Genomic DNA, 72,089 nt, shown 5'->3' with positions numbered 1-72,089 from the left:
GAAGGTGAAGGTCTCTGGACATCCTGAAGCTGTGAGCCCACTGGGAGTCTGAAGGGAAACGCTGAGACCAGAGGCCAGCAGGATGGTCTGCATCTGAAAACATACATGATGGAAACATTAATGAATGTGCTGCGCCAAAAAGCTGTACTTTTGACCTGGTGGCGATGGTACCAGTTATGGTAGATCTGAACTTTGGTTTGATGACCTAAATATGAGAAACTTCAGACTGACAGGAGTTAGGTTAAAGCCACGTCTTGTGAAGTTGGTATATTGTTCCTCCAACAGGATCCAGAGGAATCGCAACAAACCAGAAGTTGGACTAGAATTTATTTCAATGTCATTTGTAAATGTCAGCTTCTCATTTTCAACAGTGGAGTTTAAAAGTTGAAAGGTTATTTTGGAGATAGTTTTATTGCATCAATATTTCCACTAAATAAATAGCATGTTTGATACAGGAAAAGCCTCTCAGACTTAAAGCAAGATGCCAGAGCGCACAAAACTTAAAAAATATTAATTTAATTTCACATAATTATCGCGGTAGAAGCCATTTGTTTGTTACTTAATGAAATATAGTCGCAGACGAACGAGGTAGTTAGTCCAAGTTTGTCGTTTATTGGACGTTCATAAACTACAGCAGCTGTGATACATCCCAGCAAAGGTAAACAAAGATAAAACAAGGCGATCTATTCTAAACGTCTCCTAACTTTTTAATGTCATTTAATCAACCTGTTGCTGTGGCAACCGCTTGCGCCCCACAAACCCAGCAGAGATTAGTTAAAAACACAAAAGATTCAGTCCGTTAAGATATTAGGTTTTCAGGCTTCATATTTACTGCTCTGCTCATCAGGGTCTTTGAGTCCCTTTTTATTTTTGTAATGGTACAGAAATGCACACACCTTGTTTTAACAATAATTACAGAGATTATTAATTTTGTTGGGCCATTAATTTCAACACGTTTTGTTGATTTTGTCCTTAATAAGATGTATTGGATCAGAGGACGTGCTGGTCTCAACATCCTGGAGACGTTCAGTTTGTCACCTACTGCCGAGATCAACTCAAAACCTTCCACGATCGTAATTGAGCCCTATTGATTAAATATGACTGTAGATGGAAAACAAACATCAGCGGTAGCTTACCGTGTAACGTCTGGGCAACCGGAGGATCCTGGACGGACAGCAGCGGTGCATGTCTGAAAGATGGCCTCCGATGCAGATCTCCAAGGCTTGCCACTCTCATTCTTTCAGCTCGATGCTCCATAGAGCTGCCTATGGATATTGCAGTTCACTTACGATGTACAGTAAAGTCTGCTCCTTATAGTTGGATCACAGCTGTTAGCTACGAAGGTGTCCCGAACATTCAATCGTAAGCCAACTTCAGCGGCCGCTTCGTTCAAACTATAAAAACTCCCGACGGTGAAGCTCTGAGTCCATGAGAGCCGCCAACTGAAACACGTTCTGTCTGAGCGGCCACACGAGAACTAAAGTCAGGAGTAATAACACTATTTTCTAATGAAGTTAATGAGCTTCAGCTTATTGATAACCCGTTAGTAGGTCGCCATCTTTCTTGAAGCAAAGTATGGGCTAACCAACCAATTGGGGAAGTTGTAGCCTGATGACGTGCCTCTCCTCATTTGCATTTATTTTTTCCAAGTTTTGCGGGGAAATGAATGTGATAAATAAGAAAATAAGGAAATACTAAATGAATAAGGAAAATTGGAAAAGTAACAATTTTTCAAACAAATGTTAAATGAAAAATAGATGAAAGAAAAATGGGTAAATAAAAAGGGATATATGAGAGATTGATTAATGAAATTGGGAAATAGAAAATCAGGTTAATGGAAAAAGGAAATTGAAAAATTGTTAAATAAAAAAATAGATTAATGAAAAATGGGTAAATAGATAAAGGGATAAATGAAAAATGGACAAATGAAAAATAGATAAATGAAAAAAATGATAAATGAAAAAGAGGAATTGAGAAATTGATAATATGAAAAATAAATAAATGAAAAAATTGGGTTAATGAAATAGGGAAATTGAAAAGTGGTTAAATGAAAAATAGATTAATGAAAATGGGTAAATGGATAAAGGGATAAATGAAAAAAGGGAAACTGAGAAATTGATAATATGAAAAATAAATAAATGAAAAATTGGGTTAATGAAAAAGCTAAATTAAAAAATGGTTAAATGAAAAATAGATGAATGAAAAATGGGTAAATGAAAAATAGATTAATGAAAAAAAGCAAATTGAGAAATTGATAATATGAAAAATAAATAAATGAAAAATTGGGTTAATGAAAAAGCAAAATTATTTATTTAACATTTTTTTATTTATTTCACTCATTTTCTTCATTTTTTGATTTATTTTACTCATTTTTTATTTATTTCACCCATGTATTTATTTATTTAATTTTGGCTGAAATGGCTCTCCAAAGTTTATGTCTTATATCATTTGTTTATATCGTCATTGTATTCATGACACCGTCTCATTTAAGTTTGTTGTATTTTAGTTTGACGGTGGTGTTGGTGTCAGTGGCAACAAAAGTGGAGTATGTTAAGAAGATTTTCATTAAAGCTGACTTCACAACAGCAGTTCAACAAACTCATTATTCCCGCCAAGAAGAGGTGGAAGTGATAAACACATTTCAGCAATAAGGCAGTTCAAAGTGCTTTACATCATAAAAACATAATGCAGTAACCAATTACAAAACCACTAAGAAACATAGTCATCAAACAAAAACATCATCAAGCAAACATACATCACATGTACTGATCAGTGTTCCAGTCCTTTTTTTTTCAGTTTTCTGGACATCTGTTCCAGATTAAAAACTGATCTTGTGTTTTTCTGTAAATATATGAACGGTGTTATGCATTTATCTTTGGACCTGTAGAAACATCCATACGGAAACACCAGTTTAAAGCAGAGAAGTTTCCAAAGCAAACTGAAGCTTGAACATGAACGGGGTTAAGAAGGTCATCAAAAAAGGTTATATAAAAGATTTTGTTTTTCCAAGAACTGTTGTCATGACAACATATTTTAATAAGTATATGCATTACCTCTCCTTGATAAAACATCAGAATGCTTCATTTCAACCATTTTTATTCCTAAAATCTAATAACCTCTTCAGCCTTTCTACTCTGCTACTTAAATCAGAAGTGCAGAAACCTTCAACTTGTGTTGCTTTCTGGCAAAAATGTTGCTGAAAGGATGAATGAGTACTGAAGCAATGATTAAAAGCAGGTTGATTAACTCTTACAGTGATAAAAAAAGAAAACATGTATTTGCAATAAATATTTAAAGTTATGATATTATGTACTTATGTAGAGACTTATGTGTATGGTAATGATTAAGCGTCTTTTTTATTGGACGCTAGATATTTGCAGGGGTCAAGCACCACAACCGGCATCAAATAGCCAAAATCTACAGATACTTCGGATTCTCTCTAAACAAGTTTATAGCTGCTTATACTGATAGCTAAAACACTATTCTAATATGCAAAAAAAATAAATACACAGCGGAAACCGTCCTTGCTTCACCGGAGAGAAGCTAGCATCTACAGTCTTCCTTATTTCCGTTTTGGGAGTAGAGCAAATTAGCATCAAAGAAAATAAATGATGCTCCTGGATTGGTGGCTTTGCAAACACTAGCCAATAGCATGTCAGGCAGCATTGTGCTCAGTTATTTCAGCTCCCTGTCGGAAAGGTTGTTTTTGGAACGTGGAATGTACTCACAGGTAGGAGGCACCGTGGCATTTCTCTTTTATTCTTCATATTAGTCCCAAACGGTACAGGTCGGACTCGGAATTACACTGGTAACCAGAAACTCAGTCTACTCTAGCAAACCCAAACACTATGACAGCTCTGATGTCAAAGACAACTTAGACACTAACCCAGACAAGAATCCTGCGCCCTACCAAGGTGCGCTCAAACTTAACTAACAGGGAGAACAGCTGAAGGAAATAACTAATCAGCAGCTACTAATCAGGTTAAGTGGTAAAGGCACAGAGAACAAGTTAAATATATGAATATGTTGGTAAATTTTTTCCTTAATTCATGAAATGCTAGTGAAAATGAGGCAAACAGTAGTCTGTAGCTAAGCTAATTATGCTAAATGGTTGATAATCTCACAGTCTAGTTTTTTGGTCTGGGAGGGGCAACATTAAATTTTTACTGCTAAAAACAATCTTTGAAAATACAATATGATTAATTTTGTATTTGACAAGACCCCGAATTTTTTTATTTTATGTCTATGAACAAAATATAAATAATTAAGTTGTGGAGGGCCCCCGGCTGGTCAGGGCCCCTAGAATCATCATCACCCCTTTACGGGTGGCTACGGGAGACACATGAGGATAAAATTAACAGGGAACACAGAAAACTACATGGAGCAAAATAAACCCTGACATCAGAAAAGAAACACACAGTGAAACACAGAAAAACCCCAAAAAATAACTGACCCCATGACACTTCCAGAGCTGCATTTTCTTATGAATAATTTAGATATGAGCTGCAGATAAATCTTTAGAGTTATGCTCCACTGAAAAATCCACCACTAATGCAAGTAGGCAGTTCTGGTGTTTTTCTGCACTATTATGTCTAAATTTAAATAGTATGACCATTTTGCGTGATTTAAAAAAAAAAAATTACATAGACCCAGAGCAGAGTTGCTAAAGAGAAACATAATGCTACTGTTTGTTTTTACAACTTTGCATAAAAAGCAAAATGCCCAACTTTGTACATTTTGAGAATCATCTGGTGAGATGATAAAACAACTGCAAATCTACCCAGTGCATAAGAGGTGCTTTGCTATTCAACTTGTTGTTCATAGCATTAAGGATATTTTAAAACCCTTTTGCAGTTCAGAGCCTCTACACATGCGGGTGTGTCTTCATGAAAACAAATCGCATTTAAAAATAACATAGTTCATTCACATGAACTATTTCCATCTGCGTTGTTTTAAACATGCCAAATCAATTGGGGGCAGTGTAGCAAAAGCTAAAACCTATGTCAGCCAATCAGAATGCGTCAAAACAACCACAACTTTCTGTTAGGAATTAAACATGGTTCCTGGAGGTTGACCTGCGGCATATTAGAATATAAAAGTTAATAAAACACAAGATGATATTGATTGGAAATCACGTCATGTAAGTATGTGGATTTATTGGCGCATTATTTGTCACAGACTGTAATGCATGGGACCCTAAGACTGTTTTCCATGTAGACACACAAACAAATACAGATTTTAACTTTGTTTAAATGTAAGACTTTGTACTTATCTGGTTAAGTCACCTGTGACAAAGGAATCAGTGACTTTGAATCTTTACAATTAGATAGCGCATCAGAACTAGGTTCAACTCAGGAGGAGCAAGGGAAACAATGTGTTGAACAAACACATTTATTACACATTTTGACACTAATGAAACAGAACCAAATAGTCAATGTTTTCTTTTAGTAGTCCTAAGTCAAGTCAGTCAAGTTCAAAAGTCTTTCCTTTCATTTGTTTTCAGTTCAGTTCAGTTTTCAGATCTGAATGTTATGTGGTAGCTACCCGGGTAGTGTTAATATGTGCAATCCCACCGATCAAGTGGAACAGAAGAAGGTTCTTCTTTGACGTCGTAGTAGTCACAATGTCAATCTGCTCTTTTGGATCCTGGCTCGCCGTTCTTCACGCGATGTCTCTCAACAAAAAAAAAAACAACAACCGGAGATTCGCATCAAGAAAACAAATAAATGTAATATCAAAAACAAAGTTCTTCCGGGTCCCGGTACACGGTGTTGAGAAAAATTATTATTTTGAGTGTTTAACACAGTTTAAACATTTTAGAACAAATTTCTTAAGTTTGAACAGGTTTGTGTGAGTGATTTAAAACCCGAAGAACTATTGCTGTTTAAAGTACAAAGGAGAATAGAGGATCTGCAAGAGAATTTCGGCTCAGACCCCTGGAGTCTTATCATTAAAGACAGGAGGTCATAAATTAACATATGCAGGGAGGTGGAGGACAGTATCACTTGAATTACTCTGAGAAAGGGAACTTTGGTCGGTTCACGTAACCAGGATAAGAAGTCTTCCAAACTAACATCTGACATGGTGAAAAAAACTGAATATAACATAAAATGTTTTAAATCACTAACATTTAATTTGTAAGACATTTTTCTTAGTTATTAATAACATGTTTTGACTAAAAATTCTATTATCTTGTTTTAGAATTAATTTAGTTAATGATGAATGTATTTGAAATTGTATTATTTCTGACTATATTAGAATCACATGAAAATATTTTGTTTAGTATTAGAAAATACTTAGGTTTATGGTGAATGAATGTCTTAATTCTTATTTGTTTCTAATTCCTAATTAGAAACAGGAATTGTACTTCATTATTTTCAGTTTATTATCTATTGCTTTTGGTTTGATATCAGGACTAAACTTTGGAGATGCTGAGTGCAGAAGAACAAATTGGGTTTTTGGAGAACTTTTCATTGAATTAAAAGTACAGAATTAAAGGTTTGTTCCTGGCAGAGCAGAAGAGAAACCAGAATTTCACAGCTACCTGTGAGGTTTCGGCATTTGTTTCTCTTTGCCCAGATGGCTGTAGAGCCACAGGAGGCCGGATAGTGTTAAGAAAATAAATTTAAAATAAGTTAGTTTTAGAATTTATCATGACTTGATTGAAATACCATAATTATAGTTTTAAAATTTATAACATATTCTGACCTATTGATATATTTTACTGTAGTTAAAGCAGATTGTTTGCCAAGATCTTCTGATCTGCTCTTTGTCTGTCGGGGAAACAATCAGTAGGAAGTTCTAGCTTTTCACACTGATCTGTGAAAGCCATAAACCACCATGAATTCAGAGAGTCTGCTTCTACCTTATTTAACAAAAGGTGTTTGATCTTGTGACCAAACTGCGGGACTTTTTCTAAATGTAAAAGGGCCAGAGATGCCTTCCAATTGGTCAAGTAGAGATACACCTTATTTGAATACATTAAAGAGGAAAACACACCTACAGGTATAAAAGTTTGTGCACAAGGGAAACAATTCAGAAAAAGCTGATTTATTTTACTTCTGCACCAGCTCTTTCTCCAAGGACGTCCTTGATATTTCTTTGTCTTCTTGTCTCAGGTAACAATGTTTGTATCTGTGTTTCTTCGGTTTCCTGTACTATCTTATATTTTCTTCTGATTGGATTAAATTCTGTAATTCTGTGACGTCAACACGCATTGTTGTGTTTTTGTCCCCGCACGTGGCCACGCGAGAAAACCCGGGATCAAAAGGAAGTATCAGAGCCAGAGTTTTGCTAAATTTACCAGTAATATAAAAATTCTTCCTTAACATTGGGAATCAAAAATCAACCATCGATGAAACTAATTATTGAAAAATATTGAAAATAAAACAGAGTTTTGTCAATAAAATGACCACAAAACATTTTTTTCCGTTCTTCTTCTGGTTATTCTAGTCTAAATTCTGCAGCATATCAAGGTAGTTTTAGACTACTTGAAACCATTTACTGCCACCTATCGGCAATGTAGTGTATTACAGGCTATAATTCATATTTGTTAAATTAACACGGGTTACATAACATTTTTATAAATAGTCATTTTTTGTGATATTAAATGACTTTTTGTGTGAATGAAAGCCAAAACACAAAACAAATTATACATTTTCAGATATCAGGCTATGTTTGGACTAGACCTAAATGAGAATAAAGGAAAAACTATAACTGACAGGAGTAATGTAAACAGGGTTGAGGTAAAAGAATAAATGTTCTAATTAACAGCTGTGTGTCAGTCATCTGTCTTGTGTGCAGAAGGTTTTCCAACACCAGGCATGGCGTTCGGATCACAGCGACTCCTCCTCATGCCTCCATGACAGACGCAAACGGCCCAGATAGTGAGTGATCTAATCATATATGTTGGCATGCATCTCTCAGTTGCAGCCACAGTGTACTGCATTGCATCACTTTGGTTGCTCTTCATTACAAAGCAAAGCTGGAGATGATGCATGACAAAGAGCCACCTAAAGCTGTCTGGCTGCTCCAAACTGGTGAGAAGAAAACAGGATAGTCAGAGACGGAGCTTCACTCACGGCTGAGTGAGACGCTGGTGCTCAGCATTCAGAGTAAAGGAATGAAAACTGAATGAAATGTGCAGAGCAGTGCTGATGACATCACGTCGAGCAGCTAAAGGAACAATTAAGGAGACATGACTGCGTTCACTTTCAGAAATGAAACATTTTCGTACAAACTTTTTCTAGATACTGGAGGCATTATTGTTTTCATGCTGCGCCAGACCCACAAAACCATAATTATAAATTGAGCGTTTTTATGTCTATTGTTGAAACCTCTGCCTGTTAATGAGTGAAAACCTCCTGGTCCTTCCCGCTCACCATTCCCATCGTTCCCCCTTTTTTCCCTTGCTCTTTCCTCTGTGGATTGTAACTGGGTCAGTTGTGGTGAGTGAATAAAATGAGCAGCAGAGGGCATTGTGGGAAGAATACGGATCACGGTGAAATTGGAGGCAAAACAGCAGGACAGAAGATGCTAAGTTATTGATACCAAGAAATCATCAAGTAAACAGTGTTCAGCCTTCCACTTCCTGATTTTCTGTCCGAATTCCCGAGGCCCTCCCTCTCCCTCTGCCTATTTTCTATTTTGATTTTTATGTTATGGTTTGACAGTGAATAGAAGTATTGAAATATATATTTTTCCTTGCAAGCTTATTAAAACACAGCCGCTAGATCAATGTTTCTCAACCTTTTTTGGGCCAGCGACCCCCTAGCCTTTATCCAGGTCCCTCACCACCCCCCATCAAAGAATTTGTAGTCTACTCTGCACTGAATATTATTTTATAATTAATATTACTCTCGCTGTTGTTGATGTTTTGATTTTTATGGTTGTTTCTGGATTAATCATTAAAAATAATTTTCCAGAGAATAAAAAAGCCATGGGAATAGAAATTATTTTCACATGTGTCTAATAAAAATCCACTGAATGGACATTCAAGTTAAAATTGGTTGGCCTAACAGCAGCCAATCAGAGTGGAAAAAATATTCTTATTCTTTGCCATTTTCTAGTTGTTAAATCTTGCACAAAATGACCAGATAAAAGATGTACAGCAATGCCAGTTTAAACTTTGAACTATTTGCAAAACGACTGAGCTCTGCAACATTAAAATATGGATAGAACTGTAACTACATTAATCATAACTCTTCTTCACCGATGACAGTGGATAAACGGTTTTCCTGTAATGGTAAATTGATTGACAGCATGAAGAGGTTGATTGACAGTGCTAAGACTAGTGCAGAGACTCCTGTCTCTGATTGGTTGGTTTTGGTATAATGAATTTCTTTAAATTGAAATAGTAGCTCAGGGGGAGTGGAGGAGTTTATTTTCACAAATTATATGTCTCATAACATAAAATCATGACATGGTGACTTTATTTTAACAAATATGCAAAAATCAGTGTATGTTTTTATTTTCTCAAGAAAATATTTGTGTATTGTGTATTTTAGGGGTGCACCAATAATTCTTCCCCAAATCCTTAATTTTGAAGATTGGTAATCCGCCAATACATGTGAAAGTGATTTCATCCACTGATCTTATCTACCTCAGCAAAGATCTAAAAATCAACCGCTTTCCTCTCCTGTTAGAGACATTTGACTGATAGACCGGCCCACCAGGTCATGTCTCCATGTTTGCAGTTATCAATAGTCACCCCACTGTTGCCAACCCACTGACGTTTTCTGCATTTAGCAATATTCAGACAAGACGATCAGTATCAGCCAAAATCAGAATTGACAATTCAGATTTTTAAAGATTGGCCAGAAATCTGCAATTGACACACTCCTAGTGTAGATTTTTTATCTGTCAGAATTCATCAAAATTACTCAATGTTGTTGTTTGTGAAAGAGCTTTAGCAATTGGTGAGATGCTGATGAGCAAGGTGATGTGCCGCTGTAATGTAATTTAGAAGCATTTTGTAAAAAGTACATTTATAACATGAAGTGTTTCTGTGTTAAACTTGAGTATCCATTCTCTTTGTTTAGAGTTTTTCTGGGCTCAAATCCTGAATGACACGACGCAGATGAAGAAGCAGCTTTGCCTCAAAACCAGATGGTTCAAGTTTCTTAATGAACTGAATGACTGGGAATCCATGGAAAATTTTAGCCTTTTGAAGTTTAAACGTGATTGGTCATCTCATCAAACTTGGTGCACCAAGAACCTTTGCGAAGCACAAGAACTGGTCACAGAACATTTCAAGCTCTTGGTAACTGGACCTAAGAGTTGGATTAACCTTTTGGATTAATCCAGTTTGACTCTGGATTAACCCCAGAGTCAAACTGGGGTTACCACAACTTGTACTGTTACCCTGGTTCATACAGTACAAAGCTTAACCTCTTGGATGCTGTTCTTCCATGGACAACAGACTGTTGTTCTGACAGTCAACAAGGAGTCAAATATGTTTAAAGATCTATCCCTCTCTTCTTAAATAAAATGTTATCAAACCCATATTGTCATTTTAACCTTTTGTACACACAGTTTATCCATCATGTGCCAATAAAGTAGTGTCTTTAACACCAGTGAAGAAACCTTTAGTGGTATGCTATGATGTAGACCTATCAGACATAAAAATGTACATAAATCCCTAGCTTTCATTTAATATAAAAACAACCCAAATCTGCATGTAGATCCACATTCAGATGATGGTTTAATCACCGTTGATTCCTAACTGATTCAATGTAAAATCAACATAAATATGCATGTAAATTCACATATAGATGATGGTCGAATTAACACTGATTCAATGTAAAATCAATAAAAATATGCATGCAGATCCACATTCAGATGATGGTTGGAAATCAACATTGATATGTCAGTTATGGTTGAAACCCTAACGTTGATTCAACATACAAGTCACCGACCACTTTCAATGTTTCAATGTCAGCGTTCAATGTTGATTCAATATCTTTGCCTGACATTGATTCAATGATGTTTCAATCATTCTGTGCTATCTGGGTAGTAAGTGTCGCATTGTTTAGCGACACTTACAGTAAGTGACAAGAACAATGAGGTTCTTGTCATATTTAATAAAATTTAACTCGCATACCTGAGTGTTGCTTGTGGTGTTTACGTGTCTAAATAGGAATATCAAGTAATGTCGCTAAATTGTACTGTACTAAAATCTAATCTGAATGATATAACGTTAACAGCTAATGTAGTTAGCTGAAGGCAATGGCGGCTTTGTGGCGCCATCGCTACAAACTCGTTTTTATCGGTCATCAGTCCTGCGGTTTTAAATTTCCAGTTTGTATGAGAGTTTTTCATGTTTTTATGGATTATGTACGGTTGACTGGTTTAAAAAAAATTTTTTTTTGAGAATTTTTAGCCTCTTTGGTGTGTTTTTTTATACTTATTTTTTATTGAACATTTCTGAACACATATAGTGGAGAGGCATCAATACATTCATCTTCATATACAATGTTGATAATCCATGACCATATTTAACTGAATACAAAGATGGCATCCTCCTTACATCTATAATCACTCAATTTTTCCCATTTAGCAACAAACTGGCCCTTATCTTATTCTATGTGTGATTTTCTCCATCACAAAGATCTCTTCTACAATGCTCAGCCACCGCTCCACCGTAGGCAGATCTTGTCTATACCATAATTTTGTGATGGGTTTTTTTGTTGCTGAAAGTAATATTTTTACAGATATTCTTCATCCTTTTTAATTACGTCATGTGTGAGGCATCCCAGGTAGTGTTTTACATGATCTGGGTATTCCATATCCCAATGTTTTTCAAAATAAGACAAACATTATGCCAGTATGTGGTTAGCTTTTGACAGGACCAGAATATGTGCGTGTGACCTACATCAGACTGGCCACAAAGTCTCCAGCATGGCTGTGAACTGGATACCATCCTGGTCCTGATCTTTGGTGTTATAAAAAATCTAATCATGCTTTTCCAATTAAATTCCCTCCACACACGGGAGCAGGCGGCTGTGCACTGCGTTTTACAAATTTTAAACCATTCCTCCCCGCTTATAAGTTCTTTCAGTTCATCTTCCCATTTTTCTTTAATATACAGGCAGTAAGACTAGTAGGCAGTCTTACTGCCTGCCACAAGTCCCTGGTACAGTGCTAAAATAACTCAGAATTTATTTCCTTCATAGGTCTTATGAACTATCTCTATTATTTTACTTAAGTCGTTTTTTATCTCTTTCTCATAATAATCTTTTATTTGCAGGTATCTATACTGGTCTTGGTCCTCAAGTCCAAATTTTTTCTTTATTTTGTTAAAACTCAGCAGTTTGTCCTTTTCAACCAATTTACACATTGCTGTGGCACCTTTATTTGCCCATTGTTTGAAACCTATATCATAAATACCTGGTTTAAACCTTGGGTCCCACGTAAACCAACTCAAACTCCTTGTTTCTTTCTCTAACTTGTAATTATCAATTACTGTGTTTCATATTTCAATTGTAGTCTTAGTTATTGAATCTAGGTTATTGCTTAATTTGCCTAAAAGTATTTTATGTGCTATTACATTTCTAGCTTGTATGTCTTTCCTACCTATTTCCAGATTTTTCCATTTTGAAACATAATCATCCTTGCACCAACATACCTGAGGTCTAATTTGTGTGGCCCAGAAATATTCTTTTAGGGCTGGTAAACCCAGACCTCCTCTGTCTTTTGGGAGCTGAAGTGTTTTATATCTGACCTTAGGTTTCTTCCCATTCCAAATAAACCTTGAAATCAATCTGTCCCATTCTACAAACTGTTTTTGTGGAATAATCAGTGGCAGGGACTGAAACAGGTATAGCAATTGTGGTAAAATATTTATTTGAATTATCTCCACTCTAGAACTGAGATCCAGGTCAATGTCCATTCATTTAATTATATAGATATATATCTTTATCTATAAAGCATAGAGATGTAGATTGCACAATGCAGATAATCAAAACACTTAACATTTACGTAGCACCTTTGTAAACTTGTCCCTGTTAGCTACGTCAGACACATGAGGCATGATGAATACAAACGATTTATTAACTTACCTTCGAAGTTATTGTGAAGTTTTGACACATCCAGCTTAAATCCTTTGTTGTTGTTGGAGCGTTTCAGGACGCCTGAATAATTATATAGGCATCATTAATAGTCCTGCAGGACTGAGGAGCCACTGTTAATATACTGTTGCCTGTGCACCGGAACCTTTCTATGTGGCATAAAAATGCGGAAGTGCTAAAACGGAAGTCCGTGGCATATACCCCATTAACTGGTGGTCTTCTTCTTCTACTTTATGTTTTAATGGCGGTTGGCAAGCAACTTAATGGTGTGCATTACCGCCACCTACTGGTATGGAGTGTAGATCAGGACGCAACTTATATAACCAACCCCACCCCACCAAAAAAAAAACGAAAAAAAAAAAAAAACTAAATCCTTTCTATCAGTTTAGTTTTCTTAAGATAGTTTATTAAATAACGTAAATAGTCAGAAGAAGAGGAATATCCCAAAACATCTTGTATTTTTAACTGCAACTTATTCTTTAGAAGTCTATATTCTAACTTCCTTCTCTCCTCAAAGTACTTAGGACATAACAACAAAACATGTTCTACCGTCTCTTCTTGAAAACAAAATTTACAGTTACCTGTTGGATGTTTCCCCATTTTAAATAGTGTACTGTTTAAACCTGCAAACCTGCATGACCAAAACATAACCTGGATATAATGTTTTCTTCTTTTCTACTTCTTCCTGTTCCCCTCATTGCACCAACTTTCCTTTGAATACTATAAAGCCATCTACCAGTTCTTTCTTCTTCCCACTGCTTCTGCCATCTTTCCTTTTGTTTTATAATATTTTATTTCCTCTTTACTAATTGGAATCAATACCTCAATGTAACTGTTTTTTTAAGTTTGTTTTGCATATTTGTCTGCCAACTCATTTCCTTTTATTCCTACATGAGATGGAACCCATGTAAAAATGACTATTAATCCCACGGCCTGAATTCTGTAAAGTAATAACTGAATCTCCAATAAAAGGTCTGGTCTACTATTAGACTATTATTTTTAATTGAATATAACGATGAACTTGAATCAGAACAAATTAAACTTCTCAAAGGACAAACCTCTTCAACCTAAAGCCAAAATGATTCCCATCATCTCCCCTGTAAACACTGAGATGCCATCAGAAATCCTCTTACATTTTTTAATACTAAATTCTGGGACGATAAACGACACCCCATTGTTGCTACTTAAACTCTTTGATGCATCTGTATACACTTGAACATAACCAAAGTATTTATTTTCTATATACGATTGCACTGAGTATGATTCTGAAAAATTTCCTTTTTTCCTCTTGTCCACAACAATTTCATGAAAAAGATGGATGGACCAATGATAGAGGCGAGTTTGACTTATATTTATAAATGATAAATCAAAATCTTTCACATCGCTTTCTATCTCCCACCCAAAGGACTTTAAAGTCTTTTTCCCCTTTTCCCAACTAGGTTTTAAAATTTCTTGGCATTGATGGTTTTCATAATGACCCTTTAAATAACTCCAGTAAGATAATCTTAACTGTAATCTTGTAAGGTTAAGTGGTATTTCCCCCATTTCAACTAACAAAGCTGAAATTGGAGTTGTTCTGATGGCTCCTGTGCACAACCTCAACGCTTGATACTGAATAATATCTAATTTTTTAAGAAGCGTTTCTGATGCTGATCCAAAGGCAAGGCTGCCATAATCTAATACAGATCTTATTAAACCCGTATATATTGTTTTCAATGCTTTCCTCTCAGCGCTCCACTCTCTCCCCACCAAACACCTCATAACATTTAAAACTCTTACATTTATCCACTACTTTTTGAATATGACTACTCCGAGTTTTTCATCCATCCACAAACCCAAAAATTTAAACTCCTTTACTCTTTCTAAATCCTGTTTATACAAATACAATTTTAAATCATTAGATACTTTCTTCCTAGTGAAAAATTAAGTCTTTGTTTTATCTATTGAAATTTTAAAACCCCAATTATATGACCACTCTTCTATACTATATATTGCTTCTTGTAATTTCTTAACTACAAATTTCAAGTTCTTACCTCTCTTCCAAATTGCTCCATCATCAGCAAATAATGAACATCCCATTCCATTCTCCAAATCGTCCAACTGTTAGAATTATTATTTGTTTAATCTTACTTATATGAAGCCTATAGTGTTATGCCACTTTTAGAAGTTTGTTCTGTCTGTTGTTTGTTCGCTTCTTGTGTTGCAGAAGATAAGCTGCAGGACAGGAACACACTCCAACGACCTCGAGGAGAATGTGCTGTTCAGTTATCTTATATGGATAAGAGTTTGCTGTGTCAAGCTCCAACAGAGTATACTTCCCCCCCCCTTAGCTCCATGTAATTAGGGCATTCCTGATCTAATAAAAGAGCGAGGCGAGCAGAGAAACTTCAGAGTGTTGGTCGGAGATTGTAACTGAAGCATTCTCTGCGCACTCTCCTCGCGAGTACGAAACTCATCACTGACTCTTTGTCTCTGTTTTTTGCAGTGTGTAAGAAATGTCTAGTGTTTGAACCTGACATTTAATTGGTCCTTCGAGCCGGAGTCCGATACACCAGACGATTCCAGCGAGTGAGTAAAAAAAACCAGGAAGTCTGTGCACAGCATTTAAGACCCTTTCCGGGACTGGTCCTTTTTCTCACGAGCTGGAGTCCGACGGTTGACGGTTTTCCTCAGAGACTGGAGACACAGTGAGTAGTTTCAGTTTAAAACCAGTATGTATGGGGAACGGTAAAAAATTAGAATAAAACCAGTTAAAGTCCGCGGGAGGGCAGACTCCTCTAACTATAAGTTAAAATCTGTGTGGGACGGCGGTGTCCTCTGGTAAAAAATTAAACCCTGAGAATCCTAGGCACTATCAGGTACAATAAAAGCAGTTAAAATCCGCGGGAGGGCAGGCTCCCCTAACTCTATCAATCAATCAAATTTTATTTGTATGGCACATTTCGGCAGCAAGGCATTTCAAAATACTTTACATAATTAAAATAAAGACAGAAATTATCAGTGAGAAAGAGAGAAATAAAATAAAAAAAAATAAAAATAATAATAATAATAATAAATATTACATCATTTAGTTAAATTCTCTGAGTTAGTTAAAATCTGCGTGGGACGGCGGAGTCCCCTGCTGAAGGACGGCGGGAGTCCTCTACTGGGTAGTTAAAATCCGCAAAGGACAGGAGCGTCCTACTTAAAAGTGTGAAAGTGTGTGAGTGAATGAAAACTGATTATCACTAGATAAACAGTTTTATACCAAAACAACGGGGAACAAATGGTGAGATTTTGTGGATGTTTGTAGACAAGAAAACTCCGCTCTCTGAGTTGAAGTGAGTTTTACCACAATCTATTTATCACCATCCTGTTGAAATTTTCCAGTGTTTAGAACACAGCAGGTGTTGAGACCACACTGGACTAAATTTAGTTCAAAATGTTAATGTTAATGGTAAAGGGGGAAGCAAACATAAACAGAAGGTCTTAGTTGGTTCCTACTGGTTCTACTGGTTCCTACTGGTTCTACTGGTTCCTAGTGGTTCCACTGGTTCCACTGGTTCCTACTGGTTCCCACTGGTTCTACTGGTTCCACTGGTTATGTCTTTAATGTTTTATCAGTAAAAGAAAAACAAATGGCAAAAGAGGGTTATGAACAGACAAAAGTCTGGCTCCAAATAGCTGAGAGAAGAGAAAAGGGAGAAAGAAAGGCTAAAGAAAAAAGAACAGGAAACGGAGGAGCAGAAAAATAAGGCGGAGGGGAGCCAGTCATTCTGTTCACAGCCGATGTTTTATCAGTTTGTATTAGAATAGTTTGTTCTTGATATGCGGAGGGCTCCATCCTAATCAGACATCCGTGAGCCTGTTCTTCTGAAGCGATGGTCACATTGTTATTCTTGTTGATAAAATGAAAAATGTTTGCAGTGAGCAGCCTTATTCCGTGTTTGTTAAGATTGCGTCCTCCTCTTCCAAAGAAGTGAAAGCTCTGCCAGTAGATCCAGAGGTTATCAAGGAAGGTCACTGAGCTGGCAGAGCAGGTTTTAAACAGCCATTTGTTTATCATAAGCAGCCTGGAATGTTTTTCGCCTCCCCGTTGAGGCGATGGAATTAGACCACTGAGAAATAACTTCATTTTTAATTTTCCCATAGTGTCCAGAAGAATATTAAAGTCCTTTTTCAGAATCTCGGATTTTTGCTTTTCCAGATCATTGGCTCCAACATGCACAACTAAAGTCTCCATGTTTGGCTGATCAGTGGTTATAGAGAGCACTTTGCGGAGCTTTGTGCGGTGGATGCGTTGGTTTAGCCTCGTTGCTGGTGTTTGAGGGTGGATTGTCACTCAGAGGCTCGTGCTGAAGTGCAGAAAATCTGTTTTTCAGTGGGATTCCCACGGAGTCAGAATGTTTTGAGGCTCGGGCTGGTCGCTTTGTCCTTGGGAGTGGGCTCGGTGTAGTCGTTTTGGTTCCAGCTACTTGTTTGTTATTCTTTGGCGAAGCAGGTGTTGAGGTTGAAGGTGCGTTTCTGCTCAGAGCTGGCCACGCTGATTCATCTAGGTGAGGGGTTCTCCCCGTTAGTCGTCTCATGGGATCTGCAGTGTGAGACTTTTGTTTTGGCTTGGCTCCCTGAGCGATCCAGGATGAGCCGTTTGGTGCGGGGTGTACGACCTCTCCGCTGATTTGAGGAAGAGTTGTTTCATATCCATGGGTAGCGTTGATCTCAAAGTTCACCTCTAGCCGTTGAATCTTTGTTTCAAAAAACTGAAGTCGTTGTAGAATACTGCTAATGTCCTTGGGGTCGAACGGGGGCATTTTGCCCTAGTTCAACTTGGAGGTGAAGAAAAGTGAGGTAAAAATAAAAGTGAGAAAATCTCCTGGTCTTTAGGTTTGAAGTAATCCAGTTATGATGTCGATGCAAAAACAAGCAAGCAAACTAGAACAAAAAACCTGGATAAAAAGTGGAGCAACTGTAAAAAATGACTTATACATCTGACCAGAAGGAAAACCAATCCTACCAAAAAAATCTATACAAATGGGCAGCAATATTGAGCCATGGGAAGACACATGTCTCAACAGGAGGGATGGTAGGATTAGTAAAACAGCATTATACAACCTATGGTTTTAATTTTAATCTATATTCAAAAAAAATTTTTTTGTAGAGCTTGCCTCATATGTGCTAAGCACAATGCTCAAGGTAATCTACGTCCAAAGCGAGGGAGGTTTCCAACACCTAACTATCCTTTCCAGAGTATACACATGGACTTTATAGAACTAAATCAAAGTGAAGGGAAAAAGTACTGTCTAGTGATCATAGATTCATTTTCAAAATGGATAGAACTGTTCCCAACTAAAACACCAGATGCCCTAACAGTGGCAAAAGCCCTATGTAAAGACATAATACCCAGATATGGAATACCAGAAAAAATCTATAGTGATAATGGTACACACTTTGTGAACCAAGTGGTAAAAAACATAGGAACTGCCTTCCACATAAACTAAAAAAACCACTGCAGCTACCACCCACAAAGTGCAGGACTGGTAGAAAGAATGAATGGTACTATAAAAAATAGATTAAAGAAGTGTATGGAAGAAACAGGAAGGCCCTGGACACGGTGTTTGGACCTAGTTAAAATGTATATAAACATCACTAGTGCATCAGGACTAACACCTTATGAAACACTATTTGGGAGACCGTACAGACTCCCATTATTCAAGAATGAATGGGAAGCAGAGGATGAACCTAACTTAGCAGACTATATGAGAAAAATGTTGGAACTAAAATAACTAAAATAACTCTCTTAGTAATAGCCTTCACTGCTACAGTATTGCTAAGTGTTTTGGTCATCAGCTTTTTCTACCTATTATGAACAAAGTTTTGCCTACCTTCAGTTAGACCCCCAGAGGAAGCCCGTGGTACAAAGGGAACTGTATTTCTAGTATACAGTTGTCTCAAACCGGTGAAGATAGTCCACAACTCTGCCGAGGGGTTCTTAGGAAGGGAATCAAAACATAAAACATGATGACTAAAAGAAATGAGGTGATCTTTGGTGTAGGAGCTACGGTCATTATTATTGCAGCTCTCCTGTTGTTCTGGTATGAAATAAAATTAAAAGAGGAACACATTACGCCGAGGAAAAAGAGGTACGATTCCATCGCGGCCGATGAAGAGTTTGATGAGTACATGAAAACTACAGAAGGTTCCAAGGTTAGGAACATAGAAAATCCATGTAACGGGTCAGGTGGAAAGGGTGTAGATGAGCTGTACCTGTGTGTCAATGCATCTAGACTGGCAACTGTGATTTCTCTAGACCTAAACAAGATCAATATTGGGGGCTACCCAGGCTCTGCCTGGGCAGGTTATGATCAAAGAGATGGGAAAATGTTTTCGCCTACACAGGGGATAGCTGGAGGCCAAATCCAAAGATAAATACCAAAGCACAGTACTGGGCTAAGGTTATACATCTGGGAAAAAAATCAATAAAGAAATAAAAATAATCATAAACACCACAAACAATCCGATCCCTTTCAAAAGTGATGTTCCTTGTTTCTATTTCTCTTTGTGGATTGAGAAAAGTGGAAAAGACCCCTATAAAATGATTTCCCTGTGCCAGAACATCACAGAGTCAAATAACGTCTCCCCAGGCATAATGGTGGCGGACCCACACTCAACCAAACTCGCAAGTTCTGAAATGACTATATTCAATGCAGATGATGATGATGATATAGATGAGCTAATTAGAATAACCACAGGAGTTACCAGCCGAAGCAACAACTGGCTTCTAATGATAGAACAGGCTGCAAAAGTTCCACAAGGGGACTGTGTGATATGTATGGGTCCACGACCACTTTTGAGAGTGGTTCCAGCAACGCTCCCAAATGAATGTGAGTTCAGGAAATTGTTCGACTATAGTAAATGTTACTCGGTACTTCCAACCATTATCCCGTAGTGACATCTGGTGGTGGTGTGGAGATAACAGGTTGTTTGATAAACTGCCATTAAATACTACTGGTTTGTGCACTGTAGTGACTCTGCTGTTACCTGTTTCAATATATCCTATGACAGTATCACAATTACTTGACTCACTAGGTAATGTGCTTCCATCAGTGTGGCAGCAGCGTCAGAAACGCTCACTGAAAGACGATGATCCCACCTATATAGACAGTATTGGGGTCCCACGTGGTATACCTGATGAAAATAAGCTGGTAAAAAATAAATAAAATGTTGATAGAATAAAACTACATCCACTACAATGTCCAGATGTTAGGTAACAAAACAGAGCAAGGTTTCTCAGCCGTCCACGAGCAACTGTCAGCTACCTCCCTGATGGCTTTCCAAAACCGCATTGCTGTTGACATGTTTGTTGGCTGAGAGGGGTGGGGTCTGCGCCCTTTTTGGGGAGCAGTGCTCCGCCCTTGTCCCCAACAACGCCGCTGCAGATGGCAGCCTCACAAAGGCCTTGGATGGGTTGAGGGCTCTAAACAGCAAAATGAAAGACCACTCTGGAGCTGATACAGAAATGTGGGACGTTTTGGGTAATGTATTTGGCCAATATTAACAACTAATAGTCTCTGTCTTAATTTCCATAGCTGTGTTTGCAGCAATACTGGCCTTGTGTGGATGTCGTTGTATTCCCTGTATCAGAGCTTTAATTCAAAAGCTCATCACCACTGCCATCACTCCGATGCAGGAACAAGTGTATTCTCTCCTTCCTCCTGATGACAATAAAAATGTAAGTGATGAAACAGATGCTGAGTCCAGTGATGAAGAAGATGAAATGTCTCTCAACTTTCCAGACTTGTATCCTGACCCAAATGTTCCTAGGTCGAACTTGTAATACAATGTTAATGATGTAATGTGTGGAATGTGACATTTAATCCTCTGAGTGTACCTGTTTTGAACCACTTAATGAATTACCAATAGAAAATCGAAAGAAGTTATTGAGTAAGGACTAGATCTGGCTAAAAATGGCATAAACAGGAGGGAAATGTTAGAATTATTATTTGTTTAATCTTACTTATATGAAGCTTATAGTGTTATGCCACTTTTAGAAGTTTGTTCTGTCTGTTGTTTGTTCGCTTCTTGTGTTGCAGAAGATAAGCTGCAGGACAGGAACACACTCCAACGACCTCGAGGAGAATGTGCTGTTCAGTTATCTTATATGGATAAGAGTTTGCTGTGTCAAGCTCCAACAGAGTATACTTCCCCCCCCCCTTAGCTCCATGTAATTAGGGCATTCCTGATCTAATAAAAGAGCGAGGCGAGCAGAGAAACTTCAGAGTGTTGGTCGGAGATTGTAACTGAAGCATTCTCTGCGCACTCTCCTCGCGAGTACGAAACTCATCACTGACTCTTTGTCTCTGTTTTTTGCAGTGTGTAAGAAATGTCTAGTGTTTGAACCTGACACAAACATATCATTAATCATAATAGAAAAAAACAAAGGACTCACAATACTTCCCTGAGGTGTTCTGTTTTCAACAAAATATTTTTCTGACAATTGTTGACCTATTCTTACTTGTATAGATCTATTATGTAAAAAATATTTTATCCAATTAAACATTGAGCCTTTCCTTAATTTAATTAAAAATCCGTCTTTCTACATCATATCATAGGCTTTCTCTATGTCAAAGAAAACAGCTACCACATTCTCCTTATTAACTTGCCCTTTTCTGATTTCATGTTCTAAACACAAGATAGGATCCATAGTACTTCTACCTGGTTAAATCAACATTCAAAAAATGATTTATATCTTCATCACTCTGTATTAAATTTTTATACTTAAGAACAGTATTTTCTCTTCCTTTTCTTCCCCCCTTGCTAATGTTATTTGTGCTATGTATCTTACTAAATAATTTTGCCAATACCTCAGCTTTATCCTCATCTCTATATCAACATTCTCTACTTTTAATACAGGATAATCAAACTCTTTTTTAATACCATTCATTTTTTAAATTACTTTCCATATCTTCTCAATTTTTGTATCTCTCCCTATTGTATTACAAAAATTTCTCCAATAGTCTCCCTTAGCTTTCTTTATATTCCTCCTTACTACTACTTGCTTCCTTTTATAATCAATTAAGTTCATTTAAATTGGTACATTTTAATACCTTCAAGGCTTTATTTCTTAATTTAATTGCTTCCTTGCACTCACTTGTCCACCATGGCACCTTTTTCTTACCATTATTATTCCCTGACTTTTTTATAGAATTTTCTGCTGCTTCCATTATTATTGTTGAGATACTTGCATTTACTTCATTTATATGCATATTAGAATCTACCTTTTCTAAATACATTTCACTCAAATATCTAAACTTACTCCAATCTGCCTTATTAAAGTTTAATCTCTCCCCACTCGTTTTAAACTAATTTCCAATTATTCCTACCCTTATAATTATAGGATAATGGTCACTACCTACTGTAGTTTCTTTATCAACCGACCACTCACAAATACCAGCTATATAATTTGATACAATTGATAGATCAATAGTTGATTCCATCCCCGTTCTTATATTGATTCTTGTGCCCCTTCTCTCATTAATACAAACAAAATTTTTCAACTCCATCACTTCTTCTATAACCTGCCCATTTTTATCATTACTATTAACCCAGTGTACTTTTTGCATTGAAATCCCCACACCAAATTACTCTCCCCTCCAAATAATCTAAGTCCACCATTTTTTCAGCCGATAATGATATACATGGATTATAAAAATTTATTTTAAATTTACCTCCCTGGTCCCATACCTCAATTACTATGAATTCTAGTTCTTTCCCTTTTCCTAAAACCTGATACTGTATCCCTCGTTTTATAAATATTCCACATCCACCTCCCGCTCCCTCTTCTCGATCTCTTCTTATACTAACATATCCTCTAATCCCAAAATCTAATGTTAATTTTAACCAAGTTTCCTGAACACATATCTGGTTGGACTTCAAGCTCGTCAATATAACCCTTAAATTCCTGTCCATTAGCTATAAAACTCCTAGCATTCCATTGCAGTATTAACATACACTACTTTCACTTGCTGGTCCCGACTTCTTATCCACCTCTAGCTTTTTATTTATTTCTTCCCATGTGCCTTCCTTAAACCCCAAGAATTTTTCAGCTCCTCTCACTATTATTTTAATCTTCTCGCTTTTGTGCTTAGCTTGATCTGTACAGTTGATAACATAAGCTATGAATAAAACTAGATTTTCCACTGGGTAAGTGACCTTATCTTCTGGTATTATTTTAGATTGCTGTATTGTTTGACTCCCCATTTGCTCGACCACTCTTTTTTCCTGTTTCTTCACATTTTTAACAGCTTCTGCGTAGCTTATATTTTTAGATGTTTTCATCTGCACAACTTCTTTAGCCCTCTTCCTTACCTCACATCCACCGTATGTAACCCTATGGTTTCCCCCAGTTACATTTCTCTTGTACATCTTCCTTACATTCTTCAAATTTATGATCTTCCCCACATTTTAGACATCTCTGCTTTCCTTTACAAACTGCCGCAATGTGTCCATATCTTTGGCATTTATAACACCGAAGTGGTGGAGGTACATAAGGTCTGACCTGGAAACTTATATATCCTTTTATTTTGATTGGCAACTCTTTTTCTTCAAACTCCACTAGTATTGACTGACTTCCCGCTCTCACCATCCACAGTTCATCCAGATTCTCATCTAGTGGGATCCCATAGATCACCCCTCTAATTTTTTTATTTCCTCCCAACATTTATTTCTCCAGCACAGTTCTTTTACATATATTGTCCACATTGAAGGCTTTATTCTTTTGCTCTATATCCTTACATTCTATCAAAAGACGTCAGTCTCTCAAAATCTTTACCATTTCTACGTCTCCCATTTTCTTTTTAATTTCTCTTGACACCCCGATTGGGTTAATTTGCTCCTGACCTTCCTCACTCTACGAAGCTGAAGTTGGTTTCGATTTCTATCTTCCAATAGCTAAAGGGCAATTCTACTTAATTTTTTACTACCTTCCGCATCATTAATCGACTGTAGTTCAAAATCTACTATACGTATACACTTCAAACCTGGACTAGATTATCCTGCTCTAATAGCAGAATATTTAAAACCATGTTTGGGATTTGTGAAAACTTTTTCTGATTTGTGAAAACTTATTAAAATTCGATTTTCACCATTTTTGGCACCTCTTTTACTACTAAAACTGTTCTAATTAAAAATCTACAACTCATAGACGCTTCAAACCTGGACTAGATTATTCTAGTCTGAAGTTGCCGTGGTGGAGGAACCAGCGGCGAATGCGTCAGGCCCGCAGTTGCGGCGGAAAAACCCGCGGTAGCGGCGGAAGAATCCGCCGCAGCGGAGGAGGGGCCTGCTGTCACGGTGGTGGAACCCGCGGTGGTGGCGGAAGAGTCTGCTACAGGAGAACTGACAGAAGGTATTGTTGAGGGTTCAGTAGTGGACGGTGAGGAAGCTGTGAAAATGAGTGTGTGAGAATGGATGGAAGCACGGTGTTGTGTGGTGATGGGGTGAATGATGGTGGTGATGGAGTGAAAGTGAAGTGGTAGAGGGGGATGGTGTGCAGGGAGAGCAGCAGGTGGAGGTGAGGGGCGATGAGGAGCATTTAGGGTGTGAGGATCAGAGAGGGAAAGGAGAGGTGGAGGGACAGAACAGTGCAGAGTTGATTTTTGGAACTGGAGTGGCAGGAGGGACAGGTGAAGCAGAGGAGGTGATGGAACTGGAGGCTTCAGCCCCATTAAAAAGGCGAAGCAAACGGAGGAATGTGGTGGCTGCTGTGCAGGCCAGCAAGCAGGCCAGTAAGCTGGCTGCACAGAAAAAAGAGATGTCAGACAGCAGCGACAATGAGAGCTGGGTCTCTGATGCCAGTGAGGTTTCTGCAGTGGTGGAGAAAGTACTCAAAAAATTTACTTAAGTAAAAGTACAAATACACAGACAAAAATGTACTCAAGTAAAAGTCAAAGTACCACATTAACATTTTACTTAAGTAAAAGTAAAAAAAGTACTGGCTTTTAAAAATACTTAAGTATTAAAAGTAAAAGTACATGCTGAATGCATTACCTAATCGCTAATATCATTAAGTGTACCAATCGTATTTAATTTTAATACATCAGAAATGTGCCATTTTAATGAACAATGCCACAGATAAAGCATGTTTTTATTGAGTTTACTCTGTAACATAGTTTAGACTTAGATATGTGATTCTGTGCATCATAATTTCAGGGATGGAAACATCTTGTCTCCTGTCCTAACATAACATGAACTTCACTTTTTTGCCACACATTTATTTTGAAAGAAATCCAACTGGCAGAGGAGGACATGGAACCAAGGAGCCTCGTAGCAGAGTTGTAGTCTAGACCACCGAACCCAAGACCAAATCAAAACCAGCACTCCATTCTACATGACAATAAAATTAAGTGTACCTATCAAAATTGCTTCTCAAATTGATCTGAAAGATTCACTTTCCCATAAAAACACCTAGATATTAAATACTTAGAGCTGAAATAAATGTAACCAGTGACAATTCAAACTCTTCTTCATTCTGTTTTGCTTTCATCTATGTGCCACAATACACAGAGGTCTCCTGCCATCCCTAAAAAAATAACACCCTGGGCGGTTGCCCATATTGCCAATGTCAGAAATAATAATTGTCTGCACCATTAAACATAGCAATTAACAACGCTCAGCTATAAACACTGTCCAAGGCCCAATAAGCAAGAAGTAACCAAGCAGGAGGAGCACCGTGACTGTTCTCATCCTCCCTCCTGCTGCAACGTCTGCCACCATGACAGGTGACGAAAACAAAGAGCAATGAGCATGCTCTGCGTTGCTACGTTCTTGTTTTATTTATTCACCAATTAAATATAAAGATATTTTAATGAAATAAAATAGCGACTGCAGTGTACGCAGAGCATTACAAGAACAAAGAACGGCTCTCAGTGAGGCTTCAGCAGGATAGGACTTGGTCAAGATCCGTCCAGAAGAATCGGATCGTCCATGAATGTCATATTACTATATTGCACTTTGGTACCAGCGTTGTCCCATACATGCAACACCTCAGTCAACACCTCCACACAGTAATTCAGCGCATGAGTGACAACTTTGTTCCATCGCAAATGCAACATGTGTCTCTCTGCTTTGCTAGCATCACGTCCACGGAGCTTACCTTTCTTTAAGCTTTCCTTCCAAGTGAAGTTAAAAATTGGACGAAGTCCCCACCGTCTGTGAAAGCGAAGCTGCTGATTTTACATGTCGCCATATCTTATGATTTATGCAGCGCTATTATATTACTGACGCTCAGAGGAAACCACTGCGCATGTCTGGAGCTCCGCGTGCGAGTAAAGGTGGAGGCGATGGGTGACAACAGACACGTTATTGCTTGGATTTTACGGCACCACCTTAAATCCCTGAATTTAAAATTTTAACGGGAAAAAAAGAGCAACGCGACTTGGATGTAACGAGTAACGCGACAGTTTGTAGAAATGTAGTGAAGTAGAACGTACAGATACTTACTCTAAAATGTAGTGGAGTAAAAGTAGAAAGTATCCATTATTAAATCTACTTAAGTAAAGTACAGATACACAAAAATTGTACCTAAGTACAGTAACGACCACTGGGTTTCTGTATCTCAAAATAGCAGTAAACAACCTAGATACCCTGTAGAGGCTTTTAAAATATTTAACAGAAACTAAAGGGTTGAAAGGAGTAAAAATTGAAAGTCATTTTTCTAATTTAACATTTTTTTACTTCTCAGCACGGTTTTACATCAGGAACAAGAAAATTTCAGGTTTTACAGATTTAGAAGTTTTTAGACTAAAGAAAATAATGACCAAAGTTAGAAAACAACTTTGATTTAAATAATGCATAGTAACAATTTATTTGTTATAGTCTTTTTGTAGTTTGTTTTTAGCTTCTTACCCAATATGGATTCTTTTAAAATAGCATCTTTGAATCTTAACGGGGCGAGGGAGGCTGAAAAACGTGCTTTGATTTATCAAATGCTGAACCAAAAGAAAATCGATGTAATTTACCTGTAAGAAACGCACAGTGATCAATTAATAGAGACAGACTGGAGCAGAGAGTGGAGGGGGGAGGTCATTTTAAGTCACGGACCTCTCAGAGTGCAGGGTGGGTTTTCTTTTCTCAAGAGCTTTCACCCCAAATTCTGTAGAAATTGAACATGTTATTCAGGGGAGGTGTCTTTTAGTCAAGACAAAATGTGATCATTTTAGTATAGTTTTTATTAATATTTATGCTCCTATCACCAATGCAGAGAAAAGGCGTTTTTATGAAAAAAATTGGGGAATGGTTGGGTGATTGTGGGTCTGACTATGTTTTTATAGGTGGGGATTTTAATTGCACTGAAAATGAGTTTTTAGACCGTAATCATGCAGAGCCGCATCCAGCAGCCCAACATGCTCTGCGGCAGCTGGTCTCGTCTCAAGGCCTGGTGGATGTATGGAGGAGGATGCATGCAGGCTCCAGGCAGTATACATGGTCTTACATTAAATAAAATATAATCTTTTTAGCCCGTCTTGATCATTTTTATTGTTTTAAACACAATTTTAATGTGTTTTAAACACAATTTTAATGTGTTTAAAACATGCCAGATTTTACCAGTGGCTTTTACAGATCACTCAGTGCTTTTAGGTAGTGTTTTTATCAGAAACATTTTACCTGGAAGCACTTACTGGTCATTTTAACTCAGCCTTAACTTATGATCAGGGTTTTAAGGAGGTTTTAAGTTATTTTTGGTCTGGTTTAAGACAGAGAAAGTCTGATTTTACCAGTCTTAAACAGTGGTGGGACTACGGAAAAGTACAGATAAAACTGCTGAGTCAACAGCACACTCTCGATGTCACCCATGACGTTACCAGATCTATCAGAGATCTGGAGATAAACATTGTGGAATTAGAACGACTTAGTGAATCCACAGGAAATTAAGAGCATATTGAAGTTCTCAAATCCAAAAGGATAACCTGCTGGAGAATAAAGTCCAAGGCGTATTGGTCAGGTCCCGGGTTCAGAACGTCACAGAGATGGATGCTCCCTCTAGCTTTTTCTTCAACTTGGAGAGGAAGCACGGTCAGAGGAAGCTGATCCCCTCTTTGCTGTCGGACACAGGGCAGCAACTGAGTGAACCAGGGCAGATCAGGAGGAGGGCTGTGGAGTTTTACCGTTCTCTGTGAGTATAAAGAGAACGAGGAACTGTTCAGGGAGTTCTGCACTGAAGTTACCCAGGTCTCTGAAGAGACCAACTCCGAGCTGGAGGGCCCCCTGGGGCTTCAAGAACTCCACACAGCCCTCCTCAGTATGCAGGGCCAGAAGTCCCCAGGCGTTGACGGGCTCACGGTCAAGTTCTACAAGGCCTACTGGGACATTCTGGCAAAAGACCTGCTCGACGTCTATAATGAAAGTCTGTCCACCGGTTCACTCCCCTTGTCCTGCCGCAGGGCGGTCATCATCCTGCTACCCAAAAAGGGTAACCTGCAGGACATCAAGAACTGGCGCCCTGTGTCCCTCCTCTGCACCGACTACAAGATCCTCTCCAAGGCCCTGGCCACTAGGGGAAAGCTATGGAGCAGGTCATCCACCGGGATCAGACCTATTGCATCCTCAGCAGGTCCATGGTAGATAACATTTACCTAATTCGGGATGTTGTGGAAGTCTCCAGTTCATTGGGTTTAAAAACTGACTTGATTTCATTGGATCAAGAAAGGCATTTGACAGCGTTGAACACGGCTTCCTCTGGAAAACCATGAGGAGGTTTGGGTTCAGCGAGGGTCTCATTGCCAAGATCCAGGTACTGTACAGTGACATTGAGAGTGTGCTGTCTCGAGAAAAGTCGAGCTCATCCCACTTCCCCATGCTGGAGATTTTAGTTTAATAGTAATAAATAAAGTTACCTTAAAAATAATTACACAGGTGACATCAAGACCCAACAGTAGAGTCAGACGGTAATAAAATTAATCTGGTTGTGTGTGTTGTGATTGTGTCCTGCAAACTTTGTTTTAATTCTACTTTTTTCTATTTTATAAAAAATCATAGGCAGAAAGAGAGTCATGGAACAGGAAGAGCAGGTTTCCTGAAGAGGAAGAAAGTTTCCAGCCTGCATGTGTATAAGAATAGTTCAGACTACTCCTTATTTCAAAGCATTAAAAGTTTAAAGAATAAAATCTAAACATTTTGAGTAATTGGGTAAAACTTGAATTAAAATACTTAAATTAATAACTTATGATTAAACCAATAATTAATATTGGTTTAACCAATGGTTGATGTGTGTGTGTGTGTGTGTGTGTGTGGGTGTGCATGCGTGCGTGTATGGTTATTTGTCTCTGTTTTGCCCTTTGATGGACTGGTGACCTGTCCAGGGTGACCCCGCCTCTCGCCCGTTGACAGCTGGAGATAGGAACCATCACCCCTCGCAACTCAACCAGGGATAAGAGTGTAAGAAAATGGATGGATGGATGGATGGATGGATGGATGGATGGATGGATGGATGGATGGATGGATGGATGGATGGATGGATGGATGGATGGATGGATGTTTGAACAAGTATATTCTCTCTGCTATTATTGTGACATTTAGCAAATAGAAATTATTTTGGCAATTTTAACTGACTTGAAACAAGAACAACTTGGTCTGATTTAAATTCAGAAAGAGAGAAAATTGTATGTAAACTTCTGGTTTCAACTTAATGAATTAAAACATGACAGTAAATCAAGTGTCAGAAGCCTAAGGTTCCCAGACATGACATCTTGTCAGACTGACGTCAAACTCTGCTGTTCTACATTCTGAGGTGTTTAGAGCTGTTTCCATCCCAGCCAAACAAAGGATGGATCAACACCATAAACAAACAGACCAGCGACTTTTAGAACAGTCTCTCTACTGCTGACTGAGATTAAAAGTGACTGCTAGCATACAGCAGATGGCAAATCACACTTTACAAGGCATTTTGTAAAAATCAAAGAGCCTCAGTGTCATTTCTCAGCAAAAGACTCTTTGGCCTGTCAAAATAGCCTCAGGGTGAAGAAAGACATAATTCATGTAAACAAAAGGCTTTGACGGACATCTGAGTATCAATTATGCACCTACAAAAAGGGATAAACAGTGTCAACATTTCTTCACATTAGCACAACTATATCAGCATATGCACAGGATGTTCACTGACTGCATAGTAGCTGTACTCAGGTCTAAAGCCTCACCTCATCAGTGTTTACAGCTCTGAAAATGAAGAAAAATATCTGCAGCTGAAATATCACATCTCATGTATGCATAAAATGGCAACAAACTCCAGGAGTCATTGGGCTGGAAGCAGATTACGCCCCCGACCAACTAAACAGTCTATCGCAAATCCAATTTTAACATTTGGAAATGCTCCACCTGTTGGGACGTCCATGTTGTTCATAAAAAAATTAGAAAATTACACAAAACACTATCGTTACATCCAGGTACAAAACATACACGTGTCTTGTCTTCTACAAATGTAGGGATGAAACTTAAAGATGCTCATTGTTATCGACTATATAGATTTGAACACATTTAAAGTGTTTACACAAATAATCGCATTTTATTTACATTAAAAAAAATCCCTGCTGGAATCTTTGAATTTGCATGTTTCCGGTACTTCAGCAAATCTGACGCACAAGCTACATCTGCTAACAACAATAATGGATGATAATTCTGCTTCTCTTTGGACCACTGGGTTGATTTCTGCTTCAAATACCAATCTGTGAATAGGTTGTGCTAAAAGTAGTCAGTAATTCGAGTCAGCTATTCAAGTCTAAAATAACATCTGAATGCTAACCATGACGCTAACATCAGTGTTCACAGTCCGTAGTTCTAAGCTCCATGAATGATCAGGAGTTCCTGAAACTCTGAATAACACTTTGCTCAAATCTGGTGGTTGAAGAACATAAATTACAGTTTGAAAACAGTAAATGTCTTTGTTGTTAAACTCACATTTATATTTATTCCATAACTTAAACAGCTCAATTTACAAGCACAAATTTTTTGGCCCAAATTTGTGCCAATATTATCATAAGTATTTTTAAAAGGTTGTGGCCGCTTCACTACATAGGAAACATATGTGGGGTTTTAACATTAAACATTGGCCACACTGTTTGCTGAAGAACTGTCGCATATGACAGACAAACCCACAGCTTTGGACAGTTTCCCCACTTTGCTTGGCAACACAATTATGAGGCACTATGTGCTTTTTAGGCAAAAATGGATTTGCATACATAAATAACCACAGAGCGCTTACACATGCGGCCTGCATCTCAGTTTATCCTGTGAGTTTTAATTAATTGAAAGAATGAAAATTGGATTCAGTCAGAAGGAAAGAAGAGATTATACATTCCTGCTGTTCTCGCTGCCATTGTGTTTCTCATCCAGCCTCCCCTTCACCCTATCCCCTTCCCCCTGTGACAAAACACAGAGATCCTTGTTATTAGAGCTCATTACAATTAGTTATGTGCACTGCAGCTTGTTGTAACTCGCCGCATGGAAATGAGAGTTGTGATGAGGAAGACAGCGGCGCTTTCTGGCCACCAGGTAACAGCAGCGTGACGTGTAATTTCATCCCGGTAGACACTCAGGTTTTAACCATCACAGAGCTGCTGTCGTGCCAAAGCACATCGCACCGGAGGGAATTAAGGCATTTGAATTTCAGTTCATGATCAGTCCAGGTGTGTGTGTTCTGGAGTCTGTTACTGACTGAATCATTCCTCTCCTCTGAGAAATGCTATGAAACGCACAAACAACAAAACCAACTGGATAGCTGGTCCACTGCCATCGTAGTGTGAATAAAGTTCACGGATGGTTCAAACCCTGACTGGGAAAACCTGAAGAGGGAGTCATTTTGCAATGCCTATAAAAAGTATTTGTCCCCCTTGGATGTTTTAATATTTTAATTCATTTTATAAATCAATCACGATGTTCTTTTTGAACAAAAATTACAAAAAAATCCTTTAATATTAAAGTGAAAACTGAATTCTACAAAATAATGACAATTGAATGTAAAAATATGCAATATAAATATTCACTCCCTTTAAAGTGACTAAGCTAATAAAACAGAGGTCCAGTCAGTTGGGGCCAGCAGTCTCACAATGAGTGGAATGAGTGCAGTGAATGTCTCCAGTGATTGCACACAGACAAGTGGTTCTGGAAGGTCCATTCAACTGGTTTGTCAGTATCCATGGCTACCACTACAGCATGAAAACTAAAAAAACTCCAACCAATCAGAGAAAAGGTTATTTATTGAAAAGTATCAGTCAGCAGATGGATACAAAGACCCTGAACATTCATTCTGGTCTGTGTGCAAATATGTCCTCACAAGCTCAGAAACCTTGAAGAATGAAACTAGAGAGAGAGGACACCAGGTTACCATGGCAACACCAAAGGACTTTAAGAAATCTGAAGCATCTGATTTAGAAAGCATAAAACAAAATCACAGGCAGATTTTCATTTTTGCTGTCTTACTCTGGATATCAGTGCAGGAACGTGTTTCCTGCAGTTTGCTTCGTGACTCTCGGTTCGGTACAGCTCACATTTCCTCACTGGAGTTGCATATGAATGCAAACAGGCAAAAGAAAATGAGCACAGATGCGGTGACCTCCCACACAGACTCACTGGGGGATCCGTGATGAAAATGTATGAAGAGTCACAACAACAGGGAAACATGCAACATCTCAAACAGTCGTCTCCAACCAGCCGCCCTAATCTGAATCTAATGTTTTCAGCATTAAGTGAACAATTTCTTAATTTAAAGAAATTTAAAGAAAGTGAATTACTTAACAAACCCTGAATCTTAAAGGAATTTGCTTGACAAATTAACCGTCACCAATAAATGATACGAGCTGCTTATACCTCTTCAGTATGTTTCTATGTTTTACTTTCATGTTTTTCTTTTTTCATTCTCACTCCTTCACCTGATTTTGCTACTACAGCCATCCTAACTGACAACAGATTAGTGAAAATGTATAATTTCGTACATGCACTGTGCTCCCGATGTCAACAATTAATCAATAACTGAAAACAGAACACTCCTGGAAACGTGGGAACATTGCAGTGCAGTATCTGTTCCTCTGCTGAGTTTGAATGTTTTTACATCTGACAGGCCAGAGCCTCGGTTCGATTACAGACTAAAATTACAACATTTGCTCCATTTTCAGCTGGATGGTTCTCTTTCACCCTGCACTGTGTCAAACAATTCAAACCCTTTGAAAAACCTTTTAGCCCCCATCCATGTAGGGGTGCTGCACCAAGAACCACAAAAAAAAATCCCAGAAGACGACACTGATGCCTTCCTTGTTAACAGAATGTGAACAAAACTGGAGCGCCGTCAGATTTTAGCGTTTGTAGGGTTTCTGCGGTTTCTGCTTTGTCTTTAGCAAAAGACCACAAGCCATTCCTCCTGGTAGCGCCAGATACACGTTTGTTTGATTCTATTTACCCAGAATGCCTTGTGCTGTGGTCTGTTTCCTGCTTTTGTAGCTGTTTCTGGTCTGCTTGGCACTTGAACCTATGTTCGAACTGCACCAGATTTCACGTCAACCGGACAGAGATTGAGGTTTCCAACGGACCAGAGTTCATTGTTTTGGTCTGCATCAGAGTTCGATCACATATTCACATCTCCACAAACAAACCGGACTTTCTACACAAACATACCAGAGTTTGAATAAAGCCAAGACCAAGTCCTGACAATTAATGGTTCATTTGGCAAATACATGTATGATTTATTTTGAAAAAGCAACATATTGTTTTCTCTCCGTCTTAATATTTTTTTGCACTGCTTTTGTGGATATATGTTGAATCTTAAAAACATTAAAAGTTTCTGTTAAAAAGTGACCAAATGTGAAAAGCTCGAAGGGTTCTGGCTGCTTTTCCAAAGTGCTCTACATTCAGGCCCAGTCTGACCAGTCCACACTTACTTCTCAGATAAGTTCTTCTACATTAGAGAAAGGAAGAGAGAGCCTGCTGATAGCCGCTGGCTAGAATTAGAGGCATGGGCTCAAACTTTTTGTAGACTTAAGGGACGGTACCCTGCGGGTCATCCTGAATAAGAAGCTTTAATAGCTCTCCAGGTGGCTGGCAAATGAACTCGTCTCTGTGTGCCATGTGGAGCTCATCCCTTACCAGAAGAAACGGGAGAAGTCTGATTCAGCTGAGTCACTGTTCAGAGCTTTACCTGCCTCTGCAGTTGCTACTTTATCCCGCCTTACATTTCCATTATATTTTGAAAAATCAGTCATCAGTCACTGGGATGAACCACATTTCCAGTAAAGACGTTTTTCTATGTAAACGTAAAAAAAAAATAAATACTGTAAAGGGGCAGAAGACAGCCAATTAGAACCAGCTTCCTGAAACTGCTGATGTGCTGAGATTTTCACACACTGCCATCTCCCAGGTTAACAGAGTAACTATCCACTGAGCAGCAGTTGTGTGAACAAACGTCCTGTTAATGTCACGTCAGAAGAGAATGGGCCCAGTTATTCAGAATCAGCAACTGAAAAGGAAAACAGAAAAATACAGCAATCTTCCAGCAAACTGACCACATGGTGGTCTGACCACTGCTGTTCACTCAACAGGAAACTGAGGCTAAAATCGTTTTGGGTTTTTCATAAAATTTTATTTTGTTGTGAATTTTTGTCTAATTCAATTTGTTTTTCTTTAATTTACTGTGTTTTTTTGCTCATTTTTATTAGTTATTATCAGTTAAATATCGCTCAGTTTAGTTTTTATTAGATATTGTAGCAGTTTTAGTTTTTCATATTTTGGTTAATTTTAAGGTGCAGATTTAAAAAATGTCAAAGTATTGCACTGTGATAATGTATAGATGAATACTCAAGTAACTTTTTCAAAACATGTATTCAGTTATCACAGAACATCACATACCTGTCAAATTTTGGATTTGAAAATCTGAGAATTTTTTGCCGCCCGGTGCTACACCCTCAGAGGAGAACGGGCTGTAATTATGTTACGATATGGGAAATTTACAGGAGAATCCTAATTTGGGAGTACGGCGGGAAAGATGGAAACAACACAGAAGCTTCCTGGATAAAACGGAAGACTTGCCGTTTTCTCCCAAAGCTCTCTGCTCCCATTTTGGCTCTAGGAGGAGGACGGAGTGACGTCATTTGCCCATAGCTGATGCAAAGTTTTTGTTTGGGGTAAAAAAAAAATAAAAAAAAAATTCAAACACATCAGTTTGAAATGCTAACAAATAGATTCATAAACACAAAAACAAAATATATTATATCTATAATTTAGTTTATAAATGCAAGATGTAGTTAGTTATATAGATTTTCCCCATTAATTACCGTTTTTTTATTTCTTCCAGTTAACAAAAATGTTTTCTCAATTTCAGTTTTTGTTGTTTCGTATGATAACCTTGGTCACTAAAACGGAATAATATGCATGACGCATTGCCTGTGGAATATATTTTATTGTTTGAATTTGTCTTTTATTGTTCATTTTACTTGTTTAATTGTGAATGCAAAGTTAAGAATAATATTTACTATTATTTTATTATTATTATCACGTAATTATTATCTTTGTTTTTTTATTATTATGATGATATCAGATGGAAAACCAAGTTTTCTGGTCCAGTGAGTGCCACAGCTGCTGCTGAGCTGTGACCACTCACACCTGATCATCATCACCCTGATCCCAGCTACTGCCATATAAGGACGGAGCTTCCCCCTGCACGGCGTCAGATTGTTGTGAAACCCTCAGCGGTAACACCTTCAGGCCTGCTGTAGAAACTTGTGCTAACTGCCCAGTAACTAACCTGTCTGTCTCTTCCTTCTGCCTAGTTGCCTCTCCTGTCCCCAATCCTGACCCTCTCCACTGGATTTGGACCTCCTGGCTTTGACCCGCTGTTTGTCTGACCCTGAGCTCAGGAACTGCCTGACCCCAATTTGGATTCCCCGTTTTTGACCCTGGCCTGTCTGACTAAGAATAAGTTAATTTCCTAATAAACACCTGTTTTTGTATTCACTGTTCAGTCCCTGCGTCCATCAGTGCCTGACCGTGTCAGAACAATCTGACCAAACATGGACCCAACTGAACAGCAACCCGTTGCAGCCCTGAGGGACATCATAAGCCGACAAGGAGTTGTGTTAGGGCAAAGCGTTCATCGACTCTCTGGGCTAGAAGCGGCCAGCCAAACTCTCCATCAGGAAATTGCCCAGTTGTCCTCACAGGTAGACAAACTAACCTCAATGCTTTCCCCAAGTCCAGGGACGTCAGGCGCATCAACTGCTACTGCAGCTGCTCCTCCACCCGTCTCCTCACCGGCCGATCCTCCTGCTCTCCCCGCTCCTGTAAATTCTCGAGGTCCGTATGTTCCTGATCCCCCTCCATTCTCAGGTGAACTGTCAAAATCCCGGGGTTTTCTGTTACAATGTCGGATGGTATTTAATCAGCAACCTATGGCTTTGGCCTCCGATTTATCCAAGATATATTATGTCATGGGACTGCTGAGGGATCAGGCTTTAGCTAGCGTTTGACTCAACTACACCGTTAACCTCCCTTACCTTTAAACAGTTCTCTGAAGAAATAAGCACTGTGTTTGATCACCCAGATCATGTTGGGGATGCCTCCAAACGCCTGCTTAAACTGCACCAAGGCTCCCGTAGTGCAGCCGAGTTCTCAGTGGAGTTTCGCACACTGGCTGCTGACACAAAATGGAACGACGAGGCGCTCAAAGGAGTGTATTATCAAGCCTTAAATGAGTCCTTAAAGGACGGTCTGTCCATCAGTGATGATGCAAAGGACTTGAACTCACTAATCACAATGTCTATCCGTCTTGACTACAGGCTTCGTGTTTCCGCCTGCCACCCGTCTTTCCGCCGGCCCAGTCACAGGCTCCACCGCCCCCTGACGACAAATCCATGCAAATAGGTAGAAAACACCTGACTGCCACAGAAAGACAGAGGCTTCAAACTGGTGACTGCCTCTATTGTGCTGCCCTGTACGGCCAAAAGACAAGGCTCATTAGAGGTGGGGACTCTAGTGAGCAGCACGGGCAATCCCCAACTCTCTACCAGCCGCCTGCTAATTGATGTTAAGCTTTGCCACCAGTCAACTTCCCCCTCATTAACTGCCTTAATTGATTCTGGAGCTGAGGATAACTTTATTGATGAAGACTTAATTAAAAAACTTAACATTCCCATTGAACCCCTCAGCTCACCATTATCTGCTAATGGTCTTAATGATGCTCTCTTGTTTTCTGTCACATGTCAGACATCCCCACATCAGGGAACCACAGGGAGGTTCTCCGATTTAAAGTAATCCCTTCCTCCAGTTTTCCCATGGTGTTGGGTCATCCGTGGCTGAGACTTCATAATCCCCATATTGATTGGGTCACAGGAAGGATAGTTAGTCTGTCCTGTTCTAATAACCGTTTTCGTGCTTCCCAGCCTAAATGTGGGTGTTTTTGTGACAGTCCAGATCCCCCTGACCTGTCATTGATTCCTCCTGAGTACCACAACCTAGCTGCCGTTTTCAGTAAGTCCCAAGCCCTCTTGCTTCCCCCTCACCGACCGTACGACTGTGCGATGGAGCTCATGCCAGATGCTCCGCTGCCAAACAGTCGCTTGTTCAGCCTGTCCAAGCAGGAACATGAAGCCATGGAGACCTACATCAACAACTCTGTGGCAGCTGGTGTCATCCGCCGCTTGCCATCCCCACTAAGTGCCAGTTTTTTTGTAGAAAAGAAAGATGGAACATCACACCCATGCATCGACTATCGGGGGTTAAATAAAATCACAATTAGGAATAAATACCCATTACCTCTGATGTCCATGGCTTTTGAACTGCTGCAGGGGGCAACCATCTTCTCCAAATTGGATTTACGAAATGCCTATCATCTAGTCAGGATACGTGAGGGAGATGAATGGAAGACTGCTTTTAAGACATCTATAAGCAATTTTGAATACTTGGTGATGCCTTTTGGCCTAACTAATGCCCCTGCTATCTTCCAGGCCTTTGTTAGTGATGTTCTGAGGGATTTCTTAAATCATTTTGTGTTCGTTTATTTGGATGACATTCTTATCTTCTCACAGACCAAGGAGGAGCATGTTGGTCATGTTCGTCAGGTTCTCCAGAGGCTGCTGGAGAACAAACTGTTAAAGCTGAAAAATGCAGTTTTCATCTTTCCACAGTTAACTTCCTGGGGTTTGTCATTGAGGATGGACAGATTGGAGCCGATCCTGCCAACACCAAAGCAGTGGTGGAGTTGCCAGAATCTTGCATTCAGTCTGCAAAAAGGTTAACTCCACGCCACGCCAGATGGTCATTGTTTTTCGCAAGATTCAACTTTGTCTTAAAAAGACCTGGCTCCAAGAACTGCAAACCTGATGCACTTTCTCGTCAGTTTGAACCTGAGGTACTGGAAAAGGAACCAGAGAGTGTCTTACCGGCTTCATGTGTGGTGGCAACTCTCTCCTGGGAGATTGAACAGCTGGTGAGGCAAGTTCTACACAAACAACCCACCCCAGTGGACTGTCCTCCCAACCATTTGTTTGTCCCAGAAAGTGTTCGTCCTAAGGTTCTCCAGTGGATCCATGCTTCTAAGTTCGCCTGCCATCCTGGGGTCCATCGAACACTCACCTTATTACAGAGTCATTTCTGGTGGTCATCAATGGCTCAAGACACCTGTCAGGTTGTTTCCTCCTGCACCATCTGTAATCGGGGTAAGTCCAGCAATAAACAACCCGCTGGCTGCTTGTGCCCTCTGCCTGTCCCAGGATGACCCTGGGCGCACATTTTGATGGATTTTGTTACAGGGCTTCCCCCATCTGAAGGTAACTGTTTTTTTAACCATTGTTGACCGGTTTTCTAAGTCTGCCCATTTTGTAGCACTACCAAAGTTGCCGACTGCCATGGAAACGGCCAATCTCCTGGTGCACCATGTGGTTTGTTTTTATGGCATCCCCTTGGATATTGTTGCAGACCGGGGGCCCCAGTTCACATCCAGGGTCTGGCATGCCTTTTGTCGAGCTTTAGGAGTGTGACGGCCAGCCACACAGGATAAGGTCCACGCCTTATCATAAGTTGGCTTTCACTTTAGTTTGCTTTGTTGTTTAATTATCCTTTATTTTTTGTCTTCCACCTTACAATGTTTATATGGAGTGCACACATGTTAATAATGCAGGGTTGAAATTTAATTATGTTGTATTAATATTGTTTTCTTTGTTTGAGTTACCTGGCTGTTTGGGCTCCCCTCTCTGGACCAAAGGAGTGGCAAAGGGCTGAGGTTCCTGATATACATCTCATGGCCTTATTGGACTGAACCACCTGCGTCATGCTGAGGGGGTGGGGGTGGGGTTTGTGGGTTTATTTCATTGTTTGGGTTAGTTGTTGGATTGGCAGCCATTTTGTTTTCCCCTATTGTGTCTTCATAGTTTAGCTAAACTTGTATTTAAATCCCCTTGTGTCTTATGTGAGGAGGTCAGTTTGTTGTTGTGTCAGTTATGTCTTGAGTTCCGTAATTTATGTTGACCTCTTTTATTAGCATGCCCATTTAAATGTTATGTTAACCTTTTGTTCATATTTTTGGGTAAATAAAAACCCACCTTTTTGAATTCAACACCTGTGTTCTGCATTTTGTACTGTCTGGTCCCTGACAATTGGTGTCAGAAGTGGGATTTATGCAGTACTAGACACAGGTGTTGATTTTTTTTCTTTTTCACAATTTTTTTGGAATCTTGCGTTCTCCCCTACTTTTTACATAGGAGGATGTCTCGTGGTCTCAGGAGTGACAAGAAAAAGGGATCTGTTCAGCCGCTCGGTGAAGAGGAGGAAAATGGAGCTGAGGGGGTCACTGAAGGCATGGAGGAGCAGCAAATAGAACCAACTCTGTCTGACCTGATGGCTATGCTACAGACCCATTTGGGGCAACAGGATGTCCGAGATGCCAAACAAACTGAGGTAAATGCACGACAAGAACAACGATTTAAATCCCTTCAACATCAGTTTAGCCGTCTGCAGTCAGAGATTGAACAATCTCAATTAGAACCTCCTGCAGCTGGGTCTGATGATCAGCCTTCTACCTCTGCTCAGCAGGCCTGGGCTGAGGCGGCATCAGCTAGTCCCAGTCCAACAATCTCATCTGCTACTCGGTTCTCTCCACAAATGGAGGGCAGACTGGAGAAGTTAACTGAAGATGATGATATTGAACATTTTTTGGTTACCTTTGAACGTATGGCTGCAGCTTATCGGTGGCAGAAAGCAGACTGGGTTTTTCGTCTGATACCCCTGCTCACTGGCAGAGCCAGAGGTGCCTACGTACATATGAACATTGATGACTCATTAGATTATGATAAAGTCAAATCTGCCATTCTGTTAAAGTATGACATTAACCCTGAATCCTATAGACAAAAATTTAGGTCTTTGGAGGTCAAGCCAGATGAAAGTCCTCGTGAGTTATATGCGAGGCTGAAGGAACTCTATGGGAAATGGATTCAGCCAAGGGGTAAAACCGTTCATGATATTAGTGAAATGATAATCTTGGAGCAGTTTCTGAGGATGTTGTCTCCTGAGCTCCAGGTGTGGATCCGAGAGCATAATCCTGAGTCAGCAATGAGAGCGACCGAACTGGCAGATGTCTTTGTGGCTGCAAGAAGGAAGGGACAAGCCTGGAGTCATAATACGTGGAAAACCCCACGAGATGTCCGGAGGACTCCCCAGCACCATCTTGAGGCGGCAAACATGACTGCTAGTAAGCCACAGCAACTGCAGGATCATCCCTCTACTAACCTTTCCAAGATCTCTGGTAAAAGGATTGTCTGTTACCTATGTGGATTAGAAGGCCATACAAAGCCTAGGTGTCCAAGAAATTCAACTAAAATGGTCCAACTGTGTTCTGGCCCTCGGGCTAAAGTTAATGCAGACCTGCAGGGAGACAAGACAATCAAAATGAGCCGAGTTGAAGTGGATGGGATTGAACTCATGGCCCTTCTGGATTCAGGGAGTTCTCGGTCGCATGTTCATGCAGATTTTGCTCCACCAAATGTTCAGACACATGACACAATCTCAATCTGCTGTGTCCATGGAGATGAGAAAAGTTTTCCAACAACGAACATACACATTAAGGTTAAAGACCAAATGTATCTAATGAATGTGGGTGTGGTTGACGGCTTGCCTTATTCTGTCGAGCTCGGGCGTGACTTTCCCGTACTGTTTGCTCTGTTGGAGGCTGAACAGATTCAGGAGACTAACTTAGTTGTTACCAGAGCTCAGGCTAAGCGAACCGACACCCACACAGACATGCTGAGTGCCCTGCCCTTTTTCAATGAGGAGTTGGAAACTACTGCAGAAAAACCACGGAAGACCCGCAGACAAAAGAGGCGGGAGAGACTTCAATTTTCATTGGTGGATACACCAATGGTTACTGAGCCAGCATTGCCACCATTTGGGTTTGATATTCCACGTGATATTGGTGAACTCCAGAAGGCTGATCAGTCTCTGTCACCTCTTTTTCAGATGGCAAAGTTACAGAAACCTGGAGTGGAGCTGGATTATAAGGATATGGAGTACATCGTGCAAAATGACATACTATATCACCAGCAGGGGTCAGTGTTGCAGCTAGTGGTTCCCCAACAGGTGAGAAGTGCCATCATCACATTGGGGCATTCGATTCCCTGGGCTGGCCACCTGGGTAAGCACAAAACCACAGCTCGCATGAAATACCAATTTTACTGGCCAAGTCTAAGTAAAGATGTAGCTCAATTTTGCAAGAGTTGTCCAGAGTGTCAGAAGACCTCTGTTAAAATTCCTCCCAGAGCTCCACTCCAGCCCCTCCCAATCATCGGTGTCCCTTTTGAGCGTCTAGGAATGGACATTGTAGGGCCTGTGGAGAGGAGTTCAGCGGGTAATCGCTACATGCTGGTTGTAACCGATTATGCAACAAAATACCCGGAAGTGTTTCCTTTAAGATCTATAAAGGCCAGACCCATTGCATATTGCCTTGTGCAGTTATTCTCAAGGGTTGGGTTTCCTCAAGAAATACTAACAGACCAAGGAACAAATTTTATGTCCACTCTATTGAAACAAGTATATCAACTGTTGGGCATCCGGAGTCTGAGGACTTCCCCATACCATCCTCAAACTGATGGGCTAACAGAACGCTTTAACCAAACTCTGAAACAAATGCTCAGAAAGTTTGTCAATGACTGGGGTACAGATTGGGATCAGTGGCTGCCATATCTTCTTTTTGCCTATAAACCTGCTAAAGGAGTGGGTGCAGCGGGTTGAACGCAAAGCAGATGCACTGCTCATACGGAGGGTGGCGGAAGAGGATGAAGTGGACGAGCAATATTTACCAACTTCTACCTCTCTAGATTTGGATCTTGGCCATCTACCCTGGGACAAGCAGCAACGGGTGAGAGGACTCTGTAACTCTGCAGTGTTTCAGCAGAACCCAGGAAGAACAAGTGTGGTGGAACATGACATTGTAGTACGACACACAGCACAGCAAGCCTTTCATCGGGTTTCCGCCCACAAACCAACGGCCAGACTGAGGGGGTCAACCAGGAATTGGAGGCAGCCCTGCGCTGTATAGTCATCAACAATCCTGCCTCTTGATCTCAGTTTCTACCTTGGGTAGAATACTCCCACAACTCCCTGACCAGTACAGCCACAGGTATGTCCCCGTTTGAGGTATCCTTGGGCTATCAGCCGCCTCTATTTCCCTCTCAGGAAAAGGAACTCTCAGTACCATCTGTGCAGCATCACCTTCGCCGGTGTCATTGTTTGTGGCAACGGACCCGTGCAGCCCTCTCCTGGACGGCCGAACGCAATCGTCTCCTGGCCGATCATCACAGGACCCCGGCTCCCAGTTTACCAACCTGGTCAGGAGGTTTGGTTGTACACAAGGAACATACCTCAAAACATACTGTAGGAAACTCTCACCTCGTTTTATTGGCCCGTTCACCATTACCAAGATTATCAATCCAGTGACTGTTCGGCTTGACCTTCCTTGAACTATGAAGATCCACCCCTCATTCCACGTGTCCCAGATTAAACCTGTTGTCTCTAGTCGTCTTTGTCCCCCCAAAGACGACTTTGGATTGTTGATGGTGGCCCCGTTTATACTGTTCGCCGTCTCCTGGATGTGGGCCATCAGGGGCGTGGCCTGAAGTACCTGGTGGACTGGGACTGGGAAGGGTATGGTCCTGCAGAGCGGAGCTGGGTGGCGCATTCTGCTATCCTGGACCCTCAGCTCATCCGTGACTTCTACAGTCATCAAGGAGACCGTTGGCTTACCTGAGGGGGGGACCTGTCACAACTGCTGCTGAGCTGTGACCACTCACACTTGATCATCATCACCCTGATCCCCAGCTGCTGCCATATAAGGACGGCGCTTCGCCCTGCACGGCGTCAGGTTGTTGTGAAACCCTCAGCGGTAACACCTTCAGGCCTGCTGTAGAAACTTGAGCTAACTGCCCGGTAACTAACCTGTCTGTCTCTTCCTTCTGCCTAGTTGCCTCTCCTGTCCCTGATCCTGACCCTCTCCACTGGATTTGGACCTCTTGGCTTTGACCCGCTGTCTGACCCTGAGATCTGGAACCTGTTTTGACCTGGATTTGGACCCGCTGGCTCTGACCCCCCGTCTGTCTGACCCTGAGATGAGGAACCGCCCGACCCCGATTTGGATTCCCTGGTTCTGACCCTGGCCTGTCTGACTAAGAATAAATTTATTTCCTAATAAACACCTGTTTTTGTATTCACTGTTCAGTCCCTGCGTCCATCAGTGCCTGACCGTGTCAGTGAGTTCTGATCCACCACTCACTCTGCTGCTGGTCTCACGGTGTGGGGGATCTTTTCTTTGCACACTTTGTGCTCGTTACTGTCAACTGAACAATGTTTGATTTTATGTCAAAGGACATTTTTCAAAGGTTAATTATTCATTTGTTTTGTACATTAGAACTTATTCCTTCTTGTGTATCCAGTAACGTTTCTGGTGCCATAGTTTCTGGGAGAGGAAACACTTCTTGCTTCGTCTTACCCTTAAATAAATGTGCATTGTTTTGGACGAGCCGCACCTCTCCGCTGCAGCCCAGCCCTGTGATTGGGACTCGATCGGGTGTGTTTTCACGGGAGTTTCTGGCGGCAGGAAGGTGGACCGGCAGCCAAACGCCGGCAGCTGCTGTGGGAAAGCCGAAGGTTGGAAGGCGTGTAAACAAGAAGATTGCCGCGTTCACCGAATTAAACTTTTTTCCGTGATTGTTCCGAGCCAAAGGGTGAGCGTTTCATGAATTGCACAGATGTCAGGAGTCAGGCTGCATCCTGCTGACTCAGTTTCCATGGCGATGAGTTGCTGAGCAATTACCCAGAGCTGAGAGAGAGGAGGTATTATTTTTGAACATCTAAAAAAATTTGTTTGTACCCCAAGCTACAAAGATTTCTAAATCCATCCAACAGTCAATCAAATTGCGCTCAGCTTTTTTCTTTTCTTCCTGCAGACACGTCCATCATCCTGAGTAACTATTGCTAAACTAATGAGTGGCTAACAACTGGCACACAGGAAAGATCTGTCACTCACCCAGCTATTACAGAACACTGTAACAAGACACTCATGCTGGTGTGTAACAGTGGCTAATACACTCATTAACTGTGTTTTCCTCCTTTCTTCTCGTTCTCTTGCTAAAGTCCACGTGCTCACATTTTGACGCAGGACCCCCCCCCCCCCCCAATGCGCGGCCTGCCGCTTGGCCCGTTATCACAGCTCCGGTCCAGCTGGCTGCGTCACTGACATTCTGGGTTTGAACAGCCTCTCATTAGCCTCGCCCTCTCATCCCTCGTCGCTGCCCTCTCTCCATTGTCTCTCTTTTTAGATTCCCTTTGTTCCGTGTCCCCTCATTAAGCCGTCTCTTCTGGCCTCTGCAGCGGTGTGTAGCCGCCGAGCGCACACGGCCGCCTGCTGTCCGTGGTCTGTCCGCCGGTCTTTGAGCCTAATGGTTTGTGTAATGCAAAACCAGTCCGAGGCGAAAAAACAGAGCCGCTGTTTGTACTGCTGTTATCATAACAGGCAGCAAAACCTTACAGACAAAAAGAGAGATAAGAGGCAGAAATAGGTAAACTTGTTCTTCACTCAGAGAATGCATTCTTCTCAAGGTTAGAATGAGAAGAATACAATGTGCAATGTGTAACGCTACATTTATAAAGCATTTAGAAGTGATCAGGACAGTTTACTAGCTGTGTGAAGCCGACACCCTACCCACATCAAAAAAATCCAGCAAATAGTCTGAATGGTTAGTGCTCTGTTTGTGCCGTTAAAATTTTTGTTTGTGCAGCTTTGGTTTCTGAGATATTAAAAATTATTTTTTAGGTCATCTAGAGTTCACCATCCCCCCATCTTGCTCCAAAAAGAACCAAAGTGGGCTAGTTTGTTAGTGCTCCGTTTGTGCAGGTTTGTGCCGTTAAAATTTTAGTTTGTGCAACTTTTGTCTTCGAGATATTAAAAGTTATAATTTTGGCCGATGACGTCAACGTCACCCCATCTTGCTCCAAAACAAACCAAAGTGGGCTAGTTTGTTAGTGCTCCGTTTGTGCAGGTATGTGCCGTTAAAATGTTCGTTTGTGCAGGTTTGGTTTCTGAGATATTAAAAATATTTTTTTAGGTAATCCAGAGTTTACCATCCCCCCATATTGCTCCAAAACAAACCAAAGTGTGGGCTACTTCGTTTAAATTCTTCAGATTTTCAGCTGTTGTACAATGTGTACCTTCTTTTGTTTGGAACTTCAATAAAGATTTAGAACAAGAAGAAATTAGTCTCATTTCAAGAAATGTTTTAAGATAGCAATGTTTTCTCACCAATATAGCGTTCACTCTCCACAATAATTGAATTCTGCCAATAAAGGAGATGCAGCAGTGACCCTAACGTAATGTGTATAACCTGTTCAACTGTGCTTTGGTTTCGGAGGTGGTCTGAACAATTACATTCACATTGTTGACTTACTTTCTGCTGATTATGCAGCAAACGGGTAAAAATAATAATTTAAAAAAAATCCATAGCTAATATGCTAGTTGCTTGAGCAAAGTTTTTGCAGAGTAAACCGGAAGTGCGTCACTGGTTCAACAAAGTTCATCCAAGTAATGTACTTAATATTTAGTAAATATATTTTAAATGCAACAATTTTCATTTCATTCTATTTCTGGCATTAAATGTGTATGGGCTTCAAGGATTTTTAAAAGCACATAACATTTTTGCGAACTTTGACATAGTTCTCACACGTCAACTGGGATTGGCTCCACTTACTCTGTAGTGAGCCTCCCTCCCCACCCCTCTCACCCCCCAGATCTGGTTTTGGTCCAGAGCAAGTGTAATTTCAACCTCTCGCTAAAGTTATTTTAGCAGTCTCAAAGAAATCGTTTTGAATAAGTAATTTTTGAAAATTTTCCAACCCTCTGATTTTCATTTTTGAACAAGGCAAATTAATGCTAAGGTTTCACATAAAATATTGACTCAATGCAATCCATCCCCATAAAAGCAGAGAGGATGTATGCATGGCTAGCTTACATATGCATTTATTTAAATTAACAACTTATATTTGAAGTCCAGATTTTTTAAACCTATTGAAACATAGAGGTACTATCATGCAGCCTTTACATTTATATTGAATCATTAACACTTAAGCATATGCATAAAGGCACATCTTCTGAATTAAATTCATCGGCCATAATTATAACTTTTAATATCTCAAAGACGAAAGTTGCACAAACGACAGTTTTAACGGCACAAACCTGCACAAACGGAGCACTAACCATTCAGACTGTTTGCTGGATTTTTGACGTGGGTGGAGTGTCAGCTTCACACAGCTCAATTTATCGTCTTTTGGTTTCAGCCAGTCAAGATGGAGTTTCATTGGATGAAACAGAGAAGTCACTTTAGATCAGAAAGTTTCAGGGTAATCCGTGCATTTTCTGGCAGTTAATTTTTTCGTTTGAAATGAAAAATTTGAAAATGTCAATAGACTCGTTTTTTCGTTTTCCGTTTAGAAAACCGAAATCGGATTTTTGACTCGTTATTTCCCATTTAGGGCACAAAACAAAAATAGAAAAAACGAATAACAAGCGCTCAATTTCGATTTTCGTTATTTCATTTTTGACAAGTGGTCTGACCCGGAAGTTCTCTCTGCCGCACAGTTTGTTTTTCTACACTTGTCCAAATCGGTATGTAATTAATTTGATCATGATACCTTCACACAGAAAGCCTTATACTCAGACTTTGTTTAGTATATGAAGCTAATGGCTGCTAAATGCAGCTTCCGATTCAGTAAATGGCTAAAGGGCTAGTCCGCCCAATTTTTACCAACCTTTAATCTGCTGTGGTTTAAAAAGACTCTCAAACCACGACTAGTCCTTTTTTATTTTTGTAATGGTACCGAAATGCACACACCTTGTTTAAACAATAATTACTGAGATTATTAATTTTGTTGGGCCATTAATTTGAAGACGTTTTGTTGATTTTATTCTAATAAGATGTATTGGATCAGAGGACGTGCTGGTCTCAACATCCTATAGACGTTCAGTTCGTCACCTACTGCCGAGATCAACTCAAAACCTACCGTTATCGTAATTGAGCCCTATTGATTAAATATGACTGTAGTTGGAAAACAAACATCAGATGTAGCTTACCGTGTAACGTCTGGGCAACCGGAGGATCCTGGACGGACAGCAGCGGTGCATGTCTGAAAGATGGCCTCCGATGCAGATCTCCAAGGCTTGTCACTCTCATTCTTTCAGCTCGATGCTCCGTAGAGCTTCCTCTGGATATTGCAGTTCACTTACGATGTACAGTAAAGTTGCTCCTTATAGTTGGATCACAGCTGGTAGCTACGAAGGTGTCCCGAACCTTCAATCGTAAGCCAACTTCAGTGGCCGCTTGGTCCAAACTATAAAAACTCTGAGTCCATGAGAGCCACCAACTGAAAACTAAATACAGGAGTAATAACACTATTTTATAATGAAGTTAATGAGCTTCAGCTTATTGATAACCCGTTAGTAGGTCGCCATCTTTCTTGAAGCAAAGTATGGGAGTGACGTTAACCAACCAATTCGGGAAGTTGTAGCCTGATGACGTGCCTCTCCTCATTTGCATTTATTTTTTCCAAGTTTTGCGGGGAAATAGAATGTGATACATAAGAAAATAAGGAAATACTAAATGAATAAGGGAAATTGGAAAATGGGAAAAGTAACTATTTTTCAAACAATTGTTAAATGAAAAAAAGATAAAAGAAAAATGGGTAAATAAAAAAGGGATATATTAAAAATTGATTAACGAAACTGGGAAATAGAAAATCAGGTTAAAGGAAAAAGGAAATTGAAAAATTGTTAAATTAAAAAATAGATTAATGAAAAATGGGTGAACAGATAAAGGGATAAAAGAAAAAATGGACAAATGAAAAATAGATAAATGAAAAAGAGAAATTGAGAAAATGATAATCTGAAAAATAAATAAATGAAAAAATTGGGTTAATGAAATAGGGAAATTGAAAAGTGGTTAAATGAAAAATAGATTAATGAAAAATGGATAAAGGGGTCAATTAAAAATAGATAAATGAAAAATTGGGTTAATGAAAAAGCTAAATTAAAAAATGGTTAAATGAAAAATGGGTGTCAGGTTCAAACACTAGACATTTCTTACACACTGCAAAAAACAGAGACAAAGAGTCAGTGATGAGTTTCTTACTCGCGAGGAGAGTGCTCAGAGAATGCTTCAGTTACAATCTCCGACCAACACTCTGAAGTTTCTCTGCTCACCTCGCTCTTTTATTGGATCAGGAATGCCCTAATTACATGGAGCTAAGGGGGGGGGAAGTATACTCTGTTGAAGCTTGACACAGCAAACTCTTATCCATATAAGATAACTGAACAGCACATTCTCCTCGAGGTCGTTGGAGTGTGTTCCTGTTCTGCCGCTTATCTTCTGCAACACAAGAAGTGAACAAACAACAGACAGAACAAACTTCTAAAAGTGGCATAACACTATAAGCTTCATATAAGTAAGATTAAACAAATAATAATTCTAACATTTCCCTCCTGTTTATGCCATTTTTAGCCAGAGCTAGTCCTTACTCAATAACTTCTTTCGATTTTCTATTGGTAATTCATTAAGTGGTTCAAAACAGGTACACTCAGAGGAAAAAGGACACATTTCACACATTACATCATCAACATCTTATTTACAAGTTCGGCATAGGAACATTTGGGTCAGGATACAAGTCTGGAAAGTTGAGAGACATTTCATCTTCTTCATCACTGGACTCAGCATCTGTTTCATCATTTACATTTTTATTGTCGTCAGGAGGAAGGAGAGAATACAACAACATCCACACAAGGTCAGTATTGCTGCAAACACAGCTATGGGAATTAAGACAGAGACTATTAGTTGTTGATATTGGCCGAATATATTACCCAAACCGTCCCATATTTCTGTATCAGCTCCAGAGTGGTCTTTCATTTTGCTGTTTAGAGCCCTCAACCCATCCGAGGCCTTTGTGAGGCTGCCATCTGCAGCGGTGTCGTTGGGGACAAGGGCGGAGCACTGCTCCCCAAAAAGGGCGCAGACCCCACCCCTCTCAGCCAACAAACATGTCACAGCAATGCGGTTTTGGAAAGCCATCAGGGAGGTAGCTGACAGTTGCTCGTGGACGGCTGAGAAACCTTGCTCTGTTTTGTTACCTAACCTCTGGACATTGTAGTGGATGTAGTTTTATTCTATCAACATTTTTATTTATAGTACACCACCAGCAGATAGATGATTCAAAACCTGCATATATCTGATTTACCAGCTTATTTTCATCAGGTACACCACGTGGGACCCCAATACTGTCTATATAGGTGGGATCATCGTCATCTTTCAGAGAGCGTTTCTGACGCTGCTGCCACACTGATGGAAGCACATTACCTAGTGATTCAAGTAGTTGTGGTACTGTCATAGGGTATATTGAAACAGGTAACATCAGAGTCACTACAGTGCACAAACCAGTAGTATTTAATGGCAGTTTATCAAACAACCTGTTATCTCCACACCACCCCAGATGTCACTACGGGATAATGGTTGGAAGTACCGAGTAACATTTACTATAGTCGAACAATTTCCTGAACTCACATTCATTTGGGAGCGTTGCTGGAACCACTCTCAAAAGTGGTCGTGGACCCATACATATCACACAGTCCCCTTGTGGAACTTTTGCAGCCTGTTCTATCATTAGAAGCCAGTTGTTGCTTCGGCTGGTAACTCCTGTGGTTATTCTAATTAGCTCATCTATATCATCATCATCATCTGCATTGAATATAGTCATTTCAGAACTTGCGAGTTTGGTTGAGTGTGGGCCCGCCACTACTATGCCTGGGGCGGTGTCACTTGACTCTGTGAAGTTCTGGCACAGGGAAATCATTTTATAGGGGTCTTTTCCACTTTTCTCAATCCGCAGGGAGAAGTAGAAACAAGTAACATCATTTTTGAAAGGAATCGGATTGTTTGTGGTGTTTATGATCATTTTTAGCTCTTTATTGATTTTTTCCCAGATGTATAACCTTAGCCCAGTACTGTGCTTTGGTATTTATCTTTGGATTTGGCCTCCAGCTATCCCCTGTGTAGGCGAAAACATTTTCCCATCTCTTTGATCATAACCTGCCCAGGCATTGCCTGGGTAGCCCCCAATATTGATCTTATTCAGGTCCAGAGAAATCACAGTTGCCAATCTAGATGCATTAACACACAGGTAGATTTCATCTACAACCTCTTCACCTGACCCTTTACAGGGATTTTCCATGTCCCTAACCTTGGACACCACGTACAACTCTTCCCAGGTGGCATCCATACTTCTCGGTGTTATGTGTTCTTCTCTTACTTTTGTTTCATACCAAAATAATAGGAGAGCTGCAATAATTACGACCGCAGCTCCTACACCAAAGATCACCTTATTTCTTTTAGTGGTCATGTTTTATGTTTTGATTCCCTTCCTAAGAACCCCTCGGCAGAGTTGTGGACTATCTTCACCGGTTTGAGACAACTGTATACTAGAAATACAGTTCCCTTTGTACCACGGGCTTCCTCTGGGGGTCTAGCTGAAGGTAGGCAAAACTTTGTTCATAAAAGGTAGAAAAGGCTGATGACCAAAAACACTTAGCAATACTGTAGCAGTGAAGGCTATTACTAAGAGAGTTATTTTAGTTCCAACATTTTTCTCATATAGTCTGCTAGGTTAGGTTCATCCTCTGCTTCCCATTCATTTTTAAATAATGGAAGTCTGTACGGTCTCCCAAATAGTGTTTCATAAGGTGTTAGCCCTGATGTACTAGTGATGTTTATATACATTTTAACTAGGTCCAAACACCGTGTCCAGGGCCTTCCTGTTTCTTCCATACACTTCTTTAATCTATTTTTTATAGTACCATTCATTCTTTCTACCAGTCCTGCACTTTGTGGGTGGTAGCTGCAGTGATTTTTTAAGTTTATGTGGAAGGCGGTTCCTATGTTTTTTACCACTTGGTTCACAAAGTGTGTACCATTATCACTATAGATTTTTTCTGGTATTCCATATCTGGGTATTATGTCTTTACATAGGGCTTTTGCCACTGTTAGGGCATCTGGTGTTTTAGTTGGGAACAGTTCTATCCATTTTGAAAATGAATCTATGATCACTAGACAGTACTTTTTCCCTTCACTTTGATTTAGTTCTATAAAGTCCATGTGTATACTCTGGAAAGGATAGTTAGGTGTTGGAAACCTCCCTTGCTTTGGACGTAGATTGCCTTGAGCATTGTGCTTAGCACATATGAGGCAAGCTCTACAAAAAATTTTTTGAATATAGATTAAAACCATAGGTTGTATAATGCTGTTTTACTAATCCTACCATCCCTCCTGTTGAGACATGTGTCTTACCATGGCTCAATATTGCTGCCCATTTATAGAGATTTTTTGGTAGGATTGGTTTTCCTTCTGGTCGGATGTATAAGTCATTGTTTACAGTTACTCCATTTTTTATCCAGGTTTTTGTTCCTTTTTGCTTTCTTTTTTTTGCATTTCTTTCAATATTTCATTATCGATTTATTCTTCTGTGGACCACAGTACTTCTTTTTTTTCCATTGCTGCTTGCTTAGCTGTTTTATCTGCAAATGCATTTCCCAGTGAAACAGAATCAGTATTAGAGGTGTGTGCTGCACATTTGCATATTGCTAATGTTCTTGGGAGTTTTACTGCTTTTAAAAGTTCTTTTAGCAGGTCTGCATGTGTAGCAGGTTTTCCTGTAGAGGTAATCATTCCCCTATTTTGCCAATATTGTGCGAAGGTATGAGTTGTAGCAAACGCATACTGGCTGTCTGTATAAATTGTCACATCTTTTCCTTTCATTAGTTTGCAGGCTTCTGTTAATGCTATTAATTCAGCAGCCTGAGCCGAGAAATGTTGTGGTAACGCTGCAGCTTTTAGCACTTTGCTCGATGTTACCACAGCATATCCCGTTCTAGTTTTCATCTTATCTCCATGCTTCTGGGTCAAAACCGAGGTCATAAATTTATCTCTGCTATCAACCATTTGGACAAACGGCTTCATGTAATCTGGAAGAGCTAGTGTTCCACTTCCCACCAATTCTTGTTTTATTTTACATAATGCTTCTTCACTTTCTGTGGTCCAAATCAGTTTATCAGTCATTTTCATTTCTGTAGTATAGATTAGTGCACTCAGAGGTGCAACTATCTCAGCATAATTTGGCACACAACTTCTACAGTAGTTTGTCAGTCCCAAGAATGACATCATTTGTTTTTTTGTCTGTGGCTTTGGAGCCTGTAGTATTGCTGTTTTTCTATCCTGTATTACTGTACGGCCCCCAGATGCTAGTTGGTGACCTAGATACTTTACTGCTGGCTGTACTAATTGGAGTTTATTTTTGTTGACCTTGTGTCCTTGTAGTAATAGGTGTTTCAATAGTGCCAGAGAGTCTATCAAACAATCTTCTTTGGTTTTAGATGCTAGTAGAATGTCATCTACATACAACAGGATTTGGCTCCCTTTTGGGGGTTCAAAGGTGGAGAGGCTGGCTGACATTGCTTGTGAGTAGATTCCCTTTTATCATCAAAGTCACCTCTGGCCTGTATCTCTCCTCGAAAAATAAGTCCTCTAAATTCAAAATTTCCTCTTCCCCTGTTTCAAGATCTTTTTCTTTTTTCAACATCATCTAGTCATGCTGATTGTTGGTGTTGGGAACTCCTACAGTCCCTTGCTAGATGCCCCTTTTTTCCACAATTCCAACAAGCTCGAGTTTCTGGGCGTGGACCAAATCCTCGCCCCCTGCTCCGTCCTCTCCCACGTCCTCTGCTTCTACCTCTGTCTCTTCCTCCCTGGTAGAAAACCTCTGTTTCCTCCCCTTGGAAAAAGGTAGAAACCGGTGTGGATTTCTGTTTTCCTTTGGTCACTTTTTCTGCATGTAAGGCATGGTTAATGTAGTCTCCGAGTGTACTATTACCCATCCCTATGAAGTGTTTCAAAATCCATCCATTTATTTCTGGTCTAGATCCTGCATGTAATGCATTTTTTAACTGCTGTCTGTAAACACCCTGCTCATCATTGTCCTCCTGTAGTCCACTATGGGTTTTAAACACCTTTTCCATTCTCACTCTAAAATCATCAAATGATTCCTCAGGCTTCTGTTTGCATCTACCGATTTCTGTATAGTTAGCCTGTCTACGGTACCTAGCTCTGATCCTGGTGAGCAAATCTCCCACTTTAGTATTCAGGTTTTCACTCCCCTGTTCCTCTGTTACTGGAAGGTCAAGTTGTCTATTTAAAGGATCATAATTCCCCTTTACATGATGCCAGTCGGGCCCTATAACCTGCATCCAGACCTGTTGTACTTCGGCACCGTTTAGACAGTAGGTTCTTCTAAGATTCTCCATGTCCTCTAAACATTGTTCTAAGTCTTCTCTAGGGTGTGGAATGCCATCTACTGCTCTCCTTATATATATGCCTGTGGTACTTAACTTGCCATCAAAATCGTACTGCTTCACCCAATAACGAAGCGGGTTTACTGCATCCTCATTTATTTTTTCAACTCTTTTCCAGTCTTTACTGGACAGGTCTTCTAAGACCTTTTGTTTATATTTGCTTCCCCCGGTACCCATTTTGAACTAAATTTAGTCCAGTGTGGTCTCAACACCTGCTGTGTTCTAAACACTGGAAGATTTCAACAGGATGGTGATAAATAGATTGTGGTAAAACTCACTTCAACTCAGAGAGCGGAGTTTTCTTGTCTACAAACATCCACAAAATCTCACCATTTGTTCCCCGTTGTTTTGGTATAAAACTGTTTATCTAGTGATAATCAGTTTTCATTCACTCACACACTTTCACACTTTTAAGTAGGACACTTCTGTCCTTTGCGGAATTTAACTACTTAGTAGAGGACTCCCGTTGTCCTTTTGTAGGGGACGCCGCTGTCCCACACAGAATTTAACTAACCTATAGTTAGAGGAGTCTGCTCCTCCCGCGGCTTTTATTTTACCTGACAGTGCCTAGGATTCTCAGGGTTTTAATTTTTTACCAGAGGACGCCGCTGTCCCACACAGAATTTAACTAACCTATAGTTAGAGGAGTCTGATCCTCCCGCGGACTTTAACTGGTTTTATTTTACTTTTCTTTTATCCTGATTTTTATCGTTTTTTCATTTTTATTTTTTATTTTCTTTTTTATTTTTATTTCTTATTTTTCTTCCCCATACATACTGGTTTTAAACTGAAACTACTCACTGTGTCTCCAGTCTCTGAGGAAAACCGTCAACCGTCGGACTCCAGCTCGTGAGAAAAAGGACCAGTCCCGGAAAGGGTCTTAAATGCTGTGCACAGACTTCCTGGTTTTTTTACTCACCCGCTGGAATCGTCTGGTGTATCGGACTCCGGCTCGAAGGACCAATTAAATGTCAGGTTCAAACACTAGACATTTCTTACACACTGCAAAAAACAGAGACAAAGAGTCAGTGATGAGTTTCTTACTCGCGAGGAGAGTGCTCAGAGAATGCTTCAGTTACAATCTCCGACCAACACTCTGAAGTTTCTCTGCTCACCTCGCTCTTTTATTAGATCAGGAATGCCCTAATTACATGGAGCTAAGGGGGGGGAAGTATACTCTGTTGAAGCTTGACACAGCAAACTCTTATCCATATAAGATAACTTGAACAGCACATTCTCCTCGATGTCGTTGGAGTGTGTTCCTGTACTGCCGCTTATCTTCTGCAACACAAGAAGTGAACGAACAACAGACAGAACAAACTTCTAAAAGTGGCATAACACTATAAGCTTCATATAAGTAAGATTAAACAAATAATAAATCTAACAATGGGTAAATGAAAAACAGATTAATGAAGTAAGGGAAATTGAGAAATTGATAAGAAAAATAAATAAATGAAAAATTGGGTTAATGAAAAAGCTAAATTATTTATTTAACAATTTTTTATATTTATTTCACTCATTTTCTTCATTTTTTGATTTATTTCACCCATTTATTTATTTATTTAATTTTGGCTGAAACGGCTCTCCATAGTGGCGGGGATGCCGTGTGAAATTGGTTTATTTTGGAAAACTGCAGCGGAAACTTTTTATTCACATCAGACGAGTCACATGATCAACAACAACAGATGTAGTTGGAGGATCAAAGTGTAGCTTGTTTTTTTAATGACATATTGCGTGAACAAGTTTATTCATGTGATTTTAATTGTGTTTCTTGCTTAATGGAAACTTTGCTATTGTGAAAATGACAGTAGCAGAACATTGACAACGTTTGTGCACATTTGCATTGGGAACGCAGCTATAGATTATGAGCCCTACCATTAATCTATTTTCTTCAACATGTCTTGTCTGACACTCAGCGTTGTTGTGTCAGTGTTAACATTGACACAACAAGGTGAGGCCTATTGGGGACACATTTTCTGAAAGCAGGACTTTATGTTTTTTCTTCTCAAAACTTATAATGTTTGTACTCAGAACTTCTGCTCTCTTTCAAATTTTCTCAAAACTTGTCTCTGCTCAGATCAAATCTCCACTTGCAAACCTCTCTGCTTGCTCGTGAATCATTTTCTGCTTGCACTTGGAACAAAAAAGTACCATAGCCTGGCAACCTCTCAGCCAATAGAATGAAAGTTTTGTACTGGGTGAGTTTGTTTCCTTCTAGTGGGTGTACCTTGTAGCAAGTCTGCTTCTACACCTGCAGAAAAAGAGTAAATATAGAACAGAGAAACCATAGCGACAAACAACATCTGCATATAAAAATAATAACTATGACATCACTGAAAAGTGACTTCTGGTTTTGCAGAATGATGGATTATCACATTGCAAAAGTGTGTGACGTGCTGTTTGCGTTTATCACAGGTTCAGGATTTGTGTGAGTGTCGTTGTATTTCCTTCAGTTCCAGCATCAGACCTCGAAGCACAGAATGTTGTCAACCTTTCAAATCCACAATCCAACATCCATCAGACTCCTGTAAGTCCAACATCATCCATCCATCCATTCATTTTCTTCCGCTTATCTGTGGTCGGGTCGCGGGGGTAGCAGCATAAGAACGGAGGCCCAGACTTCCCTCTCACCAGCCACTTGTTCCAGCTCCTCTGGGGGAATCCAAGGCGTTCCCAGGCCAGCCGAGGTGGCCACCAGGTGGTGGTGAGGCCTCAGTTTGAGGGAAGCCAGAGAATAATAACTTGGATCTAAGGAGAGGGAATCTGGTGAGCGCTCATTCTTTAAAAGAGTCAGAGATGAAGAGAAGAAGGCATCCTTACCAGATGCCCGAGCCACCTCAACTGGCTTCTCTCAACGTGAAGGAGCAGCGGCTCTACTCTGAGTCCCTCCCGGATGGCAGAGCTTCTCACCCTATCTCTAAGGGAGAGCCCAGCCACCCTACGGAGAAAACCCATTTTGGCCGCTTGTATCTGGGACCTCGTTCTTTCGGTCATCACCCAATGCTCATGACCATAGATGAGGGGAAGAAACTAGATCAACTTGTAAATTGAGAGCTTTGCTTTTTGACTCAGCTCTCTCTTTACCACGATGGACCGGTACAGCACCAGCTTCACTGCAGATGCTGCATCAATCCGCTTGTTGATCTCCCACTCCCTTCTTCTCTCATTTGTGAACAAAATCCTGAGATACTTTAACTCCTCCACTTGGGGCAGGTTGTCCCCCCCGACCTGGAGAAGGCATGCTACCCTTTTCCGACTCAAGACCATAGCCTCGGGTTTGAAGGCACTGATCCTCATCCCGGCCACTTCACACTTGGCTGCGAACCGCTCCAGTCCAACATTCATGTCTAATTCTCCCATGAGACTCTCTGCCTGGTGAGCTGCCCTCTCTGTTTTCACTGTCAGAGAGGGCAGATGTTCGGTCAGATGTTCCACTAACTGCCCGATAACCACGGCTCCACTAGTTATGTCACCACTTATCCTGTGTGTTGCTCTTCTGGACATGCTACTCTCTTCCAAATAGAATCGGTTACATACCTATCAGTGGTCTGCATGGGAACTAAATTACACTCAAATTGGACCACTCTGAGCTATTAGGTGCTGGCAACACTGCCTAATGACTCTGTGAGACATGGTGTGTGTCTGCTGTGCACACAGTTGAAAACAGACTGTTTGATGCTTAAAATTACTTTCCAACTGGACAATTCCTGCTGGCTCTTCAGCTTCACTAAATTTATAAAAAACTATATTCATACAAAAATATTTCAATAGGCATTTCTTTTACATGTATTAGTGATGATTTATATGCAGCATGTATTTGTAACTCACCAGAATTACTGAGCCTGTGACAATCTCTCCTGTAAAATAAAACAGTAGGTCAGCTGTGCATTTCTCTCTTTTACCAGGCAAATATTGTTTTTTCCTCACCGCATTGCAGATCTACTGAAGTGTAATGCATATACATGGCTCTGGATTTAATAACTTTAATGTATTTATGGTGTGTAGACTGCTGCAGTACCCTGAATAAACTAAACATGCAGAGCAAACAAGGTTCCGCTAGACATGAAATGACCAGAGGCCTCTCATGGGTTTCCCCTAGCGGCTCCATCCAGCGGGACAGGCCTGGAGGACCCAGGAGGCTTCCTGATGAGTCACCTTAAATAAATTCTTTCAAAGGAGCAGTGGCACTTTCCAAACCTCAGCTGGTTCCAAGTGAAGGAGTTCTTCATCCTCTCTCTAAGGCCCAGACCTCAGGGCTTTCTAAGGCATGGTAGTCCAGCCTTGGCCTCTGGGTCCCAAAAAAAACATTAATCAGTGGCCTCAGCATGGGCCCAGCAGCTGCATGGACAGAATTTGATGCAGAGTCAGAAGCAATGTGAATACTGGGAATCCTTAGAAATTCCTCTGGTCATAACAAAACATGGAATATCACCATTTAAACAGTACTGGTCTGAAGAAGAGGTACCAACTCTCATAGAGCTGGAACACAAATGTAAAGAAAAACAACCTGAACCACAGAGAGTCAAGTGGAGGCGAGTTGAGCCAATGAGTCATGGTAAAACTTCCCTATCCACATAAACAAGATTAAATTACAAATTCTGTTTATCTACATCTACATTGTGTTCAGATTTAAATCACTATCAAGTTGTTATTGGATAGTATGGAAAGTGATCATTATATCACTGAGATGCTGTACATGCTATAAAAGTATGCTTTTACAGGAACTGGATGCTTAGAAGATGCACAACAGTTTCTATGGACTAAGTCTATTCAGCTTTGTCCTGCAACCCTGTTTTAATAGTGTTGTAGCAAAAGCCAAACATCCCATAAAGCATAATTACAGCAGCCAATGATTGCCCAGGGACAGATGAAGATGAAAGCAGTTTGAAAATATCAAATACCACTGCTGCACAAGCTAAATAATATTACAACCATATCGACCACATGGACTCATCCAGAGGCAATTGATATTGACCACTAGTTCTCCTGACTAAATTCAACTAATTAAACATAATTTTACTTCCAGAAACTTAAAATACTCCAAGACAAATGAGACCAAAAATTGCTTCTTTTTCTGCCTGGTTCTTTATTTCAGCTCATCTTTGTTTTATTATTATTATTATTTATTATTAGCCTCAATCCCCAAACATCTTTACATACCAAACAGCTGCCTGTATGCAATTTAGCTCTGCGTTGTACTAATTTAGCTGCATTCAACATAATCTGCCAATTACAGTAAGACCCTACAACCAGGTGGTGGTGAGGCCTCAGTTTGAGGGAAGCCAGAGAATAATTACTCGGATCTAAGGAGAGGGAATCTGGTGAGCGCTCATTCTTCAAAAGAGTCAGAGATGGAGAGAAATGCAATAATTTATGCTCAAATGTCAACATTCATAAAAGCACTGAGGAGCACTGTGCACACACAGACACTGAGGGAGGAAGACACCAGGAACTGGATTTAGGCTTAGACGGGGGTTGAGTTAGAGAAAATAAGTGGGTTCCTTTTTCCGCAAACTCTCACAAACACACGCACACACGCATGCACACATGCAACCTTGTACTTCTATCGTTCAGAGAACTTTGCATTAACTTTCATTCATTTTGGAAAAACCATGTTTTGGAAAACATGGTTTTTATTTTTTTCTCAACTGAAACATGTGGAGTGAATTTACTTTAAGCTCCTTTAGCACCTCATCCTAAGTGTTTAAAATAATACAGTAAATAATAAAATAAAGTGGGACACCCCTTCAAAAACCATGCTCAGTTCTCACTCATTTCTATTACATAAACAGATGAAACTTAATCTGTCCACATGGGTTGTGTAAGCAGTTCTCAGTCTGGCAAAGGACATTATTTTTTATTTTGTTAAGAAAGAAATAAAATCTAATTTAGTTCTTCTGACAAATAAATCACCTTTAATGTGTTTGATTTCAATAATATTTTCCCAATATGTAAATAAAATAAAACCACTTGGCATTTAATTGTTCATATTTAGCAGAGTTTATCAAATACACTAATCCCTTGAGTGTACAAACTTATTGTCTAAGTCTACTGCTCTGCTTAAGGATGTCAAAACTTTACATACTTGTTTCATAATTGTATTTTCGTGGATTTGTCATTCCCACAATATGTCTTAAACGAATATAATTCTCTGTGTTTTTTCTTTCTGTGAGTTATGAAAAGACAAACATGTGGCTTCCACTACGCACTCCAATAGCTGAAGGTGTTGCAACCTTAAGAAATTATGGGGAAAATGAGCCCTTCCGTGTTGATAACGCTAGTCTGCATGTAGTGATGAGCCTGAAATCCAACCTGATCTACAGTTCACTGCTCATGAGCTGCTGCCAGCATGTTGTGGGTCAGAGGGACTCACAGGATCCCATCGAATTCAGCCTGAAGCATTTAGTGATGCTGATCCAAAATTAGAAATGTCTCTGTGTTGTATGAGCTACTCTTGTCATTCAAAATGGTGTTGTAGTTAAAATGTGCTCAACAGAAATACAGCAAGCCGGAAATCCAAAGTTGTTTTTTTCTGTGTCTGGGTTTCTGGCAGCAGTGACCACGCATGACTTTGTTTGCAAATTGTAGTCTGCTTGCAAAGTTGCTCAATGTGAAAGCTAACTGGACCAAACAATCAGACTAAAGGACTTTGCTGGTATGAAAACCTGCTTTACTTGACTAATCACCCATCAGTGTTAGGAATAATATCATTTGATTCCACTCACCAGACAATTTATCGAATTATTGAATTATTAATCAAAATTTTATATCATTTTTCAAAACAGCTCAGTCCTTCTCTAAATACATCCAGGAAGCCTTGATCGTACAGTCTTCAGTGTTGGCCTTTAACTGTGCAACAAATTGCTCCTTTTGAGCAAATTGATTCCAAATTAAATTTATTATTAAATGTTCAGTGTCAACAGCAATGCATTGCTCCTGAAAAGAAGACAAGGCGACGTCTGGGACGGCCGTATGAAGACATAGCCCAGAGACTCAGGCTGACTGAACCTGTCAGGTTAGTGACTGTCAGAATGTTGGAAGCCATTCATAAAGTCATTTCCTCATAACACCCTGCAGGGTTACAGCCACGGCCTGTTGAGTTAAAGTGTAAAGGTGCAAGACACTATTTCATCTTAACAGCTTTCTCTGCATGGCCCCTTGCTCTGCTATTGTCAGAATACCAAACCGAGGATTACAGCTTTCTCTACAGTGCCGGGTGAATCTATTAAGGCCTGGACCTCGCAGACTTCTGGCTGGCCACCAGCCTGATGGAGTTAGGAGGATCGGAGAGAGGAATTTGAATCAGAGTGTTTGGTTTTTTGGAGGGGAGAAAAAACAAGGAGAAGAAATTCTGAGACCACTGTACACATAGTTCTGGATTGTTGGAGGTTTGTGGAATGATACTTCCCAAACTGGCACAATGAAGTGAAGAGAAGAAATGACTCTAAGGTTAATCTCAGCAGTGATTACAACTAATCGGTTTGTTTCTAGCAGCCACACATGTCCAGTCCAGACATGAACAAACTTAGACAGACAAAGAGTTTCCACATGGTCTAAGGTTCTGATGACTTTAAAGAAAATAACCTATTAAACTAGGAGCAGTTACATAGATAATTAGCTTTGAAAAACATATACTCGTATAAGGGGTTCAGTGAAGACTATTGCTTAGTGTGTATGAGCCACAGTTTATTATTTCACAGCAGACATAAACAGGTTATCTGTGGGATCATGTTCAGATTTCTAAATGCTAACAATCAAAAGCACAGACTTCTGTTTTCTTCTGTTTATTGAATTAATAGTTTAAATAATTAATGTGAAAAAGTTCAAATGTTATAAAGAATTCTGCAAGAAAATGTTAGTTCTGTTGTCTTACTCTCAGAAACATTGCATGCAGTGTGTTTGTAAAGCTGTTCAATACATGCTGATTTTGATTAGTTTGTCAAGGGGCAGAATTACGTGATTCCCAGCCACATAGTTCTATTTTATAACATAATCAAGTAACTATGGTAACTTCAGTTATTAAAATATACTATAGATATAAAATATGACTTAAAATTAAGTTTACTTTGCAATTTAACACATTGAGATTTTACCTCTGTATCTTTAAAAACTCCTGCTTTTTCTCAATTTCCTCTTTCAGGAAGTCATCACAACATGACTCCTCTATTGACCCTTTAACAACATTTTAAACCAACGTTGCACTTAACTCAGTGGATGCTCAGTTCCATCAAATGTTTGCTGATTGCTGCTGGCTAGTCTGAAGGAGCTGAGTAGGGGAGTCACAGGAGAGGGCTGCTCTGTGAGGTGGAGGCTCGGAAACTGCCTCCACCTTGCCTTTGACGAGCGTTGTCCTCAAAGATAGAGCTATAGGTCCACCCAGACATTTTGCACAGCTGAACGGTTGCCATGGGAGACTAAACGATTCTTCAAACATGAATCAAGGCAACACTTGAGGTGTGATTTTGATGAGGGAATAACATTATGACATGATGTAAAGCTAAAAAAAAGTTGATTTTACATAATGCTGCCCCTTTAAGGATAATACTTTATGGATGAATACTATAACAGCGTGTGAGGATTTGAGTATTCTGTGTGTTAATTTAGGTTTCTGAGTCAGTTGAGTCTTTGTGTTGTCCCGTTGACCCCGATTGATCCCGGCTGTGTCTTGTTTCCTTGATTATTCTCTTGTGTATTTAATCCCACCTGTGTCAGCGTTCCCTCGCCGGGTCCTTGTCTATTTTGTTGTGTCTATTCTTTTCAGTCTAATGCCAGTTGCTACCAGTGTGAGAGTCATTGCCTCAGCTCACCTGTGCTGCCTGGATTTGTATGCTCTGTTATTTAACAATAAAACATAATTGGTAACACTTTATTTGAAGGGGTGTGCGTAAGACTGACATTGCACTGTCATAAACATGACATAACACCTGTCATGAACATAAAGAAGTCTTTATGAATGTTTTGCTCCAAAAGTTACATTGAAAGTCCATTAAAAATGCCAACTTTACATTATCATAATTTACAAAATCATGAAAAGTTGGTACTTTTAATGGACTTTTAATGCAACTTTTAGAGCAACTTTGCATTAAAAGTGTCCTTATTTACCGAATGACACTTCATGACAACTGTCATAAACATTCATAAAGACGTATTTATGTTCATGACAGGTGTTATGTTGTTTATGCACACCCCTTCAAATAAAATATTAACACAATTTCTCTCACTTCACCCTGGGTTCTACCTCACCATCCTACAAACCGCACATTATGACACAGTGTTGCATGATGGTAATATTTTGACTCCACCCCAGATCTGTTCCAAACATATTGAATCATATTACTATACTTATTTATTTTGTGTAGAAAAACGATGACCTCACATAAAAAGTGATTCTAAATGGTCTCTAAATACACAACAGACAAAAGCAAAGTCCCAAAGTGAGCTACAGATAATTCATTAAGTGAAAGACTTTGTAATACTGCAAAGATCCTTTAGTACCAAAGTCAAAGTTGCTATATATATGCATGTGCTGCAGCTCGACTTCCAAATAAAGTCGTTATAGATCATATAACACAAGCCGAAGAGACTTTTTTTTTTTTTTTTTTTAGTTTGACAGTTAAAGTCACAAAGACCAGAGATAACTTCTGCTGATGTATAGATACCATTAGCTAAATGCTTTAAAGCAGTTGTTTCCATGTGGGCCCGCCTCAGGCATGCTGCTCCCTCCTCTCTGTTGTATGTTGTTATTTATGACGGAGAGGACATGTTCATGAGAACGCCTCATACCCTGGGAGGTGTGAGCCCCACCTCAAGTATTTATAACGCTCCAGTGTTGCTAGAAGTTACAGCAACCTCTGCTCTTTTTTATTTGTGCACGAGAAAACAGTTCAGCTTCATCAAACTCAATGTTTATGCCTCTTCCATTTACACAAGGTTAGTCAAGCAGAAACGCAGCAATTTTTAGATGTCGTGTTAGAACAGCAAAGTGAACTGAAAGTGAACTCTAATGTTAAGGCCAAAACAAAGTTTGTGAACATCTGTGACTCTGGGATTGAACGTGTCTGTAACTGGAGAGGCATTGAACAGTTGAGGCCTTTATTTCAAACGATGAATTCACAACCTATTTGCTATAAAACTGCAAACAATAAAATAGAAGGAAGTAATTTTTGAAGCCATTCTGTCATTTGTCACAATAAAACATAGCTTTGCTGTTTTAAAATGAAGAAAAAAGGATAATAAAGTCCAGATTCTAAGCTGTTCTTTCTATCATATATAAGTAGGCTTAGCAGAGTTTTAGTAACGAAGATGAAATATGGCCGTCACTGATTGTTGTTGCTTCCACCATGTCCCCAGTGACAGAAGAGCTGTGGTTTATAATAACTGACGCCATGATCTCCAAAAGTATCAGGATTCATACTTAACAATTGAGATGCTTTATTACTAATGAACAGAACAATAAAGTGAGAAAAAAAAGGCTCTGCTTTAAGTCTTCATTGGCTATAAATTATGTGTGATAATATCATACATTATTAAGTTTCATGACACACACTAACACATGAAATTGAATAATTATAATGAAACTGAATAAAAAAATCAATCGACATGTCTGTGTTAGATATGTGGATTGTTAGGTTAGACATGTTAGGTTACTGTAGTCAAACTGTAGACACCATGACAGTTACTTACTGCATGATCAGATATTTAAAGGGGCAGTGTTAGGTAAAATCAACTCTTTCAAGTTTTACGTCATGTTATATTATTTCCTCATCAAAAACAAACTTTGCATGTTGCCTTGATACTTTCATGCATGTTTGAGAAATCCTTTAAACTACCATGGCAACCTCCTGGTGGGACCTAGCTCTGCCTTCAAGGCGCTTCCAAGATGTGTCTCAGTAGGATCAAGGCACCAAAAAACTTCCAAGCTTCCACCTAACAGAGCAACCCTCCCCCGACTTCCCCACTCAGCACCTTCAGACTAGTCAGCAGCAATTAGCAAACACCTGGTGGATCTGCGTAGTTCATTATAGGAGCTACTTCTCAGTAAAAAGCTGTTAAAAATGTTGTTAAAAGGTTAACAGAGGAGCCATGTTGTGATTACTTCTCGAAGGCAGAGTTTCAGAAAGAGCAAGAGTTTCTTAAAGAGACAGAGCCCCAATTTCAAAGAGTTAATTTAGGAAGTCAAATTTTATACAACTGAAGGTAAAAAAGTTTATTAATTGTGCTATAAAATGGCGTTATGCAACCTGGAAAATACATAACACTACCCCTTTAAACATTTTGTCACTAGCTCTCTCTGGAATCAGGTCTCATTTTCTTTTCGTTAGAAGAAAAACACAGTAAAGAGAATACAATTTACCATAATCCTGAACTGAGGTACAATACCCATCACAACATTATTTGCGTATAATAGATGAATTTAGTCCACAGGAATGACTGATTTCACATAGTTTGTCCATTTAGACCAGATCTTGAAGAAAGTTTCTCTTCGACCTTGAACAGAAAAGGATAACTTCTCCAGAATGTAAATGTCCTGTACAATGTTGACCCAATCATCCACTGTGGGTGCTTCGGGCTTTAGCCATTTTCTAGTGATTGTCTTTTTGCTTGCTACCAGAAGAACTAAAAGCAGTTTTTTATCATCCATTGCCCAGTTATCAAGTGAAATGTTTCCTAAATATAGGGATTCACACGTACATGGGATCCTTTCAGTAAATATGTTATTAATGTGGGAACAAATTTGTTCCCAAAAAGCTTTAATCACCGGACAACCCCAGAAGATGTGGTGATGATTTGCTCCATTACTTCCACAGAGTCTCCAACATGTGTCTCCGCTGCCCTGGTGTTTCTTCTGAACTGGAGTTACAAAATATCGAACAGAGTTTTTCCAACTGAACAGCCGCCATGAATTGGAGCTTGAAGTCACCCAGTGTAATTTATTAATCTGTTCCCAGACTTCAGTAGAGATTGATAGGTTTCCTTCTTTTACCCACTTGTTTCTTATGTAGTCTGTGTCACCCTGTTTAGACAATAGAATACCATTGTACAATATGGAAATGAGTTTTTTGCATGAACCTGACTTCAACAAGGACATAAACACACTAAGAAGTCCTGGTTTGGCCGTTTCCCAATTGTCACATATATTTTGATTGAAATAGGACCTAACCTGTAGATATCTAAAAAAGTCATCCTTCTCCAACCCTTTAGAACTCTTAAGTTCCTCAAAACTCTGGAATACACCCTTCTCAGTAAATTTATAGTAGGAGGTTAGTCCTTTTTGGATCCATCCTCTGAATCTCCCATCAATCTTGTTTGGTTTAAAAGCTGAATCAAAGGCACACCATCTGAGTATTTTTATCTGGTTACCCAATTTACACATTTTAACAATCTTACTCCAAGAATCTAGCATGGTGTGTAGTATTGACCCATGTGGTATATTCAGCCCCCCTTGTAGGTCCTTGTCCATTAGTGGCATTTATTTTTAAAGAAATCCAACAGAAAGGGGATGGAAAGAAGGTGGGTGGGAGAGGACAGACAAACAAGCAGTCACAACGGTAGGTGGTCTTGAGTTGTAGTCAAGACCACCTACCCAAGACCAAGTCAAGACCAGCACCAGCATTACGTGACACAAAAAAATTAACTTTTACCTATCAAAATCTCAAAAGATCCACATTCCCATAAAACACCTAGATATTAAATACTTAGAGCTGAAATAAGTGTAATCAGTAAAGATCCATCCAGAAGAATCTGATCGTTTCTGAATGTCATATCAATGCAGACTTTGGTCACAACATTGCCCCATATATGCGACACCTCAGTCAACACCTCCACACAATAATTCAGCGCATGAGTGATAACTTTTTTTCATCACAAATGCAACAAGTGTCTCAGTACAGCTAGCTTAGCCAGCATCACGTCCACAGATCTTACCTTTCTTTAAGCTTTCCTTCAAAGTGTCCAATCCAATCCAATCCAAATTTCTTTATAAAGCACTTTAAAACAACCACAGCTGATACAAAGTGCTGTACAGTAAAACACAACATAACAATAAAAAAAATAAATAAAAAAAGAACTAAAAAAACAAAAAAAAACTCTTACAGTTTAAAAACAAAAACATACAATTTAAAACTAGATCCCGCTGGTGTTGAAAGCCAAGTAAAATAAATGGGTTTTAAGACAAGCTTTAAAAGTGGACAGTGAAGGGGCCTCTCTGACCTGCAAAGGCAAGGCGTTCCATAACTTTGGGCCCATGACAGAGAAAGCCCTGTCCCCTCTGTGCTTTCTCCTGGAACTCGGTACCTCCAAGAGCAGCTGATCTGCTGACCTGAGTGACCGATAAGGTATGTAGGGGTGAAGAAGCTCAGAGAGGTAAGCTGGGGCAAGATTATGCAGTGATTTAAAAACAAACATAAGAATTTTAAAATGAATCCTAAAATATACAGGCAGCCAGTGAAGTGAGGCCAGGACAGGGGTCACATGTTTCCTCTTTCGAGTTCCTGTTAAAAGTCGTGCAGCTGCATTCTGAACCAGCTGCAGATGTGAGAGCAGCGACTGACTGACTCCCAGATAAAGTGCGTTACAGTAATCCAACCGAGTCAAAATAAAAGCGTGGATCACTGTTTCAAAATGCTGCCTGGAAAGAAAAGATTTCATTGACGCCAATCGCCTTAAATGATAAAAGCTGGACTTAGCCACGGCTCTGATTTGGCTGTCCAATTTAAAATCACTGTCCACCTTAAAACCACAGATCTGTAATAACAGGTTTAAAATATACCTCCAAGGGTCCCAGGTCAACAGAGGAGGACTCACAGGAGCCACTGGGTCCAAACACCATCACCTCTGTTTTGTTTTCATTAAATTTTAAAAAGTTCAAGGCCAACCAAGCTTTAATATCACCTAGACATGCCAGGAGATGTTTAATGGAATGGACAACCTTCTGCTTCAGGGGCAAATAAATCTGAATCATCAGCATAACAATGAAATGAGATCCCATGTTTCCTAAGGATAGAACCCAGAGGCAGTAAATAAAGTGAGAAAAGCAGAGGGGCCAGAATTGAGCCCTGCGGGACACCATAAGGCACTGAAGCAGCAGATGATTCAGTCAATAATTTTCACGGAAATAGTTCTCTCCTCCAGGTAAGACCTAAACCATTTAAGAACAGTGCCATCAATACCTACAAAGTGGTGTAATCTCGATATTAAAATGTTGTGGTCTACAGTATCAAAGGCAGCAGTTAGGTCAAGTAAAATCAGAACAACATGGTTACCAGAATCACATGCAAGAAGGATGTCATTAAAAACTCTTATTAAAGCAGATTCTGTGCTATGAAGAGTTTTAAAACCTTCATAGCACAGAATGCCTTCCAGAATGCCATTGTCATCTAAAAACTGTGTCAGCTGGCAGTACACAATTTTTTCTAAAGCCTTAGACAGAAAAGGCAGCTTAGAAATAGGCCGATAATTTGCCAGAGCAGTAGGATCAAGGCTAGGTCTTTTAAGCAATGGTTGCACTACTGCATATTTAAAACTAGAGGGCATCACACCTGAGGACAGACTGCTATTTATAATTGCAAGAACAGGCTGCACTATGCTAGATAGTCCCTCCACAATTTAAAAAATTGGGCAGGGACAGGATCACGGGGGGAACCTGATGGCTTAATGCGGCCAACCACGTCCTCTAAAAGTGAAACAGTCACAGGCTCAAACTGATTGAAAGCAGCAGAGCAAGGGACCGAAACAGAGGGGTCAGAGTCAGGAGCTGTGATAAGAGCCCTGGTACTACCAACCTTTTCAATAAAGAAACGCAGCAAATGTTCACACATGTCAGGAGAAGCTTCCAAACAGGCATTCTGTGGAATATTAAGCACAGAGTCAATGGTGTTAAATAAAACACGTGGGTTATGGCTGTTTGAGGAAATTATATTTGCCAAATATTCCCTTTTAGCCTCTTTAACTGTGCTTTGGTAGAGACGCCAACAGTCTTTTAAAATCTGAAAAGTAACCTGCAGTTTATCCTTTTTCCACCTTCGTTCAACACAGAGACATTCCTTCCTTGCAGCACGAGTTCTGTCATTAAACCAAGGCTCAGGTTTAATCCTTGGCTGCCTAGTTTTTAATGGAGCAACCGAGTCCAGGATGGTTTGACAGGAAGAACAGAACCAGGACCAGAGCTCTTCTGTATCAGAGTGGAGGAAGTGAGATGATCCACAGAGCTGAAAAAAAGCAGTAGAGAACTGAGTGGCAGTGGAAGGGTTAATAATTCGACAGCGCCGAACAGCAGCGCGAGTTTTAACTGCAGTAGGTGGCAAAGTAGCAGTTAATAAAACAGGCAAGTGATCCGAGAACACAGAGTCACAGGTTTCCAGGTTAGTCACAGGCAGACCGCAGGAAATAACCAGGCCCAGTGTGTGTCCGTGCTCATGTGTGGACCAGATACGGCCTGTACCAGGTTAAAAGAGTCCAGAAGACTTAAAAAGTCCTTTACCAGAGGCTTAACAGGACAACACACGTGTATATTGAAGTCTCCAACAATAAGAACATGTTCATAGTTAGTTAAAATCCCAGATAAAAAGTCAGAGAAGTCGCTTATAAAATCCTTATTATATTTGGAGGCCGGTAGACGACAGCTCAGAAAACTGGGTTTACGTGTCTCATTTCAAATGACGTAAACTCAAAGCTGGGGAAAGACGTCTGTAGAAAACACTGCTTATATCGGTAGTCCTGTTTGTAAACAGTCGCTGTGCCTCCCCCTCTCCCAGAAGCCCGTGGTGAATTAAAATAACAACAGTCCTCCGGTAAAAGCTCAGATAGAGCACTAGAGTAACCAACACTCAGACACGTCTCAATCACACACAGAAAATCCAGGTTTTGGTGACTAAAAAAGTCCCGAAGAATAAAAGTTTTATTTGCAAGCGACCTGGCGTTTACCAGGCCAATCCTGACAGGAACTGGATCATGGGCTTCGACAGGTCGGGAAACCCGGCACAGTGGTTTCAGGTTTTGGAGACACCGTCGGCGAATGTTGATTTGGGAAGGGCAGGGACAGGCAGTTGATTATAATATATATAACATATATATATTTATTTATTATTATTATTTTTTGTTTCACGCAAAAACGTGAAGAAAGTGTGAACTTTGCCGAAGCATGTTGTTTGAGCTTTCACGGTGTCCGTAGTTCCCCAGAGAAGCGCGCTGAACAAGCTCGTGCTTGCTACGCGCGTGCTTTCTCAGAGCTTTCTCAGAGTGGCAAGAAGACGCAGGGGGAACCGTATCTGATGGGGAGCCGCAGATTGACGCAACACTGGGTTTAGTAGGTGACGCAAGCTTCGCTGCTGTTCACTGATTGGCCGAGGGCATGATCAGAAGAGCGAGGTGAAGAGAGAAGAAAAATGAAGGCACAACGTTTGAAACTCGCTGCAACACGGAAGTGATGGAAGATGCAAATATATATATATATATATATATATATATGAATAAAAACAGGGCAATGCATTTTAATGCTCAATATTACCCATCAGATATCATTCACCTTGATATACAGTGGGGGAACCGTATCTGATGGCCATATGTCACCCATCAGATACTGTTCCCCCTATGTTAAAACCACCCATCAGATACTGTTCCCCCTATGTTAAAACCACCCATCAGATACAGTTACTCCTTGTTTTACAGTAGGAGAACCCTATCTGATGGCCATATTTCACCCATCAGATACGGTTCCCGCTATGTTAAAACTACCCATCAGATATTGTTTCTCCTTGTTTTACAGTGGGGGAACCCACTGTAAAACAGTGGGTTCCCCCACTGATGGCCATAATTTACCCATCACATAGGGGTGGTTTCAACATAGGGGGAATGGTATCTGATGGGTAAAATATGGCTATCAGATAGGGTTCCCCCACTGTAAAACAAGGGGAATGGTATCTGATGGGTGAAATATTGCCATCAGATAGGGTTCCCCCACTGTAAAACAAGGGGAACGGTATCTAATAGGTAAAATAAGGCCATCAGATAGGGTTCCCCCACTGTAAAACAAGGGAAACGGTATCTGATGGGTGAAATATGGCCATCTGATAAGGTTCCCCCACTGTAAAACAAGGGGAACTGTATGTGATGGGTGGTTTTAACATAGGGGGGATGGTATCTGATGGGTAAAATATGGCCATCAGATACTGTTCCCCCACTGTAAAACAAGGGGAATGGTATCTGATGGGTGGTTTTAACATAGGGGGAACGGTATTTGATGGGTGAAATATGGCCATCATTCACTGTAAAACAAGGTGAATGATATCTGATGGGTAATATTGAGCATTAAAATGCATTGCCCTGTTAGCTAGCGGTGTGTATACATGGAGTGCTGCTTAGTGCTCTTAGATAGGGTATGAGATTTTGCATAACCCTTGTTCTTTTCAACAAAGGCTGGCCAACAGACAATCAATTTTTTTCCATGGATGTAATATGCAAGTACTGGACATAACTTGAAAATTAACAAAAGGCTGTCCTAAGCTCCAACACCTGCTTAAAATGAAGCCATTTATCTCAATTTTCCATGGCAAAGCCCATGAATGTAAGTAAGGAACACTGACCAGGCATTGAATAACCTTGCTGGTACATACTGAATAAAGATCTTTGACACAGTTGATGTTGTTTGTGCATGTTTGTGCAGATACAGATGGACACAAAGCTTGTGCCAAGGCTCATCACAAGATCAGAAAGGAGAAAACATCTTAGCATTAGCTTTAGAAGATGTTGGTTACTTGAAGACTGATACGGACACAGAAGTTCTGTCTTTGGAAGAGATCCTGTCCGGTGACACAACATTGCCATGGCAGCAATCACACAGTGGTAAGTAAACATACACTAATATGTTTTATACTGTCATCATACTTGACAGATAATGTGACTATACTCCAGGTGTTGACCAAAACTTACAAATTTAAACTTTTACTGAGTTGATTTGTCCTTTTCATAAATGCATTTCAGACTCTGTCAGTCATCACACAAAAACAAGGGCAATCGATGACATCATGATAGTAAAAGAGGAAAAGAGGATCCTTGTTGATGGACCATCAATGGAAATCTCTGTCATCCTATGAAGACACTCT

The sequence above is a fragment of the Poecilia reticulata genome, chromosome 10, assembly GCF_904066995.2.
Source record: "Poecilia reticulata chromosome 10, P_reticulata-male-v2, whole genome shotgun sequence".
Lineage (NCBI taxonomy): Eukaryota > Metazoa > Chordata > Actinopteri > Cyprinodontiformes > Poeciliidae > Poecilia > Poecilia reticulata.
This window is presented reverse-complemented; position numbering follows the sequence as displayed.